The 72,089-nt window shown below is 39.7% G+C and overlaps 1 protein-coding gene across 2 annotated transcripts; it reads left to right on the top strand.

The window, feature by feature from the left end:
- Positions 1-31,573: 31,573 nt before the first annotated feature.
- On the top strand, positions 31,574-67,222 carry MDM1 (Mdm1 nuclear protein). Of its 2 annotated transcripts, XM_055118603.1 has the most exons (16): positions 31,574-31,692; positions 32,651-32,765; positions 36,756-37,129; positions 38,271-38,405; positions 41,979-42,146; positions 43,097-43,200; positions 43,471-43,570; positions 47,638-47,667; positions 48,002-48,177; positions 49,959-50,258; positions 51,123-51,235; positions 51,326-51,432; positions 55,596-55,845; positions 57,720-57,779; positions 58,967-59,068; positions 66,357-67,222. In XM_055118603.1, exons 1-16 carry the CDS (start codon positions 31,675-31,677, stop codon positions 66,362-66,364), a joined length of 2,160 nt encoding a protein of 719 aa, XP_054974578.1. In that variant the 5' UTR covers positions 31,574-31,674; the 3' UTR covers positions 66,365-67,222. The 2 variants fall into 2 exon arrangements, with proteins under 2 accessions (XP_054974578.1, XP_054974577.1); XM_055118602.1 differs by lacking the exon at positions 66,357-67,222 and having other exon boundaries at positions 58,967-59,850.
- The last annotated feature ends 4,867 nt before the right edge of the window (positions 67,223-72,089 follow it).

Here is a 72,089-nt window from a genome sequence, read left to right as displayed (position 1 = left end):
GTAAGTGCCTTAACCCCTGTACTATCTCTTCTTGGTTATATTGTAATTGGGGAAAATCCTCCTAATTTCACTCAGTTTCACTGTAATGTTTCAGTTCCCCTAAATCTTGTTAAATATAGCATAAGGCTATTGTGTGGTCCAATATATTGTCATAAATTACAAAAGATGGTATTTTTACTTCAGGGCTTGCTTTAACCTTTATTTGCTAATAGGGATTTGAAATCTTCTAAAGCAGGACATAAATATTTTATCAGTACTAAGCAGTAAGTTCTGTCTTCATTTTATCCTCTAAAGTTAGGATGTTTCTGTGGGAAATGGCATCTGCAACCTCCTTTGTAAGGCAGCTTCTCTTCTGTTGTGATCACTGCTTCGAATTCTATAAATTTGGTTGTAGCTGTTTCTGTTGCCATCACATCTATTGATTCTGATATATTCTTAGAACAAATCAGCATAGCTAAGAATAATCTATCTTGTGTGTAAATAATCTTTGAAATATTTATAAAGATCACACACTGAATTGACATGGAAATTAAATAAATGATCATATTTGTCCAAAGATACAGCAACAGAGCAGAGGGTGTATGGATGATGTCATAATAGCAAAAATCTCACAAGAAGCTTAACAGTTTCATATTTTAATTGCAAAGTAATAACCAAGTGTTTGATAGAACTAAGAAATGAAACTTTCCAGTAATTATGGCTAGATTTTGTTCTTAAGTAGATGCAAAAAGAATTGAGTATTGCAAGCCAAGAGAGCAATGCAACTGAAACCAGGAGAATTGCCAAATCCTGGGAAAGCTTTATGTCCTAGTTTAATTGGCATCAATTTACTTTCTCACTGGTACAGAATCTGAATCCATCACCATTGAATTCATGAAATATGCGAAGTGTACTTTTAATCTTATTTGATGCTGAACTCTCATTTCTCCAGAAATTAGTGCTCTGTAGGATACAACTTTTTAAAAAATATCTGTCATTTATGTGCTAAGGATTAGCTGCTTATTATTTAAATGCTTACCAATATTGACAGGCTGGGACCATAATACCACATCATGGTATAGGACTTACCTCCATGTTTGAAATTGGGAAACAGAAGCACATGGAGACTGAGTGACATCACTCAGCTGCTACATGAAAGCTAGGGTGCAAATCAAGGCAGATGCTACAGAGTATGCATCCTTTCCACAGCAGAAAAGAGTTTGAGAAACTTTTCTGGCCATAGACTAGGGGGAGAGGAGTGCTGTAAATCTGACATACAGACACGAAGTGAGTAAGTATCATAAACCCCAGTGATCCTTTATATGTTCAGTAGAAATCTACAGCAAAAATTAAGATTTCCCTGATTTTTCTTAAGATTGTGAATGCATCACTCCCTTTTTCATAGGCCTAAGTGATATTTGCTTTTCTAGGTGTTAAAGGTGAAGAAAGTGACTTCCAATGGAAGACTGAAGAACTGCAAGTTATTATTATTTTGCTGTGCCAGAAATAGAGCCCAGGATGTCACATATGTGAGTCAAGTGCTCTAATGCTGAACTTCATCCCTATCCTCAGTACTACCATTGTTTAGGTTCCTGGGGCCAAATCCAGCAGTGCTCTGGCCTTATTCCTGCTGTTGCACTCAGGAATCACTCCTAACAGGTTCAGGGGACCATATGGGATGCTGAGGATCAAACTTGATTCAGCCACATGCAAGACAAGTGTCCTATTCACTTATGATCTCCCCAACCATTATAAAATTAACCTGAATAAAGTACAAGGAACAAGAGGGATAAATATTAATCACAATTTAGGCCATATCTGGATGTTCTGAAAGAATCCATTGTCATATAGATTGCTCTCTCAAACTTGGAGAGGGGACTTGTGAAATTAGACCACTTTGGGGACTAGAGAGATAGTATAGGAGTTAAGAAGCTTGTTTTGCATGTAGAAGACCCTGGTTTGATCTCTAGTACTGCATATGGTGCACAGAGAACCACCAGGAGTGATCCCTGAGAACAGAATCAAGTGCCTGAGCACTTCCAGGTATGTGTGGCCCAACCCACTCCCCCCCCACAACAAAAAGGTAAAATAAAATCTTCAAGTTATAATTCAGCTTGGAAATACAAATACATTTAAAAAATAGATCACTTTTGTACTATTTTTCCTATCTTTTGTCCAGGTACTATTATTGAGATAAATTTCAGTGAACTGGATAGACCTGGATAGATAGAACTGAATAGATACAACAATCTTTAGTGAGCTCATCCCCAGGGAAGAGGCAGGTGACAGAAGGACTTAGCCAGGGAAACAATCCTAGGAACAAAAGATGGTGTCATCGCCTGGAGTTGCAGTGCTCTTCACACCCTTGGGCTCAGGTTTCCCCAGCAGGTGACAGAGATTTTGCATGCATCAAGTCTTTAGGCAGTCTTGAATTCTGCCAGGACCTAGTCCCATAAGTGTGTGATTTCTGAGATCTGAAAGCTGCAAGTGAATACAAGGACTAGTATCTTATGGTAGTTTAAGGAAATTATACTCTTTAGGAGACAGAATGCTGCTCAGTTGTTTTCTCTGTGCCATCTGGGGAGGGAAGGGAGATGATTCATGCCCTGTCCAGTGGGACCAGTGAAAGGTTTGATTACACCTTGGTTCCTGACTGTCTTATAGCAAATGCCCTGGCATTGTGGATTCCAGAAGGACTGTAATGATTTCGTATTCTCTAAAATTGAACTAGGATTGACTTTTATGAGAGAAAACACATAAGCCATATAAAGACAGGATTCTCTTTTTTCCTCCTGTTTGTCACCCAAGGTGAATAAAAAATGAGGATTCCACTTTAATGTGTGAATTTTAACTTCAAAGAAATTTGGAGGTGACAGCTTTCTTTGTAGAAGCTGGCTGTATGGCAGCTATCTAAATAAAAATAAAGCAGCTATTTCAGTTCTAAGGGCTAAGAGAAGCTTCACAAATGGAAAGTTCTAATGTATTAAAATAAGTCATGCTTGTATTTAATAACTGCTCCATACATATATTATGATGCAAACCAATTGGTAATAAAATGCTGACAGGGTTTATTAAACTAAGTTTATAAATCAAGCTCTAGGCTTAAACATTAGAACTGCTCTTTGTTCTGTGAGGCTGCAAACTAGAAGCACTTGATAAGAAAGTGCTAGAAAGAGTCCAGCTGTTAGCTATTATCATGTTTCTTTTGAACATCCTGTATAAGGCATGTGTAGTTATAGAGAGCAGCTGAGGAGATTAAAAACCATGGTTACGTTATCACGCACCTCTCTCAGGAGACCTGCACTCACTTTTCTCTCACAGTGCGTCTATCTTGCAGCTTTTCTGCTTCACCTGACAGGCTGCCTTTGGAATCAGTGGTGCCTGAGTCACCACATGGAAGGAGAGAAGCCACAAAGGCAGAATTGATGCTGGGTTCAAGCTAGCTAATAATCCTGGTGTGTGCCATGCAGCTCATCATGAAAGTGAGGCAACCAAATCATCTCTGCGTGCTGGTACTTTGTTGGAGATGGCATGGCATGCTAATGACCGTGGTCACGCTAATTGTCCCAAATACAATGGAATCTTCGGTCTTCACATAGAAATCACCCAAGTCGAAAAAAATATATATGTTTGAATACCAAAGAGGAGTTTTAAATTATTTGTTGGGTTACAAATTCTCTTAATTCCCGTTTTCTTCTTTTAACTGTTACTGTAAGCAAAGACAACAGTTTCAAGAACTTGTAGATGGGTTTGTAGAAGCTCCTTGTGGCCAAACTAGGGCAACTACTTGGAAGGACCATCCCCTCACTGGGCAGAATGTTCCTAGGTTCCCACCACCATCTCTCTCTCTCTCTCTCTCTCTCTCTCTCTCTCTCACACACACACACACACACACACACACACACACACAAAGCCAAGAGACACAGATTTGTAACAGGAAAATGACTGATTTGTTCAGCTCTGCAAGTCATGGCTTTAGGCAGACTCTGGAGACAAACTTATGTCATTCCTTCACAGCAAGACATGGTGACTTTCACCCTGGCCGATGCCGAGAGCGCCACATGGGGTCTTTGGCTCTCATGGTTAGAGAGTAGCTTGTTCAGTAATGGAGGGATTGCTGAACCTGGCCACACTCTTTCTAAAAGCGGTACACTTAGGGTTCGGGTAGATGGGGATGAGCTGATACTTGTGGGAATATTTGTCTGAGTTTCAGATACACTTCTTGCTTTTGTGCACATCTGCAAAACTGTGCCTGTGCAAGGTGAAGAAGACAAGCACACACTTTTCAGAATACAGCACACAACATGTCCTCTCCCAGTGCAGGGAAGTTGCCGATTAATGTGGATGCTTGTTTCTTAGCAGATTGATGTCTGTGGTTGAATGAACTCTCAAAGTAATTCTAGTGACCTTACTCATGAGATGGCTGTGGTATGTGTATAAGGGGCCATGCCTAGGTTTAGATTTTTGTCAGGTGTCTTTTTTGCAACTTATTTATTCAGGAAAAGAAAGGAAGAAACAACAAACTTCATTTAAAATAAGTGGTCCTTACTTATTCCTTTCACTTCATAGCTCAGAAATCATTATTTGATGTCTCTGAAGTTTTCCTGGGATTTCTTTTCTTTGCCTCTTAAATGTAATGTTTATACTGTCATCTTCCTAGATTTTATTTGAAATTCTTGTGTATATTTACAAATGTGAAGATTACTCTGTGAAGAGTAATTATAAGAGAGTATGAGAGTAATTACTCTGTGAAGAATAATTAGTATTATAAGTGATAATCATGAGCAAATTACTTAACCTCTTTGTACTGCATTTTACTCAGTGGTAAAATGGGGATAGCATTTTTATTTTGTAGAATAATTGCATTAGAGTATTAAATGTATAGTTTTAAACCAATTTACATTAAACTCCTTATTATATTATACAAATTGAGTTTATAGTGATAATGTGATTGCCCAAAAATGATTGCTTCCATATATTATTTAATATGCACCAGGTATGGCATTATTGTTTTCACAAAACCGATTCACTTAAAGCCTCATGAAAACTGTTGGAGACAGGATTTATGATTATGCATATTTAATGAAGGAGGAGAGGGTAAACAGGACTCCAGGTTATCACAGTGAACTGGCTTAAGCCCAAGTCATCTGACTCCAGAGTTTATCCTAGACCTTTTCTTTACTTAGATTTTTTGAGGTCCAAACTCTGACAGCAAGTGAGGACAAAAAAATAAAAACAGTTAGACAATTATCCTTGAAGAGGTGTTGATTGCAGTTGTGGGAGTGGATGGGCTGTCAAATAAAGAAAGCTCACAGACAGGAGAGTAGATGGTCAAGAATGAGTCCTGGGGAAGCCCACAGAGTAGCCAAGTAACAGAGAACGGAGCAGAGCCCCACTGAGCATGTAGCAGATAAGAGGCTGCAGACATGAGTGGCTGGAGGCAGGGTCTGGGGCAGAATTCAGAATTAAAGAGCAAAAGCTTCATCAAAGACTGGAGGTTCACGGGACAAAATTTTGTCAAGGAAATGAAGAATGGAAACCAGACAAGCCAAATCAAGGGCTTATTTTTTTCTTGTTTATCTTTCAGAAATAGAAGCAGTCTTTACTTCAAGAAGCCAGAATAAAAAGATATACATTACATCATTGCAGTGCTCAGTATAATAGCCAGAGTATGGAAACAACCCAAATTTGCAACGACAGATGCATGGATAAGAACTCATGGTATATATGCACAATGGAATACTATGAAGCTATAAGAAAGATAAAGCCATGCAGTTCCTTACAACTTGGATAAAACTGATGGGTGCCATGTTAATATAATAAGTTAGAGAAGGACAAATACTAGATGATCTCACTCACCTGTAGCATTTAGAGAAACAAATCAAGGAATATACACGAGCCAACAGCAACCAACACTATTTGGGCTTAGATTATACAATAGAGATTATCCAGAAGTGGGAACAGTGGGTGGTGGGAAGGAAGAAGTGAACTAGAAGTGACATAAAGTCAGTGGCGGAAGGTTTTAGCCCTTTCCATGTGGAAAGACTCAGTAACTATGTAAATCAAAACCATATGTGTTAATACAATTATAATAATGTCAACAAAACTATAATAATAATGATAATGAATAAGGGGCTGCATGTGGGGAGAAAAGATTCTGGAGCTATTGTTAAAGAAGGAAAATTAGGGTCTGGAGTGGGTAGGGCATTTGCCTTCCATGCAGTTGACCCGGGCTCAATTCCTAGCATCCCATATGGTCCCGAGTACCGCCAGGAGTAATTCCTGAGCACAGAGCCAGGGGTAACTCCTGTGCATTTGCTGGGTGTGAACCAAAAGAGAAAAAAAAAGAAAATCAATAGTTTTTACTTTAGTTATGTGGAGAGGATGACTAGATTGTCAGGAAATGGGCCTTAAAATTGGGTCATACCCTGGTCCTTGAGATAAAATGCAGTCACTATATCGAGGATATATCTGACATGCACTTTGCCTCTAAATGAATTTACTTAGGGAAGAAATGTGGTATCTCCACTTGTATCTCTTTACGGCGGCTCAGCATTAAGCAGTCCAAAATAACCGTGATTTCTCAGCCTTGATTTGAGTTCTTTCATTGGCACCTCGTATCTAACAATTTCCCTTCCTCTTTTTCATTTAGCAGGGAAACCTGGCTTCTGCCCTGGCTTGTCTTTTGTAAGACATTTTTATTAGCAAGTCTCGTCTAATTTGTCTTTGAGATTTATCAATATTTTACCTCAGATACTAGCTGCTTCTGAGCCACTGTTAATGTTTGTGTCACCTTGCATGGCATCTCTGCTCCCACCCTTGGGCCCCTTATGGCTTATATTCCTGAAAGAAGCAAGGATAGTTCTTTAATGTCAATTGAGTCATGATGATTAGAACCCTGCAATAGATTTCCTCTGTCTCAGAATAAACCTGATGTCCCCCCAATACTTCCTTTGCTGCAGCTACATAAATTATTTTTTAAATTCATATAATTTTTTATTGAATCACTGTGACATACACAGTTACAAAGTTGTTGATGCTTGGGGTTCAGTCATATAATGTTCCAACACCCATCCGTTCACTAGTGTACATTTCCCACCACTAATGTCCCCAGTTTCCCTCCTGCAACACCCCAACCCCAGCCTGCCTTGGTGGTAGACTCTTTTCCTCTCTCCCTCACTTTCTCTTTCTCTCTTTCTTTTTGGACATTGTGGTTTTTAATACAGGTATTAAAAGGTTATCATGTTATAGGTAACCGTTATCCCTTTACCTATGCGTTATCTATACCTATACCTAAACGTTATCCCTTCACTCAGTTCTTAAGTGCGCAACTATCATTTCCAGCTTTCACTGGCATAGAAATCCTTTCTCTGTCCTAACTGCCCTCTTCCAACTGGTGGCAAACTTCCACCAAGGACCAGTCCTCTTGGCCCCCATTTCTACTGTCCATTATCTCATATTATTCATATCTCACAAATGAGTGCAATCATCATTCTATGCCTGTCCCTCTCCTTATGACTTATTTCATTCAGCATGATATTCTCCATGTCCATCCATTTATAAGCAAATTTCATGACTTGGTTTTTCCTAACAGCTGCAGAGTGTCTCTTTGTGTAGATGTACTATAGTTCTTTATCTAGTCACCTGTTCTTGAGCACTTGGGTTGTTTCCAGATGCTGACTATTGTGACTATTGTTGCAATTAGCATAGGAGTGCAGAGGGCTTCTCTGCAGTGGTTTTGTTTTATTTTTTTCCTGCCTCTCAATCTGTATTTGGAGGCCCAAAGTTCACTGTTGGTGATACTTTGCAAACTGGCCTAAGAGTGATCAATGTTTAGGTCACCTAATGTTGCTTGGATGTGTGTATGTGTGTGTCTGTGTGTGTGTGTATGTGTGTGTGTCTGTGTGTGTGTGTGTGGTGGTGGGGGGGTGATGCAGAGGATGTACCCCTGAGCCACCGGCAGTCTTGAATAATCAAGGTCTTTGTAGATACTATATCAATGACAAGATTCATCCACTCAACAATGTTTCTTGAAAGCCTATCATCTGTCTGGCACTTTTCTAGGTGACTGGGACATATTATTAAGCAAGGGTAGTTAAAGGACTTTGTTCTGTGCTTATGTTTCTGGCATGGTTGTATCATGTGCTCATATTTTAATTTGGAAATTCCTGTTTTCAATGATAATTTATTGTTTGGGGGAATGATTTTTCAATTCTTGTTTTCTTGTTTGGGGTGAATTTCTTTCACTACATTCCTCCCTCTCCCCCCTTTTCTCTTTTCACTATACAGATTTGAGATCTCTGCAATGATAGTACCCTTTTTTTCCTGTTTGGGTCACATCTAACAATGCCCAGGGATTACTCCTGGTTCTGCATTCAGGAATTACTCCAGCCGGTGCTTGGGGGGACCGTATTGGATGCTGGGGATTGGACCTGGGTTAGCTGCATGCAAGGCAAACGCCCTACCTGCTGTACTATTGCTCCAGCCCCAGTAATCATGGTCTTTTACTGTTTTTATTATTTTATTTTGCAGTGCTAGGGATTAAACCTAGGGTTTCACATATAATGCAAGTGCTGTACTGCTTGAGGTACTTTCCTGGCTCAGTATTTATTTTTTATGAAGTGAAAAAATCAAATTTCTAGGGTATGTCTTCAAGTCTAATTTTTAATTCTTTTCTAGCATTTTAAAATTTGGTATGGGCCAGAGGGATAGTACAGGAGTTAATGCATTGTTTTACATGTCAGCAACCCCTGTCCAATCTCCAGCACTGTATTTGGTCCCCTGAGCACTATCAGGTATAAGCTCTGAACTCCGCCAGTTCTCACCCAATCCCCCTCCCCAGCCTTCTCAACTTTTTGCTATCATATTTTCAGTTATAGGTCTAATATGTTCTCCTATTGCTTCTATTTTATTGGAATAATTATTCTCCTTACAAGTCAAGCTGAATGGGAAAAAGCAGAAAATCATGTAATTCTTTTCCAAATCTCTCTGTTACGTTCCATTTCTGAATGCAATCTCAGCTAGATGTCCTTCTTTTTCTCTCCAGGTATTCTTAGATAGGAAAGGAACAATTTCTGATCACATTCTTGGTTAAAGAATCACTGCCTGTTAGTGATTTTCAGATTTCCCAGGTACTGTAAAACACAGATTCAAGTTCCCTGTTCCCTTTCTTTTGTGCTCCCTCCCCCAGCCCACCTGGGAGAGCCACATAATTAACTTCCCTCCACCTCCCCTTTAGTTTCTCCTCTCCTTCCTGTTTTCTACAAGTATTTTTAAAAGAAACCATTCTCCAGCCAGTTTCATAAGAAAAGGAGATGACTGAAACCAGGCTTTTGTGCCTTGTGCAGTCTGTAATCTGATCACTTCCTGAGGTGACAGGTGCACAATGGCTGGCTGTCTCTCCAGGGATCTTTTGGAGGTGTGCCCACCCAGAACCTCTAATTGCAGCTCCCTGTATTGGGAGGGCTTCTCCTTCATGTCCCACCCTCAGCACCTGGACTTCTGGCAGCCCACCCGAGGGTCTCATTTCTTTCCATGCAATAATCTCAGGACCAAACACAAACCCAGTTTGGTTCCATCCCATCTGGCCAAATTGACTCCCAAGGACTAGCAGACACCCTGGCCCTATGATGGGCACAAGTTAAGCTTATTTTTTCCAGTCTGGCCTCTCACCTGATGCAATCAACTCCAGCCGCAATCTTTGCTTGCTTTGTTTCCCCCGGCAGGAGAGACAACATGCCTAGCCTTCCCCTTTTCAAGTCTGGGGAGCAAGCATGCAGCTTTCCCCACATTCGTACCCAGGAAGGTTGTCTCATGTAAGGCATGGAAGGGACAGTCTTTCCTTTCTCCAAAAGAAATGGTCAAAGGAATGCTGTGTGTTGCGTACTACATGTCAAGGACTGAAGAACTATTTAACTTTGCTTGAACAGAGGGAGAAAAGATTTTTCTAATAATATACCTCTGTTCACTAGCAATTCATCTGATATGACAGGAGACAGAAATGTTTCAGCTCATTAAGACACACAGCACTCACTTTAGGTCTGAGATCTATTTCTCTTAAACACGGTGTTCTAGAATGGCAAAACACTTGTCTCCAGGGTTCACAGTCATAGGACATGATGGTAAAAGAAATAGTATGACATAGTCAGTAGTTATAGCTAGAATGCTGTAGAGAAGTTATTAAAAGAATGATATTGGGCATCAGATAAACCCGGGTATTTGAATTTTGCTCTGCTACCTGTTAGTAGGTGACCTCAGGTAAGTCAAAAAATATCTTAGAAATGTTTTGTTTTGGGCCACACCCAGCAATGCTCAGGGGTTACTCCTGTCTCTGCACTCATAAATTACCTCCGGAAGTCCAGGGGATTGAAGTTGGGTTAGCCATGGTGAAGGCAAGTGCCCTGTTCACTCAGGCCCCTGAGTTTTAGGTGTCAAGTATTACTAGTAGTTTACTCTTACCTTCTAGATCTCAGAGTCTCTTGTGTCCATCATTGTACGTTAGTAGTTCGGCGCCTCCAAAGCTTACCCACCTAAGGCTGGGAGCTACCTTGCAAGGGTCCCCTTTCCCTCGTGGTTCCAGGCTGAAGTATATGATTGATGCTAGGCCTGGGAGGCAGACATGAAGGAAGACCGTGATGACTAGGTTTCCGTTGCTGAGGTTCATCAGTGCTGCACCAGATGCTGACTGCCTTCAGCAGCCTGGTCTAGGCTACACAAAGTGAGCTCATTGTTTAGGGGCAACAAAGAGGGGGGCAAAGCAGTCCATTCTTCATACCAAACTCTAAGAACTGCTCACCATTGTAGAACACTTTTCAGTTCATCAAGTGTTTTCACATGCCTTAAGTGTTTGACTAAGCACTGTCTGTCATAGCACTGTTGTCCCATTGTTCATCGATTTGCTCGAGCGGGCACCAGTAACGTCTCCATTGTGAGACTTGCTGTTACTGCTTTTGGCATATCGAATACGCCACAGGTAGCTTGCCAGGCTCTGCTTTGGGGGCAGGATACTCTCGGTAGCTTGCCCGGCTCTCCAAGTGGGGCGGAGGAATCAAACCCGGGTCGGCCACGTGCAAGGCAAACGCCCTACCCGCTGTGCTGTCGCTCCAGCCCATTATTGCTAATTGAAAGGGAGACATATATAGAGGAAATGAGCAACACTTGCTTTCTTGACCTTCAATGCCCACGTGTAGGATAATGTTGGTTTGCCCTTCCTCCCTGGATTCTGGAGCTTGTGTTTATTGATTGCCCCCAAACCTGCAAAATTACCTTCGTCTCCTGATCAGACTCTGCCTTGTAAGTATTGTCTTTCTCTTCTCTTTACTGTCCTTTGCATGGTTAGTTATTCCAGAGCAACTGCTTTTTGTATGGATACAGGAAGACAGTTAAAAAGACAACTTTGTGACTTGGGAGTTGATTGACTCCAGATAATATTAATTCCTGGACATCTGCTCTCTCAACTTAAGCCTCAGTTGTCCTAACTTCCTAGATCCCCAAAAGCAGGGTCCTAACAAGGGACTGAATGGACCCAGGGCAAGCGGTGAGCTATGAGCTACCCTGGCATTAAAATGGGTCTGGCCAAAGTGCCCTAATGCTTAACTATAAGTTAAGAGCTTGGTCGTGGACAAATTCTGTCATGATCCAAGAGTAATAACTAGATTTGGACCCTGCTGGGGTTAGGAATGACTGATCCGGCCTGAGCACTGTAGTCTGAGTCTGTGGTGAGATGTCCCCAGGAGAGTCACCCTACAAACCTAAAAGTGTCTATTACTGTGTCCATAGGGATGGTAAATATTAGGAAGTAGAATTAAAGATGCTAATTAACCTGTAGGTCTAAGGAGAGGAGAAACACACCTTGAGGGCCGTTTTGCCCTTGTGGGCTGCAGGTGGTTGGGAAGTCTGGAAAAACATTTTTGGTCATGCTTCTCATGGAGGGCATGGTTGGGGAGGCGTGGGGAGAGGATAAAAGAGTGGCTGCAGGGAGAAAGGGATGGATTGATTGAAGGAGAAAGGGGGGCTTGAAGGAGAGATGGTTATGAAGATAGCACAGAGAGAGAGAGAAGAGATGTTATACATCAGATGTTATACATCAGATATAACATGAAGAAACAATTGAAAGAATTGCATGGTTAGAGAGAGAGGGGGGGGGGTTGGAGAGAGCTGGGAGAGATGAGAGATTGAATAAACGACAGCTAATCAGCACCCAGCTTGGCCCTCATTCTTCCTTCATCGGTCCAAGGCAACGGCTGTCCCGTGTGGGGAAGCAGCTCTAGAGCACGGAACACGGGTGGTGAGAGAGAGCCAGTCAGAGACCCCGTGAGCATCCTTTCCACGTGTAACCCCAGAGAGGGGGGATTTACACAGCTCTGCATGCAAGTAGGAGTTTTAACACCCTTGAACTACAGAATGACATTATTTAAACAAGAAGGCAGTGTTTCTTGTCAGGTAAACTTCTATTTGTTACATGATTTGTTCCATCGAGTTTTCTCTCGATATTGGTTTTCCTCTGGATCTGCTCTCCTTAGTGTGATAGGGTGAGTCCTGGATCATAAGGAAGAAGTAACAAACTCTTAATGCAGTGAATATGATTGCAGAGTTTTGTGGGTTTAATACACACTAGATGACCTTTATACTTATGGTGCTATATGGAAATTGGGCATAAGGGTTAGTAGTCAGTTTAAATGTAACTGTCACTGGAGTTAATTTTAGGAAATACTTTTTTCCCCTCTCCCTGGTTTACTCATATTGGGCTCAGCTCCTCAAGGTCTAGTTCCTTTTTTCCTTAATGCCCTCAAGAGCCTGGGTTTCCTGTGCTTCTTTCAGATTCCAATTTCAGAATCTTTATCTGTTGTCTATGGTTTCAACTGCATTTTTCCCCTTGACTTTTTAGGGTCTCCTTTGCCTTTGTTTAATTATGTTTCCTCAGTGGGACACAGACTCTCCCAGTACCTGGCAGAGTTTCAAATCTATAGCTTTATGAGCAAAAAGAAAAGTTATTGGAAGTCACAGTGGAATGTTTGTTTTCAGCATTATTAGAGCAATATATGATTGATAAAAATGGATTTAAAATCACTGGGACGACTGAAAGGATACTCTAAGGTCACACCACAGACTTTCTGCGCTGTAGCACTATCATCCAGTTATTCATCGATTTGCTCGAGCTGGCACCAGTAACGTCTCCATTGTGAGACTTGTTATTACTGTTTTTGGCATATCGAATACGGCACGGGTAGCTTGCCAGGCTCTGCCATGCAGACAGGATACTCTCCGTAGCTTGCTGGGCTCTCTGAGAGGGGCGGAGGAATTGAACCCAGGTCGGCCGGGTGCAAGGCAAACACTCTACCCTATTGGACTGTGCTATCGCTTCAGTCCAACAGATTTTCTAAAGACAGAAATTTATAGAATTGGAAAACTTATTGCTACAATGACAAGCCACTGATCCCAGATCTGTAATTTCTACCATCACCAAAAGGCTGTGGAAGGAGAAAGATGTAACTAAGAAACAAGCTACTATTGCTATTGCAAAGATTTAAATCATCACAAAAGATACATCTGTCTTTGTTTTCCATCTGATTCAGTGTATGCAAATGCTTCTCACCAGCAAGATATAAACTGCACTTGAATTTCAGGTGCAAAGAGGTTCAGGACAGGGATTTTCGAGTTCCCAGATTCTATAGTAAATGAGGTTGAAGTGGAGTAAGAGTGGGTTAGCCTTAGTATCTGCCATGGCAATGATGAACTTAAGTCAACATGATTTTTACAGCCTATATATATATATATATATATATATATATATATGAAGTGTTCAATGACACTGAAACAATTTTTAAAATTTTTTTATTTTATAATGTAATTCACAATATTTGATTACATTTAATATTCAAACACCAATCACACCACCATTACACCTTCCCACCACCATATGTCAGATATTTCCTTCCCAGATCCCAATTCCTGTCCCAAAATAGAACCGAAATAATATATTTCTTATTGTTTGTTATGAAAGAAAGCTGGAAATGCTACAAAAAAGTATTCTTAGAGGAAAGACTGGAAGATTGTTGTATTTCACCCAGGGGTCATTAAACCCTTCTATAAGAGATCACTAACATGTTGTTAAAGGTTGAGCCTTGTGTACATATATATCTAATGTTTTTTTTGCTTTTTGGGTCACACCCAGCGATGCTCAGGGGTTACTCCTGGCTTTGCACTCAGGAATTGCTCCTGGCAGTGCTCAGGGGACCATATGGGATGCCGGAGATCGAACCCGGGTCGGCCGCGTGCAAGGCAAACGTCCTACCCGCTGTGCTATCGCTCCGGCCCCCATATATATATAATTTTGGAGGGGAATATACATATATATGTATATGTATATTCCCCTCCAAAATTGGTTGCCTACTACTTTGAACCCCATCAAATGTGGCATGGTGCTCTTGGAGTATGGGCAGGGTATGTGGTATGATGTGTCGTGTGGTCGAAGAATAGGCTAACTCATGGGTGAGGCTCAGCCTGAGCCTATGGAGAGTGGCTGTGAACATGGCGGTGGCTGAGTTCTGGAGGTTTCTGCTGCTGGGGCTGGGTCTTTTGGGGCAGGTATGGCTCTCACCCACCCCCCTCTGGGACGCCCCAAGTGAAACAGCCTGGCATTGCATCCAGTGGCATGGTTATGGCAAGCATAGTGTTATGTTCCCTTTTAGGAGAGGACACCCAATCTGAATGGTGGACAATGACGAGATTAAATGGTGCCAGCCAGGGGTGGCTTATGGATGTGGCTGCTGAGTCGCCAAAGACTGGGGGATACGGGCAGAGGAGTTCCGTTCCTGGGCCTAATGAACCCAGAGTTCTCAGTCACTATCCTGCATACCTGGATTTCCTGAGGATTCACTTGTGGGTGAGGCTCGGCCCGAGCACGTAGAGATGGGCTGTGAACATGGTGGTGGTTGAGTACTGGAGGAAACAAGTTTTTTTAATTGTAAGATTACTATGGAGCATATAGTTTTCTACATGTTAAACGCCATTAATTCAATTATGTAGTACAACATAGTACTGTTTATTAACTCATTGCTTCAGAAAACTGTAAAAATTTCTCAAGGAAACCAATAGTTACAAGTTACTAAAGGACTGGAGTGATAGCACAGCAGGTAGGGCATTTGCCTTGCACGTGGCCGACCTGAGTTCAATTCTTCTGACCTTCTTGAAGAGCCAGGCAAGCTACCAAGAGTATTCCGCTTACACGGCAGAGCCTGGCAAACTACCCGTGGTGTATTCAATATGCCAAAAACAGTAACACGAAGTCTCACAATGGAGACATTACTGGTGCCCGCTCAAGCAAATCGATGAACTACGGGACATCAGTGCTACTAAAGAGAGAAAAATGGCTTAATGATCTAAAAAAAAATTTAAAAATCTTTCCTCTTACTGATATTTGGTAGAAGAACATTGGTTTCACAACAAAGAAGTATTTGGTCCTGAACTGCAGTTATTAAGGTGCATATACATTAATTGTGTGGTGAATATTTCAAAGTTTAATTCTGCCTGGGCTGGAGCGATAGCACAGCCGTAGGGTGTTTGCCTTTCACATGGCCGACCCATGTTCGATTCCTCCTCCCCTCTCCGAGAGCCTGGCAGGCTACCGAGAGTTTCGTGCCCGCACGGCAGAGGCTGGCAAACTACCCGTGGTATATTGGATATGCCAAAAACAGTAACAATAAGTCTCACAATGAGAGATGTTACTGGTGCCCGCTCTAACAAATTGATGAGCAACAGGATGACAGTGACAGTGACAATTCTGCCTGGGGTGGAAGAAGGCAATGGGAAGCTTTCTGTGATGTGATCTTCAGGTGTAAAGTTGGGTTTTAACTGATCAGAGAATAAATGCTTCTAAGTGCACCTAAATCTTTGTCCCTGGAGATGTTTTTAGATGGTGCTTTAAGACAATGAATAATCAGTGAGCAAAGTGGAAGCAATTCTTAAATGACAGAATCATTAAAAAAGAGTAAAGTAAATTATGTGCCCCCCAACACATTATGTCCCCTGTGTTTTGTTCAGTGAAGGTACAAAATATTTATTTATTTATTTATTTATTTTTGGACTGGAGTGATAGCACAGTGGGTAGGGTGTTTGCCTTGCACACGGTCAACCTGGGTTCGATTCCTTCATCCCTCTTGGAGAGCCCGGCAAACTACCAAGAGTATCCCTCCTGCATGGCAGAGCCTGGCAAGCTACCCGTGGCATATTTGATATGCCAAAAACAGTAACAAGTCTCACAATGGAGACATTACTGGTGCCCGCTCGAGCAAATCGATGAACAAAGGAACAACAGTGCTATAGTGCTTTTTAAATTTTATTGAATCACCATGAGATAGTTACAAGCTTTCATGTTTGGGCTACAATCACGCAATGATCAAATACCCATATTACTAGGTTTTGAAGACTTGCAGTGATTTAATGCCTTATTGAGAATTACTTTACTTAGTAAAGTACTTAGCCATGGCCTGGTATAGCAAGTTAGTTGAATATACTGCTCTTTATTTCATGGTTGCTGCTAATGGAGTTAGACTCATTAAAATTTTTTTTTATTTTATAAGGTAGTTCACAATATTTGATTACAGTTATTACTCAAACACCAATCCCACTACCATTACACCTTCAAACCACCAAATTTGGGGTGATTCCATCCAAAGCCCCAATCCCTGTCCCAAAGAAGAACTGAAATAATGGATTTTGTATGGTCTGAAATGGAAAACCGCTGATAATGCTACAAAAAAGTATCCATAGAGGAGACAGTGTGAAGATTGTTCTATTTTGTCACAGGCCATTAAGATATTCTTTATAATATCACTAACATGTTGTTAAATGTTGAGTGATATGAGCTTCCATATACATATCTGAAACTATGTATATATATATATATATTTCCCTCTATGATTTATTGCCTACCATTTGAACCTCATCAAATGTGGTGTGGTGCTTATGGAGAATAAGTAGAGAGTGTCTTATGATGTGTCACATGGCCATAAATGCGGCCGCGGTCCAGGAATACATTCACTTGTACGTGAGACTTGGCCCAAGCATGTAGGGAGCGGCTTTGAGTATGGCAGCGGTTGGGTTCTGGAAGTTTTCGGCTGCTGGGGCTGGATCCTTTGGGGTGGAGAGGGCTCTCACCCTCCCCCCCTCTGGGGCACACCCAGTGAAACAGCCTGGCATGAAGTCCGGTGACATGGCTATGTTGGGGGTCATGTTGCTCCCTTCCAGGAGAAAAAGCCATGTGATCTGGATGGCGGCCGATGAAGAGATTATCTGGCACCAGCAGGAGGTGGCTTATGGGTGTGACCCCTGGGTCACTGGAGACTGGGGGGGGGGAATGGGCAGAGAATCTCTGCCCCCATTCCCTATTGAGCCCAGAGTCTGAGTAGACTCATTTTTTTAAAAAGAAAAGTATCAGTGAACAAATTCATTATACATATTTTCTGCCCCCTTTTGTTTGTATCCCAAATCCTGGTATACTTTACACATTTTTTTTAGATATTTCCATATGATCCCATAATAGAGGTCATAATAAGATGCTTTAAAAAAGGAGGGACAAAAACACTATTTTGAAAAGATAATTCACTCTCCAATGTTCATTGTAGCACTATTCACAATAGTCAAGGTCTGGAAACAACCCACTCTTCCAGAACAGATGGTCGGATAAAGAAATCATGACCTATATACACAACAGAATGCTACTTGGCTATAAGAAATGATTAAATCGCACAATTTACCACTACAGGAACTAGAAGAGTATTATGATGAGTGAAGTCATGCTAGTCAGAAGAGAAGGGACAGAGAGAGAATGATCTTTCTAGTGGAATATTCCAAAACACAGTAAGGGAGAAACAAGTGGCCCAAGACAATAAAACTGGAGAATGAGTCTATAGAATAAACTTAGGTGGGTATGGGAAATGGGGACGTTGGTGAAGGAAGCCATATATGCATGAAACTATCAGTCACACAGTATTGTAAATCTCAGTACCTCAATACAAATGAGGGCAGTTGTTTATACCAATGGAGTATGGGAACAGTTATATATAATGGAAAGATAATGCATGGGTTAAAATGCTTGCCTTGTGCCAGGCCAATCTCAGTTTGACACCAATCCCAGTTCAATTCCATATACCATACAGGGTCCCGGGAGCACCACCAGAAGTGATCCCTGAGAGTCTGGAGTAATTCCTGAGCACTGGTGAGTGTGGTCCCACCCTCCCACCCCCAACTCCAAATAATGGGTTATGTGTATGTGTGCAAATTAAAAGCTACTACTTCTCATATCTAGCCTTATCCTTTGTATTCCACAGAGCCTCTAGAAACTGCTAGCTCCCTGATAGGACTACTAAGATAAGACAGGGGAGAGGCTGGGTTGTTCCTTTTTGCTCCTTATATTTCTTAAAGCAGTACTTTACAAGTGGCTTTTCCTTTATTTATTTATTTATTTATTTATTTTGCATTTCTTTTTTTATTTTATTGAATCACTGTGAGATACTTATAAGCTTTCATGTTTGGGTTACAATCACACAATGGTCAAATACCCATCTCTCCACAAGTGCACATTCCCCACCACCAATATCCTGGGTATACTCCCCCTTTCCCACCTTCCCCCTGCCTCCATGGCAGACAATATTCCACATACTGTCTCTCTACTTTTGGACATTATGGCTTGCAACACAGACACTGAGAGATCATCATGTTTGATCCATTATCTACTTTCAGCACACATATCCCATCCCGACTGATTACTCCAGCCATCATTTTCTTAGTGATCCCTTCTCTATCTCATATGCCTTCTCCCCTCCGCTCATGAAGCAGGCTTCCTGCCATGGAGCAATCCTCAAGGTCCTTGTATCTACTGTCCTTGGGTGTCAGCCTCATGTGATGTTCTTCTATACTTCACAAATGAGTGCAGTCCTTCTATGTCTGTCCCTCTCTTTCTGACTCATTTCACTTAGCATGATACTCTCCATGTCTATCCATATGTAAGCAAATTTCATGACTTTATCTCTCTTAACAGCTGCATAGTATTCCATTATGTAGATGTACTAAAGGTTCTTTAACCAGTCATCTGTTTTAGGGCACTCAGGTTGTTTCCATATTTTGGCTATTGTGAACAGTGTTGCAATGAATATATAGGTACAGATGTCATTTCTACCGTGCTTTTTTGAATCCTCAGAATATATTCCCAGAAGTAGTATTGCTGGGTCATATGGAAGCTCAATTTCTAGTTTTTGAAGGACTGTCCATATTGTTTTCCAGAAAGGCTTGGCCAGTCAACATTCCCACCAACAGTAAAGGAGTGTCCCTTTTCCCCCACATCCATGCCAGCACTGGTTGCTTTTGTTCTTTTGAATGTATGCCAGTCTCTGTGGTGTGAGATGATATCTCATTGTTGTTTTGATTTGCATTTCCCTGATGACTAGTGATGTGGAGCATTTTTTCATGTGCCTTTTGCCCATTTGTATTTCTTTTTTGAGAAAACTTCTGTTCATTTCTTCTCCCATTTCTTTGATGGGGTTAGAGATTTTTTTCTTATACAATTCTAGTAGTGTCTTGTATATCCTGGATATTAATCCCTTGTCAAAGGGTATTGGGTAAATATTTTTTTCCATTCTGTGGGCTCTTTCTGTATTTTGGTCACTGTTTCTTTTGATGTGCAGAAGCTTCTTAGTTTGATGTAGTCCCATTTGTTTATGTTTGCTTCCACTTGCATGGTCAATGCTGATTCATCCTTAAAGATGCTTTTAGCTTCAATGTCATGGAGAGTTCTGCCTACATTTTCCTCTATGTACCTTATAGATTCATGTCTGATTTTGAGGTCTTTAATCCATTTTGATCTGACTTTTGTGCCTGGCATTAGACAGAGGTCAGAGTTCATTATTTTGCAGTTAGCTATCCAGTTTTCCCAGCACCATTTGTTGAAAAGACTTTCCTTGTTCCACTTCACATTTCTTGCTTCTTTGTCAAAGGAACTGGCCATATATTTGGGGTCTGTGACAGTATATTTAACTCTGTTCCATTGGTCTGCAGGTCTGTTTCTAACCTAATACCATGCTGTTTTAATTACTCCTGCTTTGTAGTAGAGTTTGAAGTTGGGAAAGGTAATACCACCCATCTTCTTTTTCCCAAGGATTGCTTTAGCTATTCGTGGGGGTTTATAGTTCCATATGAATTTCAGGAGTGTTTTTTCTATTTCTTTGAAAAATGTCATGTGTATCCTGGTAGGGACCACATTAAATTTGTATAGTGCTTTGGGCAGTATTGCCATTTAGATAATACTAATTCTCCCTACCTATGAGTAGGGGATGTGTCTCCATTTCCTAGTGTCCTCTTTTATTTCTTGAAGTAGTGTTTTGTAATTTTCCTTGTATAGGTCCTTCACTTCTTTGGTTAAACTGATTCCAAAGTACTTGATTTTCTGAGGTACTATTATGAACGGGATTGTTTTTTTAATGTCTCTTTCTTCTCTTTCATTATTTGTATATAAGAAAGCCATGAACTTTTGGGTGTTAATTTTGTAGCCTGCCACTTTACTATATCAATTATTGTTTCTAGGAGCTTTCCTGTAGCGTCTTTAGGGTTTTCTAAATATAGTATCATATCGTCTGCAAATAGTGATAACTTGATATTTTCTTTTCCTATCTGTATGCCCTTGATATCTTTTTCTTGTCTAACTGCTATGACCAGAACTTCTAGTACTATATTGAATAGGAGTGGCGAAAGCGGGCAACCTTGTCTTGTGCCCCATCTTAGAGAGAAGGCTTTTAGTTTTTCCCTATTGAGAATGATACTCGCCATGGGCTTGTGGCTTTGACTATATTGAGGAAAGTTCCTTTGATGCTCATTTTGCTGAGAGTTTTCATCATAATGGGTACTGGATCTTGTCAAATGCTTTCTCTGCATCTATTGATATGATCGTATGTTTTTATTATTTATTTTATTGATATGATGAATTATGTTGATTGACTTGTGAATGTTAAACCATCTTTGCATCCCTGGGATGAATCCTACTTGGTCATGGTGTATGATCTTTTTGATGAGTCGCTGGATTCTATTTGTTAATATTTTGTTGAGGGTCTTTGCGTCTGTGTTCATCAGTGATATCGGTCTGTAATTCTCTTTCTTTGTGGTATCTCTGTCTGCTTTTGATATCAGGGTGATATTTGCTTCATAGAAACTGTTTGGAAGTGTTTTTTATACTTCAATTTCCTGGAAAAGCTAAAAGAAGATTGGGAGTAAGTCCTCTTTAAAGGTTTGGAAGAATTCACTAGTGAATCCATCTGGGCCAAGACTTTTGTGCTTGGGGAGACTTTTTATTACTGTTTTAATTTCCTTGATGGTGATAGGTCTGTTCAGGAATTCCATATCTCCTTGGTTCAGTCTTGGGAGGCTATAGGAATCTAGTAATTAATCCATTTCCTTGAGCTTTTCGTATTTTGTGATGTAAAGATTCTCCAAGTAATCTCTGAGGATCCTTTGAACTTCTGTAGTTTCTGTTGTAATGTCCCCCTTTTCATTTCTGATTTGATTTATTAGGGTTTTCTCTCTCCCTTTTTGTGAGTCTTTCTAGATGTTTATCGATCTTGTTTATTTTCTCAAAGAACCAGCTCTTGATTTCATTGATCTTTTGGATTGTTTTTTTGGGTTTCCATCTCGTTGATTTCTGCTCTGAGTTTTATTATTTCCTTCCTCCTGTTCAGATTGGGCTCCTTTTGTTGGTCATTCTCCAAGCTCTTAAGCTATGAGGTTAGGTTACTTATGTGGGCTCACTCCTCCTTCCTGAGGAATGCTTGTAAAGCTATAAACTTTCCTCTTACCACAGCTCTGCTGTGTCCCATAAGTTTTGGTAACTCATGTCCTCATTTTCGTTCATTTCCAGGAATCTTTTGATTTTTCTCTTTGATTTCTTTTCTAAGCCACTCGTTGTCCAATAGTGACTTGTTTAATTTCCAGGTGTTTGATTTAGTTTTCTGTTTGTGTATGTGATTTATTTCTAATTTCAGCGCATCGTGGTCTGAGAAGATTGTTGATACAAGTTCTATCTTCTTAATTTTATGGAGGTATGTTTTGTGGTTCAGCATGTGATCTATCTTGGAGAATGTTCCATGCACACTTGAGAAGAATGTGTATTCAGCTTTTTGAGGATGTAGTGTCCTGTATATATCTACTAAGTCCCTTTCTTCCATTTCTTTCCTCCAGATGAAGTATGTCCTTGCTAAGCTTGAGTATGGTTGATCTATCAAGAGGTGATAAAGCAGTGTTGAAGTCCCTCACTGGTATTGTTTTGCTATCGATGACTTTCTTCGAGTCTATGAGTAGTTATTTTAAGTACTTTGCTGGTCCCTAATTAAGGTGCATATGTATTTAGTATTGTAAGTTCTTCCTGTTGTACGATCCCTTTATCAATAAGAAATGACCTTTACTGTCTCTTGTGACCTTATTCAGTCTGAAATCAATGTGGTCCAATACTAGGATGGCTACCTCAGCTTTTTTTATGGGAGTTGTTTGCCTGTAAGATTGTTTTCCAGCCATTGACTTTGAGCCTGTGTTTGCTCTGACTGTTGATATGTGTGTCTTGCAGGCAGCAGAATGTTGGGTTAATTTTTCTAATCCATCCTGCCACAAATGTGTCTTTTATTTGGTGTGTTTAGCACATTGACGTTGAGAGAGATTATTGTTATGGGGTTTTGTTCCATTTTTCTGCTGAAATTTGGTTTATTTGAGGGTCCTGTCTTGTCTTAAAGTAGCCCATTCCATTGTTCTTATAACCATGGTTTTGAGTCTATGAAGTTCCTGAGTTGTTGTTTATCTATGAAACTGTGTATTTTTCCTTCTGTTATGAATGAAAGTCTAGGTGGGTAAAGTATTTTTGGTGAGGCATTTATTTCATTGAGTTTTTCCACTATATCCCACCACTGTTTTCGGGCTGTGAGGTTTTCATTAGACATGTTGGTTGTGAATCTTAAGGATGCTCCTTTACAGGCAATTTCTTTCTTTGATCTTGCTGCTTTCCGGATTTTGTCTCTACCTAAGGTTTTGGTAATTTTTATCAGGATGTGTCTTGGGGTATTTTTATTTGGATTTCTTCTACTGGTACCCTTCCAGCCTCCTGAATGTGGTCGCATGTTTTCTTCAGCTCTGGGAACATCGTAGCAATCTAGTCTTTGACAGTTTCTTATTCATCAGGGTTTTCTTCCTGTCCCTCTGGGACTCCAATAATTCTTATATTACTCCTCTTTGCTTCATCACGATCTAGTTTTTTTTTTTTTAAATTTTGTTGAGTAAACATCTTTATTTTTATTTTTTATTTTTTTTTGCTTTTTGGGTCACACCCAGCGATGCTCAGGGGTTACTCCTGGTTCTGCACTCAGGAATTACTCCTGGCAGTGCTTGGGGGACCATATGGGATGCTGGGGATCGAACCCGGGTCGGCTGCGTGCAAGGCAAACGCCCTACCCGCTGTGCTATCGCTCCGGCCCCCTAGTTTTGCCATCTGTTCCTGGAGTTCCCAGATTGTCAGTCTCTTTTCCATTTTCTGTTCTTTTCTAGAGAGTTTCTGGACTTCATCTTCGAGCTCACTGATTCTGTCCTCAGCAGCTGTTACTCTGCTGCTGAGGTCTTCCACTGAGTTTTTTAATTCACCTACCAGGTTTTTCAGGTCTGACATTTCCGTTTGTAATTTTGTTTGCATTTTCCACATTTCTACCTTCAAATCCTCTTATATTTTATTGGCATTGCTTTCCATTGTTTCTTTTAGCTCCCTAAGCATCCTCAGTAGCTCCCTTTTAAATTCCTTGTCAGAGTGGTTATCTAGCACTTCATTGCTGTTGAGGTCTTCTGGGATAGCCTCTTCAATAAGTAAGCTTGGTGGGGTTCTGCATTGCTTTACCATTTGTGACCTATATGGTTTAGCCCTTCACGCTTACTATTCTGCTTATGATGCAGTATTAATTGAGGTGGGCTTAATGAGTTATTGGCTAATGTGTTTCTGATGGTTAAGCTAACCTGATGAAAGTTCCAACTAAGAGGGTAGATTATGGTTCTTATGGGATATGGAGGGGGAGAATAACTCGTGGCCATGTTAGTGGCCGCGACTCTGGGAAGGAGCCCTGACATGGGCCAGATACCTGAATGGGATGAGCAGAGGGTGCCCGAAACATTGCAGCTTGGGGTGCACACACGGTGTTCCTCAATTCCCATACCCCGCAGACCAAGGATGAAAACCAGTTGCCCTGGGGTCGGGTTAGAACCGCAGCTCCGGGAAGGAGCCCTGACATGCGCCGGATACCTGAATGGGATCATGACTTTTCCTTCATGGTGGCATATAGTTGATGGCCTTTCCCCCCCCCCCTTTCCCCTTTTTTTCCCCTCTGTCATTCTAGAGGCAGCCTCATTTTTGTCCCTTGCAGAAGTTCCCAAACTTATTTGGTTTACTGTCCCCTTTTCAGAATGACAACATCTCTCAGCGCCCCCACTTCCTGGAAATCTACCTCTTTTGAGGCGAACAAACAGAAAGGGCACCCCCCCCCCCACGTTGCTACTACTCCCTCCAGCTGAGTGCCTACTAGAGAACAGTATCCCTGTAAGGTTGGGAAAGGGTGTGAACACAACCATCAGCTAGGCAGGGACCTACCTGTTCGCTGGGTCTGACTGGGTTATCAGGCCTCTCCTGAAAACACCATGTTACAGCAACTTCAGCATTTTCTTTTTGTTGTTCCACCTTGAGCCACATGGGCTGATTTCTGAAAATGACATCCATACACCCTTCAAAATGTTTATAGCTTTTCTGTGTTTTATTATTATAGTTATTTTCTGTTTTGGTTTTGGGGGCCATAAGGGCACAAGTCACGTGAGTCTGCCATATCCCACCCACAGGCATGTCCATGGACAGTGCAGCATCGAGGGACCATGTGACACATAGGTACACCTGCCTCAGACCACACTGCTCCCCTCACCCCATTCTGTGTCTCCCACCCACCTTTCTGGCCCCCTCCAAGAGAAGCATATGCCTGTGCCCCATAGGAAGCATGACAAGGAGCCTCTGTTTGGTAGGGCTGGGGCTTATGCAGGAGGGCCAAGAAGTGTTTGGGACCAGTCTGGGGTGCACGAACCCCTCCAAGCGAGATCCTGAGAGCACCAGAGTCTTTGGCATCTGTGGGGCAGGCAATGGGAGCTCTAAAGATGTTAAGGGGTGTGAGGCAGCTATGGGGCACATTGAAGGGTGCAGCAAAGCTCCTCCTCTCTCTCCTTACTAGTGTTCCCACAGCGCCCACCTGTTGTATAGCCTGTTCTTGCTCTGCATTTCCAGGACCACTAATGTATTTAGTCTCCTGCAAATGGACTTTTATGTTTTTTTCAACTTCTGTTCCAAAATACAAGTAAGCAGCCTTAAGTTATTTTTATATATGAGCAAGCACCAAAAAAGAAAAATTTACAGAAGTGGAATTGCTAACTCAAATAGCCTTTATAGGGGTAGCACCAAATCAATCATTTTTCAGTTACTAAACAGAAAACTATCTGATGATAATCAGTAACATCAACAAAGGGAAGTGGAAGCCAAACATAACATGCTTATCCCAGTAGGAAGCCACTAACTGGTGGAAGCCAAAAGCTGTCAAAGCACAGAATGAGATCTATCATGTGAGGAATTACTTTTTTTGCTCAGGCTTTTTGGACTTTACTACTTTTTATTTTAACCATAGAATTACCATACCTTGATCATCATCATCATCATCATTATCATCATTATTATTATTGGTCATGGGGGGCACACCTGGTATGTGTAGTGGCTGCAGTGCCAGGGTTGATGGAAGACTGAGCATGGAAGGCACGTCCTCTATCACTTGAGCTATATGCCTGGCCCCAACGTTATTTTGATTTTATTAGCACAGCGGGTAGGGCGTCTCCCCTCTCAGAGAGCCCGGCAAGCTACTGAGAATATCTTGCCTGCACGGCAGAGCCTGGCAAGCTACCTGTGGCGTATTCAATATGCCAAAAACAGTAACAACAGGTCTCACAATAGAGATGTTACTGCTGCCTGTTCGAGCAAATCGATGAGCAATGGGATGACAGTGACAGTGACAATCCTGGGAAAGTTTTAATGTGAATGTTAAATTTGAAGAATGCTACAATTTATTATGCCAATATTAATTGTACCCCCAGTAAAACATTTTATTTATCTTTTTTGGGGGGAGGAGAGAACTAAACCTGAGAGTGCTCAGGACTTACTCCTGGCTCAGTGCTCAGAGGTCACTCCTGAAAATAAACTTAACAAAAGAAGTAAAGTACCTATGTAATGTAAACTATGACACTGTTCAAAGACAGAAGACACAAATAAAAAACCATCTTGCTTTCAAGGATTGGAAGATAAAACATTTTTTTTGCCTTTTGGGTCACACCTAGCGATTCACAGGGGTTACTCCTGGCTCTGCACTCAAGAATTACTCCCGGCAGTGCTCAGGGGACCATATGGGATGCTGGGAATCAAACTCGGGTCGGCTGTGTACAAGACAAACCCTACCCGCTGTACTATCACTCCAGCCTGGAATAAACATTTTTAAAAGGCCATATAATGTAAAACATTCTGCAGATTCCATACATGCCCTATCAAAACCAACTGGTATTTTTCAAGAAAAGAAAAAAAAATTACGATACTTGTGTAGAACTACCCAAATAACCAAGGCAACAGAGAAAAAAAGATATATCTTTCTCCTGACTTTTATGCTATGCTATAAAATGATAATAATGAAAACAGAATGGTACTGGAAAAAAAGTCACTTAACTAAAAGGATAGAATTGAAAACACAGAGGTAAATTCACAGTTGGTTTTAGATAAGGAATTCAATATCATGCAAGAAAAAGGGAAGCCTTGTCAACAAATGGTATTGAGAAACAGGGAGCCATAATACAAAACCAAGACCAAAAGTAAACTGGGTTTTTGAACAGCATACACAAAAATTAACTCAAAATGGAATTAGATATAAGACCTGAAACCATGATATACATAAAATGAAAACATAAGTGATACATTAATGAACATAAATTGCAGAGTTGTTCTTAGGAGACAAAATTCCAAAGGCAAAGGAAACAAGGCAAAAACTAGGGGACTAAATGAAATGAAAAGACTTTTATACAGAAAAACAAAACCACAAAAGTAATGAAATAAAAGGAAAGCTATGATCTGGTACAGATATTTGCACATTATCTATAAATAAAAGGTTACTATACAAAATATATAGAGTTCTCATATGATAAAAAATAAACCAAAAATAACCTATAAACCAATAAAAGTGGACTGAAGATTTGAGTAGACACTTTGAGAGAATATAGATGTCAAACAGGCAAAAAATTCTCAGCCTTATGTATTACTATGGAAATGCAGAAAAAAACCACAAAGAGATAAAATCTTACACCCATGAGAATGGCCTACTTCAAAAAGACTGAAAACAACAACATATGTTGACCAGGATGTGGAGAAAAAAAGAACTCTTGTACATTGTGGGTGAGAACACAAATTGGTGTAGTCTTTATGAAAATATTAAGGAAATGCTTTAAAAACTAAAAAGCGGAGACTGAGGACATGGCTCAAAGGCCTAGTGCATATACTTTGCATGTGGGAAGTTTCATTCCTTGCACTTTGTTTATCTGAATACTACTGGGAGTGACCCACTGGGCAGGAATCAGTTCATAAACACTACCAGCTAAAACAAACAAATAGCTCCCCCTAAAATATACAAAGTAAAAATAGAAACACCATACAAACCAGTAATCCCACTATTAGTTGTAGTATCTGAAGAATGCAAAACACTAATTCAAAACTATATAAGCACACTTCTGTTGATAGTAGCAATATTTAGAAATAGCAAAAGACATGGAAACAACCTAAATGCCCATAAAATAGATAACTGAATGAAGAAGTTGTGATCTGTCACTTGTATCACTTGTCATCCTATTGATCTTTGATTTGCTTGAGCGGGCGGCAGTAACATCTCCATTCATCCCTGTTGCGTGTTAGTGTAGCCCAATGATATCTGCTCACTCTAGGAACAGGAAAAATCTCAAACCATACATTCAGGGTTTTGATGAAGAAATCTGACCATCTCGTTGGTGAGCAGCCATGAGGTCTTTTGACGTCCCGTGGAATCCAGTCAGTAACAGCTCTAGTCCAGCGGTCGTCTCTGAATCGCATTATGTGTCCGGCCCATCTGATTTTTGATGCCTTGGCAAACAAGACAGCATCCCTGATTCTTAACCTTCGACTCCGGATTCCTTCTCTCACTTGAGTGAAATGTGATACTCCAAGCATAGCTCTTTCGATTCCTCTTTGGGATACCCAAATAGCATTCTCATCCTGTTTGTGTAGGGCCCAGGTCTCTGAGGTGTATGTTAGTGCAGGAAGAATGGTGGAGTCAGAAACATGTGTCCAGAGCTGGAGGTTCTTCATCCTCTTAACCACTTCGCTATATCATTTATATGAATATATATGTATATATATATGTATGTATGTATGTATTCAATGGAATACTACCCAGCTATTTAAGATGAAATCTTGTCTTTTGCAACAACATGGTTTAACACAATTACTGAGTATTTTTTCTAATGTGAGGAATGTAAATAACCAAAGCAAATGTACAAACACATCATAACAAGAATAATTTTGGGGGGATGTAGGAGTGTTGGGCTATATTAACAAGGGCTTACTCAGGGTTTACTCCTGATTTGTACTCAAGGATCAATCCTGGCGCTGCTCAGGGGACTGTATGTGGTGCCAGGGATTAAACTGGGGTCATCTGCTTGCAAAGCATGTGCCTTACTCACTGCCCTATCTCTCTGGCTCACAAAAACAAATTGCATAAGATATATGATTACTAGAGGGGATGGGAGGGGGGAAAAAGCATAGAGAAGAAAATCTAATCTTGGGAGTGGCACAGCTATATCAGCAAATGTTTTATAAAGGATTTGTCACCCTGGGTACCCTTATCTCTATCTAAAACTCAAGTTCACAGTAGATGAAGGTAAAACATGATCAGCAGGTGTGGATCCTGAAAATTGCCAGCCTTAGTTAGGTTCCTATAGTAGCAAGTCTCCTGGGGGAAAAAAAGCACAGGTTCTGGATGTCAAACTTGTGCTTGAGCAAGCAGCTCTTTTTGTCAAGGAGAAGAGCTACTTTGTCAGTGGAAATGCTCTCTAGCACATGCTTCATGAAAGGTGACATAAAAAAGAAAGAGGTGTGATTTTGTCACAGGGATGGGCAGTCTCATGCTGTGCCCAGTGGAGACTCAGTACTCTAATAATTAAACTTGTTGTGCCAGTAGTAAGAATGACAGCAGAGGGACAATGGAAATAGTACAGCGTTTAGGTTGTGGGTTTTGCATGTGCCAGACTCATTCATTTCATGGCACCACCTCCCACACCCGCCAAACACCCCTCTATGGCAAGGGGCGGGGAGGCTCTGGGTGCCTGATGGTCACTGGCACCCAGAGCCTAAGCAGGCAGCATCGTACCCTGTGGCCCTCATACTAAGTCACCAATTTACTGGCAGAGAATTGCTGGGAGTCCCCTTGAGCGTTGGTTGGAGGTAAACAACAACAACAAAATTATATGACAGATGTATGTGTATTGGAACAAGTGGCAACATTAAAATGTTTATTATCTGTGGTAGCTGTAAATATTTCTAAGACACTTTTTAGGGATTCCCCAGAATAGTGCTGTAAATGTAGAGTCCTGAGTCTGTTCCCTGCAGTAGCAGAAGTGTAAGAGTTGGTAAAACACAGACTACAAACTCCAATTTTTCAAGGTGGTCCTTTTTCTTTTCTGCATCTCTGCCTCACAAACTGAAGTGATAGGCTTTTGATTAAAAATTAAAAAATAAAATATTCTTCTTTGAGTCCTTAAAATTTATCTCAGCAAACCCAGATTATCTCCTGGGTTTAAACCCAGATTATATTACTAAATTTTTACCATCTGATTTTGGGATTTTTCATTATTTGTCCCTTGCTTTGCAATAATAACTGCTCTTGTTTAGTAAATAGGCTAAATGCCACATGCTTGCTTTTGCTGTTTCTCCCTTACATTATTGGTAACAAAGCTGTAGATATAAATAGAACCATGTCCTTCCTACCTTGTAAAATCCAGGCTGCCTTCCGCAGAGGACTTTTGTTTTATGTTCCACTGTGTCTTGTTTGTACCATTCTTAATTTACACGAAAGAGATGCTGCCATCACCAATTAACATTTATCAAGGGACCCCTGGAAGCATGGCCGCACAGGGGTTAATTTAATATTCTCTTTGGTTTCAGATTATTAGGTGGCTCCTTCAAATGAATTTTTAAGTATCTGAGCCATGATGAAGAAGAAAAGAAACATCAATTAGAATTCAGGAAGACAAGCCTTCTCAGAAAATGTTTAAAGGATAGCATCAAGGATTGGCATTAGTATTTGAAAGGTTAAAAGAGGTGTCTTTTATGCAGTCAACAAATAACTAAAGCAAAAGGCATTGCATTCATTATTCCTGAAAGAAAGCTGGCAGCGTGCAGTTAGACATCTGCCCTTTGATCTTTCCATTCCCCTTTTTATTTATTTCAGTCTTTGTAATCTGCCAGAGGTTTTTTCTAGTCAGCTCTGCCCTGAGGCATGACTTCTTCCTCGAACTTCCATGGCCCTTGTCGTTTATATCTCTTATTTGGCAATTTAGCACATGGATATATATTATACCATGGGATAAAAATGTATTCGTTCTCCCCAAGCATTATCAGAGACTGCACAATTCATTTATTTCTTGCCCCTCGGGGTCAGGATAGCGCTCAGGCAATCGTGGAATCCCAAGAAAAACTTATTCATGACGTTGGCAAGCCTATTACAATGAGATGGAATTTTATTTTACCTTTTTAAAAGGTGAGAGCAAATGCAATGCGTTGGAAGTTGACACAAACATGATTGAGGTTCTTGACTCTTAAGAGCTCTGCGCGCATCTCTTCCGAGGGGTGAGGAAATTGAGACAGGAAGCCAGCTGCGGTTTGAAAGCACGGTTCCTGAAGGCGAAATTCTATAAAAGATATTTTCAGCCTGCTTGGGCTATACTAATTTTGGGGTCTACTCCTTTGTCTTGACAATAAGTAATATAACGTCACTGCTGGCTAGAGGAAGCGATATTCAGGAGATAGACAAGGGCATTTTCGAGTTAGGGAAACAGTTCCATCGTACACTTTGGAACTGAGGACACCTATATGTTCTGTGACTTTAAGGGCCAGTGACACGGAACTAACTCCCAACTGCACGCGGACCCAGGGCGGCCCAGCGACGCGCGAGGCAGCCCGAGAACGAAGCTCCCGCGGGGCCCCGCCCACTCGCCGTTCCAGGACTCTCATTGGCCGGTTTTCCTCCCGCCTCTCTCTTAGCGGATTCGTATCGGAAGGCCCTTATTGGTCGACTCTTAGCGACCGCAAGAGAGTTTCCGCGTCTCTATTGGTTGTTAAGCTTCAGAATAGGCGGGGAAAGGCAGCACAACGGGGCTCCGGGAGGGAAGCGCGGTGTGCGCCGGCGCGTAGTCGGGGACGCCGGGCGGCTTTTTTTTTTTTTTTGCTAGGGAACCGACTGTTGTCGCCCCGCCCCCCCGGGGCTGGGGGTGTTTGTCCCGTTAACTGTCGGAGTGGCGGGGGCGCCAGCGCCAGGCGACATGCCGGTGCGTTTCAAGGTGAGAGCGAGGTGGGATGCGGGGCGCGGCGGGGCGGGGGCGGGCCCGGGCTGGCCGGCGCCGCGGGGTAGTGCCCCTTGGCCCGGTGGGTCCCGCCGCGCAGCCCGGTGGGCTCCTCGGACGGAGCTCGCTTCTCTGCCCACCGTCACTTAGTGGACGGGTTAGGTGCTTTCGCGAGACCTGCTGCCGGAGGGGTGTCGGGGTGGGCTCGGAGGAGTGGCGATGGAGGCGGACCCTTGACTGGGGCGCTGCGGTGGCTTCAGAGCGCCCCGCGCTGTGACCCCGTTCCTCGTCCAGCACTTGAGTCTGTCCTTTTAAAAGCCGGTGTCTTTTCAGAGGCGCGAGGAGCGAGACCAGCGCAAAGACGGGGTTTCTAGGGAAGACGCTTTGCTTTTTCCTGTTTGAGATTGTTTTTGACCCAGAGCCCCAGATGTGCCTTTTGGCTGTTCCTTTGTTCAGCATTTGGACCCAAAGTTGCAGATCGCTGGTAGCTGTCACTTGTCAAGCATGCTTCAGGGTGACGATTGAACGTCCGGATCATTCTACAAACCCGACTGCTTTGTCCTACCTTAAGGGCTTGTATCCAGAATGGGAGGGGCGTTTGTCTTCGGTTGACCGCACAGTTTAGAAAGATGCTAGCAGAAGATATAATATTGAGAACATAGGATGATGAGTCACCTGTTACCCGAGGGGCATTCAGGTGTTGGGGCTCGGCAAGAGGCTAGCCAGCCTCCGCCTGGGATTTCCTGCCTCAGTGGCCGTGGGGATTAAAGGATCTAACGTGTGAACTACTTATGACTGTGTAAATGTTATCTGTTCATAAGAAGCTTGTCTGTGTTTAATTATGTCTTAAGTCTTTCAACCCCTTTTAAAGAGTCGTGAATTATTTCTTACGATGTCTGATTTAAAAATTTTGATCACCATTTGTTTTGTACTCTAGTTGTGCTTTGTATTACAGGGGCTGAGTGAATACCAGAGAAACTTCCTTTGGAAAAAGTCGTATTTGTCAGAATGTTATAATCCCTCAGTGGCACAAAGGCACCCATGGGCTGGACTTAGATCAGATCAGTTTGGTAAGTTGAGCAAACCAGTAGGTCATTATAAACTTAAAATCTTTGCACCGAGTTTGCAAAATAAAAAGAATGATTTATTAAATTATTGTGAAATGTCAGTCAGTTGAGTCATTTGCTTATTCAAGAGTATTTCTTGGGGTTGGGCTGGCGGTAAGATGGGGTGGGAGATGGGGGTCACTGTAGACCAGGACTTGCCCCCCCATCTTTAAGGCATATAGATAGCCTTGAATGAGACAAAGACCTTTAACTGTGGGAAAAATAGTAAATAGAGAAGTCCTGTTTTAAAGTCCTCAGGTTTTATAAAAGACAATGTGAAAAACCAGATAACTGGGCGGAGGGAAGAGTGGGCTGGAGGGGCTGCACTGTAGCTGGAGAATCGCCTTTATGAAGCTCTGTGAGGTGCATTTGAACTGAGATTTGAGAGCTGAGGGTAGACCAGCATGGGGAAGATTTCCCCTGACACTTTGAGGAGTGGAAGCTTAGATTTAGTGCTTTGTTCCAGATTTCACAGCCAAGTGGCAGAACTGTGATGGGAAAGCAAGTCAGTTTTTCTTAATACCCATGACGTCAGAGACTGGACATGTCATCATGCTTCTGTTCTTCCTCTTATCAGAGGTCTGGAGCAAGGTTTCCCAGTGCCAGGTAGATGGAGAAAAGAGAGACTGAGTATAAAGTATCTGCTTGTATAATTTTTCTTCATTAGACACATGTGCACGTGCATGTACTCACTCTCTCTCTCTCTCTCTCTCTCTCTCTCTCTCTCTCTCTCCCCTCCTCCCCCCCAGCAGCCCTTTGATTCACCACATTATTCCCAACAAGTACCTGGCATGGCCAGCATGACTAATTCTGTTTTTTTGGATGCACACCTGGCAGTGCTTGGGAGTTGCACCTGGAATGTTCCGGAGGCCATGTTCAGGGCCGGGATCAGACCTGGGCTCCTTCCTGGGAAGCATGTGCTCGGCTTATTGAACCATCTCTCCAGCCCCCAAACTGATTTTTGAATGGCTCAGTGAACCTACATTTATATGCACATTAGTTTTGTCATTTTGGACAGATTTGACCTGTTGCTCATTGTTTCTGTCTGTGGGAGGGAGTAAGTAACAGATTTCCCGTGAAGGGCCACCGAGTGCCCATGCCAGAGGGGTGTGTGTGTGGTGCCCGCTTGCCTACTGTGTCATGGGTGTGAGCCCCTACGGGATGCTGTTGCGTCTCCACTGCTAAGTGATTAAAAGGCCAGGAAAAGTTTTGAGTGTTGGAGGTTCAGCACAGTAGTAACATGAGGAGATGCTCCCAGAATTTGATCTGAGGAGCAGAGGGAAAAGTAGGATGCAGTAATCGCCCTGTTAGGTTCCTTTGAGCCATCAGGAGCCTTTATCCAAAGGCTTGGGTGCCCCTGAGCCCTGTACTGGGTGCCACTTGTCGTCCTCTTCAAGTGACCCAAAAGAGATGAGAGTCCAAAACAGATTTCTTAAATTCAGGCTATATCCGACCGAGGGCCAAGAAGGACGAGAGACCTGTCCCCGTAACGTCTGAGCCTAGATATAAGCGACATACATTTGAGGGTAGGGGTTTTGCACTGAGACTGGGAGCAAAGCCATCCTGAAGTTCATGAGGAAGGATAGTCGGGGCAGACATGCCACAGGGGAGATGCGGTGAGGGCTTAGTGCCCGGCAGGAGCTCCGGGATGTTCAGGAAGAGAGGTGGAGGCCAAGAAGGTTTGACAGCAGAGTTACCTGGTCTGCTGTTCATTTAACAAAGTGTGTTTCTGCAGGGGCTTTTCAGCTACTCGGAGCAGGACAGAGCCCTGGAGATCTCCCCCTGCATTTGATATTTCTTCTGAAGTTCTGTTTATTGATCAGGAGAAGTCTGGGGGCAGTGTTCTTCAACGGTTTCGCTTTTGTATCCCTTAAAAGAATGAGTAATAGTTTTGTTTCCCTTCACATTTGTCAGTCTTAGTGAATAGTTTTTGAAGGATATGATTTGCAAATACTGGGTATTGTGTATATGTATATTTTTCATTTTGAAGCTGCCAGTGTAGTTCATTCAGTTTGTGGTATTTGTGTATTGTGTGATTGCAAAAGTCAGCTTTCACTGGGAAATGAATCAGGCAAATTGGAATGATGATTAGAATGATTTTCTATGAGGAAAAAGAGAGCCTCTTAATTTTTTCGCTCAGGGAAATGTGTTAAGATGCCTGTAGGCAGTCATATGATAACTTTTATAATTAATTAATTAATTAAAATTTTTTTCTTTGGTTGTTGAGGGGTGGCTCCACCCAACTGTGCTTGGCTCTCCCAGCTTTGTGCTCAGGAGTCACTCCTGGTGTACACCATATGGGGTGCTGGGGACTGAACCTGTGCATGGTGAGCACCCTCCCTGCGGTGCTGTCTTTCCAGCCCACAATATAACTGAATTTTAATTCCCAGGTAGGTAGAAAAGTTGTGGAGTTGGATAAAATAAAGTGCTTTTTCTTTGTTACTTCTGATTTCTGCCTTCTGTGCTTTGTGTTCAAATACTTCCCCTCAGGAGTTGTGCTTTCTTGACCTGTCCCTCGGTCTTCTCCCCAGCTCCCTTGGGGCTGGCTGTGAGGTGTGCCTTTCGTAAAGTGGGAAAAGTGTGATTTTGAAGGCGTGCTGGGCAGTGGGGCCACGAAAGGCAGCTGCAGCTCTTAGGCAGACCAGTGACAAGAGTACACAGGGACCCCAGGAGCCAGAGAAGGATTCTGCACACCTGCTTATTCTCTTCCGCACCCTTGGTGGTGTTTATAGGCCCCCAAGACATGCACCTGGTTTGAAAGGCCACTGGGCAGGGAAAGGGCGGGCACCCGGGGCTAGATGGTTGGAACCTCCATGATCATAAGGACTTAATCCCATGGTGAGATATAACCATTTTCACAAATTTTTCTTTACTGAAGTATTTTTGTTAATTCCATTAGCCATTTAGTTGGAACAATTAATATAAAATAAATTGTTGAACGTCTGCTAAGGGGCCAGGCTTGGGAGATGGTTGGGAAAATAGGGACAATGGTAGAGGGAAGGTCACACTGGTGGTGGGATTGGTGTGGAATGTCAGACGCTCCGAACAACTGTATTAAGAACAACTTTGTAAACCACAGTGTTTAAATAAAGCATTTTATTTAAAAAACTCCATGATAGATGCTAAAGAGTGAGGGATTCTCCTCCTGCCTGAATTTGTCTCTGTCCCCTCTTTTTTCCCTTTCCCTTGTAGACCTCATTTTTCTTTCTCACCTGCACAGTCTCCTGCGTATTTAAAGACTGGCCTCAAGCTGTGACAGTGGCCCAGTGGTGGCTGTTCCACGGAGCTTTCACCTGGGGAGAAGGCTGAATGTCGGACATTTGCTTGCCAGACACAAACGTAGCGAAGCAGTATCTTAGCTCCTGTTAAAAGGGTCCATTCTGTTTAATTCTCAGGAAATCAAGGCAAATGTAGAACTAAGTTCCTGCCTAATGGCATCTCATCTCATCTTGGCTACTCTGCACAAGAGAAGCTTTGTGAAGGGTTCCAGATTTTGACAGAACGAGGCTCCGTTGTACTGTTAAGTAGCACAGGAAAGTAATTAGAAACGGAGGCAACATGTTCTGCCTGCCTGGCCAGGCCCGCCACTTGGCTCTTCTAGTGACTGGTGTGAGGATACCTCAAACATCGTGACCCCAATTCAGATTTTAAGAGGCCAGGGAGATAGTGCACAGTGCTCAGGCATCAAGCTGGAAATAGCCAGTCCCCAAGCACCTCTGGATGTGGCCCCAAAGCCAAATAGATTAATAATAAATTATAAGGTCAAGCTATTCAAAGCAAAAGCAAAGGATTTATGTTGAAAAAAACATACTTTAAATCTTGTAAACAAGTGTCAAGGGTGTTGTGTGTGGACCTCACTGAATTTTAAATTCTTTCTCCTGGTAGATACTATTGAAAAATCGTTTTTGTAACTCTGCTTTGGTAACTGCTGTTGTTGTAAATGGTATTTTGTAGGAATCACAAGAGAGCCAGGTTTTCTCTCCAAAAGAAAAGTCCCTTACCATGACCCACAAATTTCAAAATCTTTTGAGTGGCATGGACCTGTCACGCAGAATGATGTGGTTCTGTCACCCAAGCCCAAAGCACCAGAAACAGCAGAAGTACAAGAAACAAACCAAGAAGACGGTGGTAATGAAGAAAGAGTGCCTGTGTTAGAAGCTTGCAGGGCTCTCAAGAGAACCAGATCTCACTCTGCAGACTCCAGAACAGAAGGGGCTTCAGATATTGTGGAAAATAATGAGGATGAACTAGTGAACCATGCCCCAGTTAATGAAAATGTGCGACTGGAACAGTCTACGGGACTTCTTTCTGAAAATGTAGACGATGGGGTAGGTGTGGTCGATATTTCTTTTCAAAAGTATAAACTTCCTTGTAGACTTTATCATAATTTCAGCAATTCTACACATCATGCTTTCTCATTACTTTTTGGTCTACTGTCTTCTAAAATTACTGGTAAGAGACTGTTGACTCAGTTATTGTGAACTAGTTCTAGTCTTAATAGTTATCATTTTGTACTGGTTATCCGAAGATATCCCTTTGCTGGTTGTACACTTTGCCTCTGGATTGTATCCATCATCTATCAGCACCTGAATCCTAAGGGAGATCAAGTTAAAATAGAAAAGTGGGGACTTGGCCATTACTTCTGGCTGGGTCCTTTTCAGTTTCTTATTGTGTGCCAGGGAGGAAACAAACAGGATCTCAGTTGACAAAATGAAAAAAAGAAGGAGAGTTCTGGCTGGATCTCAGAGATCTGGCAATTCTGCTCTCATATGTCTCGGCTGGCCTGCAGGACGGTCCTTGCAAGCACATAAACTGAGGCTGCAGGGGCCAGGCAGACAGCTGCCTGCCTCACACATACTCTCTGCTTCCCTGCGTCTTGCCTGTCTCATGGCCACTTCTGACTGCAGTTTTGGAGAGGCATTTGGAAGTGCTGGAGAAGAATCTGTGGCTTGCTTGGATTTTTAGGGTGCGGGCAGGGTGTCAGAGGAAACAAGGAAGGTAATACTTAAGTCTGGTGGGCAGAGCTAGGGATATCCCAGCCACAGTGTGTAGAAGACAAATTGCTCATGCTTTTCACTATTAGAGTCAACAGTGGTAATTGGTAGGAAGGGACTGAGAAATGTTACCTTTTCTGGGATGCATAATAAGAATTAAGAAAGGATCTGTAAGTAGATCGACAATTTAAAAAGGGGATTATCAGTCGCAATACTTTTGCTATACAACAGTACACATATAGTTAACAATATTGAACTGTACACTTAATTTTAAGGGGATATATTTTAACTTGTATTTTTGCCCCAGTTTAAAAAAAATGACTGAATAGAAATTTTAAAGGATTTTAAGTATTTTAAATGGAATTCTTTCTCCCCCCGTTCTCTCTCTCTCTCTCTCTCTCTCTCTCTCTCTCTCTCTCTCTCTCTCTCTCCTTCCCCCTCCCCCTCGTCTCCCTCTTGTCTCTCTCTGTCTCAGGTGGATAGAGTTCTTCAGAAGAAAGCTGGATTGACTGTGGTTCCTTCAAAGGGTGCCTTGAGAAATTCTGAATATCAAAGGCAGTTTGTTTGGAAGACTCCTAAAGAAATTACTCCAGGTTTTACAGCCAATCAGGTATTTTAATGAATATGTATTAAATTCTTGAGTTCTATGAGTTTTTTAGTTTTACATCTAATCTGGTGTTACAGATTTACATAGAATTAAAAGTTGAAAGGAACTAGATATGTAGGCCTGGAGGTAACTTCTTGAAAAGTTAAAAATGAAAAACTTGCTAAATTTATCCTATTATGTATGATTTATGATAATGATATACTGTCTTAGGTGACTGGTGATCATTGTTGCCAGATCCATCACATATTAAAAACAAAGCAGTGTAATGAAAACTGGGACTGGTAAGTTTTTATATGCTAGTGAGATGTTTATATTTAAAAAAGATAAACATTCATTTTATTCTAAAATGTTATTTTTAGTTGTCAAATATATTGCATGTTTTCTGTTTTCTGAGAAAAGCATAACAGCTTTGGGTGTTTATTTATTTTAGCAAATGCAAAGTATGTTGAAAGTAATAAAAAAAGGCAGTATTTTCCCTTGTATCAATTAAACAGTAATAGGACATGAACTATATATACAAAATTCAAAAGGTGTAATGATAAATAATACTAGATTTTATTATTCCTTTGTAAAATTTTAATGTTGGATCACCATTGTAATTAGTCTTACTACTATTATTATCTTCTCTATGCTTTTTAGACCCTTTATATAGCCTTATTTACTATTATTATCTTCTCTACACTTCTTAGACCCTTAACTTTATATGTATGTTCTTAACTGAACTCTCTAAGTAGGAAATACTTCTGTTTCGAATATCCTCAGGGGCCCCTTAATGTTTTATTCTTTTCTTTCTTCTAATACTTGTGTTTTAAGTGTAAAATGTAATTATCATTTTAAGAATTTAAATAACAAAGGGATGTGCACCCTTTTATCAATCTAGTAAAAGGTATTCCTTCCCTCACAACCTAATAAATGGAGTTTAGTACTTCTTTGTGAATTGCCTCACAGATATTGCTGGCTGATGAAGGTACTCCAAAATTTATGGCCTCAGAATTGCAATTACTCAGTTTTTGAGTATTTCACCTTTTAAGCTAGAGCTGATTCCACTCAAAGCCCTTTTGTCGACTGTTGCATATTTCAGTGTGTAGCAGTGTACTTGTTACTGGATGAGAAGAGACAGAAGGCCTACACTTCTGTGACCTACCACCTGATTTTCAGAAAATAAACTACTCAGCATCCTCGGAAACCTATCTTCTTTAAGTGAACAAACAGAAGGTGTCCCCCACCCAGTTGCACCCAAGGGTCCTGCCACCACCTCGAGTGCAGTGTTTTTGCTTATCCCACAGCGGGGCACTTTGGGAAAAAACGGATTAGAAATAGACTATAAAACAAATCACTAGCAATACCTTTATTCGTAGCTTTCCTGGTTTTATTCATGAGGGTTTTCAAATCATGATACGGGGTGATGAATGCTCTTTGCGCCGAGCGTCCCTGTCGCAGGGTCTGTGACTGTAAGACTGTGCTGGGGGCTGAGGGTGGGCTGGAGGCTCTGCTGGGCTCTTGCACCAGCACCTGTTTCCTGAAAGGAAGCCTCGTGTTTATAGCAAAGGAGTCAGCATCACCTTTGGCAGGAGTGTCCTTGAGGTTGTTCTGGCCTTCAAAAGTACGTTTGATTTGACTGGTATGAAAGCGTCCTGTCATTGGTACATAGCAGCAGTGCATCTCATTTGCTCTGTGGCTCTTTTCCATCTGCTTTCTCTGGAATCAGTGGTAATTTATCATAAAATGAAAACCTTACTGTGGGTATAAATGAAAACCATACTAAGGGTAACAGGAAACATTTAAAGAGAGAAGCATCTAAATTATCTGAGGCTGTTGCTTGCTTTAAGCTAAAAGTCAACAACAAAAAACCCTGAACAAATGAATACCAGATATTCAAAATGTTAAGATTTTTCTGGTGTTTCAGAACAAAAAAAATTCATATTAAAGGAAAAATCTGTAGAACTGAAGAGTTGCCTTGTAATGCTAACATCTGTGTTCACATTATTAACACTTGCCATTTTTTTACTTATCCATTATTGAGCAGGTGGGAGGGTGGCAGGTGGCAGAGAGGATTTTGCGGTTGGAGTGGAGGGGAGGGAAGGTACGGTTCTTCATTGGTTTTGATGAAGGCATTATTTTGATTATAGTAGCACTATATTCAAAAGTTAGTGATGCGTATAGAGGGTTGATGCTCGTTTTTTTTACATTAGTTAAGTTTTAATTGACAAACATGATATATTTACACTATATTCTGCGTTTGACATATGAGTGCAATGTAAAATGATGACCTTGATCAAATTAGTTAACACCTCGCCTCAGTTAATTGCCTTTTAGCAAATCTCAAGTGTACAATACAGCATTATTAATTATAGTTACAGTGCTGTACTTTGGTTCTCCAGAACTTATTTACTGGAATAATTAAAAAGTCTGACAAACATCTCTCTGTTTCACCACTCCCTGTCCTCTGACAGCTGTCACTCTCTTTGATTTTATATTTCCATTGTTAGATTTTGCGTATAAGTCCTCCTGTAGTTATCTTTCTGTGCCTGGTTTATTTCTCTTAGTATATGTTCTGTAAGTTCGTCCAGGTTTTTTATTGCAAACAGCAGGAGATGGAGTTTGGGGTTGTTTTTTTTTTTCCAAGACTGAAAGTATTTCATGTATATTAATATATACATACAACAGAATGTTTATTATTAAAATGTAACATGTATTTCACATTTTGTTCATTTATTCACTTATCTCTAGATGGTTAGTTATATTTTGGTAATTAGCAAATAATACTGTAATGAACATGAGAGTACAAATACCTTTTGTTTTTTTTTGGGGCCACACCTGGTGTTGCTCATGGGTTACTCCTGGCTCTGCACTCAGGAATCATTCCTGGCAAGGTTGAGAGATCAAATGGGATGCCATGAATCCAATCTGGGTCAGTCTTACCTGCTGTATTTTCTCTCCAGCCCATCAGAGTGCAAATATTTTAATATGCTGGTTTGCTGCCTTGCCTTTGGGATTAGAGTTCAAGAGTGGGATTGCTGGTTCATCTTGTGGTTATTCTTAAACAGTTTTGGGGATGCTCTATACTGTTTTCATAGTGGATATACAAATTTATATTCCCATCAACAATATACAGAGATCTCTTTCCTTTTTTTCCACATCCTTGTCAGCATTGGTTATTTTTTGTGCTTTAATAATGGCCATTCTAACAGGTGTGAGGTATAATTTGTAGCTTGATTTACATTTCCCTGGTTGAACACCTGTTCATATACTGTCGACCGTTTGCATGTCATCTTTGGAAAAAAAATGTGTTTTCATTTCTTCTGTCTAAACCTAAAGATTACCCCTTTACACTGTTGGTTTTATTTACAGTACAGAAGCTTTTTGGTTTGATACAGCTCCATTTGTTTCTTTTTGATTTACTTGCCCTCTGGATGTCAATTAGACATGTGAACTGAAATTATAGACAGTCGTATACAATTCTGCATTCATTGTACCTGTGGTTCAGCTTTTGGTATGAATTTTTTAAGCAGTTGAGGAACTAATTTTTGTATATTTAGCCAACCCCAAAAAACTAAACTAACTTTTTGTTTTAAGGTTTTCCACAATAAAAGCCAACTTCTTTCACAATTCAAAGACAATCCGGTCATCCATGAAACTGAATATAAGAGAAATTTTAAGGGTTTATCTCCAGTAAAAGAACCAAAATTAAGAAATAGTTTGAAAGAGGACGGAAATTTTGAAACAATATCTTCTGAAAAAAAGGTATTTAAATTTATCAATTGAAAAATTTGAATTTTTCAATTCAAATAAAACCTGATGATTGTAGGATTTTCTTTATCACCAACAGAGATTTTTGTTTTCAGCTATGTCATTAATTAATGTGTACATGAAATTTTAATTTCAATTAATGTGTACATCAACCATCCAATGAGCACTTAGTAGAAGCTGGCAGAAAGTACTATGATAACCTTGCTAAAACCCTTAGTACCCTTTGTGCTGGTGGGGAGAGAGAAATGCCAATGACTAAATGTAATATTGTATGTTGAATGTTCAGAATACAGCAGGCATAAGATTATAACTGTTTATAATCAAGTTAGGAATCAAGTTAGGAATTATTTTATGGGTAGATGTTGTATGTCTTATATTTGAATTTCTTAGGCTGTCATACCGTATTCTTTATGGGTTCTAAAAAGAAATTATGACTATATATACATATACAGAGAAATTTTGACCATATATGCATTTGTGCAAACATATAAATGTATATATGTAAGGTGCAATGTTCTTGTGGGAAAAATTTAAAAAGTACTTGCAAGAAAACAATGTGATATTACTTATTGAGACTTTAATTGCTATATCACAAATGTGAATTTACAGTATCAAGGGAAAATGTTTCCTTTAGGTAGTTCAAATAAGTCGTAATGTCATTTTTAAATTTAGATTCTTGCCAGTTGAGTATTTTTTCATACCCAAGAATTAAATTTATTTTTTGTTAGAAAGTAAAGCTATATTCTGACTCATGCTTCAAACAGCTAAATGGACACAATGGTTGTTTGAAAACTTGCTAGATTTTTTTAGTGAATTCCTGTTACTTTTTCATAGTTCAAACTTCTAAAAGCATAATTGTTACACTGAAGTCATGTATTCTTAACAACGTGGATATTTTTACATTAAAATATAAAATGTTAAACATAAGTTTATTTTTATTTTAGTGTAATAAAATAGATGACCCTTTAAAATTAGAAGCAGAGATGGAATCAAAAGACCTAAATCAGCCTAAACTGAAAGTTTCTCCTTGGAGACATCAAAGGCTTGGGTATGTATTTTATTAGGAAATGTCATGGGCCACCAAGATTGCTCAGAGGAGTAGAGAGCTTGCTTTGCATGAAGGAGTCCCAGGTTTAATTTCCGGTATCACATGGTCCCAGACTCCACTGGGAGTGATCCGTAAGGCCTGAGCTGGGAGTAGGCCCTGACTGCTGCTGAATGTGGCCCCAAACCAACAGGAACAACAACAACAAAAGAAAACTGTGATATTTAGACAAGTCAACATGTGGAATATTTACTTTTATTTCCTTTCTGTTAGGAAGGTGAACTCTGAATATAGAGCAAAATTTTTGAGCCCTTCCCAGTATTTCTATAAAGCTGGGGCTTGGACACATGTGAAGGAAAACATACCAGATCAGGTGCGTATCAGGAGACCAGTAAGGCCACATTTTCTTTGCACCTGTATGCTACAGTTTTATTTCCTATAGTTTATGTCTGATGCTGTAATAGGACTAAAAGCATTAGGAACTGAAAATGCAGTACATTCATTTTAGAAGAGTATAAAGGTAGAATTATGTCAGTATGTTTATATACCATCTAGCACTTTAGAAGAGAATATTTTTATAGTCTATAAAGTAAATATGTTTTTACAATAAGCATTTGATTGCATGAATAGGAAATTGTAGCATTTATAGATATATTTTGTAGTATTCAGACCCTACTTTCTCAGCGAAAGATTATTTGACTTCCAAGTCTTTTGTCCGAGAGTGGCCCCACTTCTTTGTGCTGGCTTGCAGCCTGTAGCCGAGGATGGTGTGGTCTGTCCCGCTCTAGTGGTTAGGCCTGAGAAGGGTTGAGGGAGTGGATTATCATAGAGTTGGGAAGTTCTGGCTGTTATTAGTTTCATAGACTTAAAGGATAGACCGTGGGGCTTTTTGTTGGCTATTGGTAGCATCTTTTAAGTCATACCTTTTCAGTTTTATGCCTTTTCTGTGTGAGCTAAAGTAAAATATTTTTGTTAAGAGTTGACATTAGTACGCCCTCCTGTCTTCCCCCCATTGTTAAGGAGAGGGATACTTTAGGTGGGGGCTGAAACTAGCTCCATGCTTCAAGTCACAGGGAAGGTGTTGGCTCTGTGCTGCCCTGTTGGCCCCGTCCTGGCAATGCCCAGACCTGCATTTGGGTGATGCCAGGATTTCAGTAGCTTTCTTGGTTCCTTCCATGCCTGCTCACCATGCTCCCTGTTTCCCCACGAGAGCCTGGCTCGGGGGCACCACAGTCAGGGTGAAAGGCCAAGCTTGAAACTGTCCCAGATTGCCACTGGGATTTGTATTTTCTCTCTGGAGAAATTAAGTCAGAAATATGAGCAGCGAAAATCTCACGATGAAAGGCATGAAGTCAGCCAAGTCAGCTGCACTCCTGAGTTGATGGCTTTGCCAGCAGTGACTTAGTGAGGAGCTCTGTCTGATGTCAAGTTAAGGGCAAAGGCAGACAGATTGTGGCCATAGAGGACTAGTGTGGGCCAGGGATAAATAGGTGTCAGTCATTGACTTGTCTAGCCGCTTCATCGGTTTGTGAGAAACAGCCCCTTGTTTTGGAAAAGCCGCCTTTCAGTCTCTAAGATTGCTTTCAAATAGGTTGGGTTTTTGGAACTTAGATTGAAACATTGAATGGACTGAGAGGACTCATATCCAAGTCGAAAGGTAGGAGTTCTTATCCTGCCTCGGAGGAAGAGAACATTTTTTTTGTCATTCATTTATGATCTGTTTTTATTTCTTCTTCATCAATAAAATAGGTGGAATTGATATTTTTAATTTTCTTTTTTAAAATTTGTTATTGATTAAGGTATTATGATTGAGAATACGATTAATGATGGTTTTTTGTGTACGTACAAATAAGATTTTTTTTTTATGGTGGACTGGAGTGATAGCACAGCAGGTAGGCATTTGCCTTGAATGCGGTCGACCCGGGTTCGATTCCTTCGTCTCTCTTCGAGAGCCCGGCAAGCTACTGAGAGTATCCTGCCCACACGGCAGAGCCTGGCAAGCTACCCGTGGCATATTCCATATGACAAAAACAGTAACAAGTCTCACAATGGAGACGTTACTGGTGCCCGCTCGAGCAAATCAATGGACAGCGGGATGACAGTGCACAGTGTTACTGTTATGAAATCTTGATAAAGACTTTTTTAGGGAAGTTTATGGATTTCTGTTGTTGTTTATAAATTTTTAAATTAATGGTCTGGTTTGTCTAATCTCTATTAGAGGCAAAATAATGAAGAAAGTAAATTGAAATTAGATATGAATAACAAGTTTTAGCTAGGAGGTCAGTGATCACTATGTGATGACAGTTTTAGCTGATTAGCACAGACATTTAATATAGGCCACATTTTGCTTAAATCATAGATTATTTTTCTTGGAAAATATTTTATGTGGCTGGTTATTAGGTGTCTAACCATAAGGTGCTTCATTATTTCCTTGTGTCTAACATCTCATGAAGAAGTGTTAGTCTTCAAATGCATTTAGCTACCATATGCCTTGTTATTAGGATATTAACACATCCCATGCATTGTCTCATTTATTCCCACAGAAGTTTCTCCTACGTGGACGGAATGTAGCCCCCATCTGCTCTTGCCACTCCACCCTTCCCCCAGTGTGGGGGTACTTGGCCCACCCGCCCACCCCTTCAAACCACCCCTTCTCTTTCTGTCTCGTCTATTTGTTACAGCTCAGACAGGCCCATGTTAGGATAATTGTTTGTTGATGTTGTTGTTGTTGTTTATTTATTTTTTTTAATTTTTAAAAAATTTAAAAAAATTTTTAATGAATCACCATGAGGTACAGTTGCAGACTAACTTTCATGCTTATGTTTCAGTCATGCAATTAATCTTCCACTAGTGCCCACTCTTTACCACCAGTGTTCCCAGTATTCCTCCCACTACCACCCCCATCCCCTGAAGGCCTCCCCCGAGCCCGCCCCCCTTCCCCTCCCCTCCCCCTCCCCCTTCCCCCCCCCACTCGCCTCTGTGGCAGGGCATTCCCTTTTACTCTCTCCTTTAGGGTATTGTGGTTTGCAATGCAGGTATTAAGTGGCCATCATGTTTGATGTTCGGTCTACAGTATACTTTCAGCATGCATAGCCCATCCTGAGGGGCCCTCCGAGCACCCTTTACTGAGCTGCCCTTTCCCCCAGTGTGCGAGGCCGGCTTCCAAGCCGTGGAGCAATAAGATAATCGTTGCACCTAGAGGAGACCTGCTCCTTTTTGGGGCTGAGCACACCCCATGCAGGTGCTCTCTTGCTTATCTCTGCCTCCTGCCTCCTGCCTCTCGGGCCTAGCAATGGGTCTAAGCTCAGGAAGGGTTTTGGAATAAATATTAACGCTATATTCTCCCTCGCCTCGAGTTCTTGGGGTTATGGGAGAGCCTCAGGCTATGTTTCTCCAGTGCCTTTTACAATGATAAGTTTAATTATTTCTGTTTTAAATTTTGTAAGTTTAGCACAGCATCTTGATCCTCTTAATGATAACATTGTTATTATTATTTTTTTCAAAATAAGATTTTCTTTCTTTTTTAAAATTTTTTATTAGTGAATCACTGTGAGGTACAGTTACAAACTTATGAACTTTCGTGTTTGCATTTCAGTCATACAGTGATTGTTACCCATCCCTCCACCAGTGCCCATTCACCTCCACCAATGATCCCAGTATCCCTCCTACCACCCCCACTCCAGCCCCCACCACCCCACCCTGCCTCTGCGGCAGGGCATTCCCTTTTGTTCTCTTTCCTTTTGGGTGTTGTAGTTTGCAATAGAGGTATTGTATTATTAATTTATTTTATAGAAGAGTTATGTCATTTTTTTCAAGAACACCTGGATTGTTTTGAACAGTTAAAAGATGTTAAATTTTTTCTGCAGCTGTAGAATTGTATTTAAGGAAGCCAGCAGGTGGCAGTGTGCTGTATAAAATGAAAAGGTCTCAAATGGATATGGCAGAAGCTCATATTAGGGAATGTAAATCACTTGTTTATCAGAAAAGATTTTGTATCCTGTCACTTTATTGAATATGTTGTTATTTTGTAGGGTTAAAAATAGATATATTATCCCCCATCCCCCATTTTTTTGAGATTTTTGTTGATTCCAAGGGAATGTTGAATTTGTGCGAGAAGCCTCTAGGTTCTTGTAGGGACAGCTATGGCAGTGGCTCTATTTGAACCATGACAATAAAGGTGATCTGAGGAACTTGAGGTGTCAAGAGGTGAGAAAATAGTACTAGTGAAGAGGCAGCCTGTCTGAATAAATCCCAGTCATAGAAAAACATGGCTGGTTTTCATGGTATTATTAAAAGGTTATTGGAATAATATTACCAAAATTCTATGAAAATGGAATGTTTGATATATTTATTCGAAAGGAAGAAAAAGGCATTGATACCTGCTGATACTCAGTCCTGGCATTAACCTGTCATTAAGTCTGTTTCTGTATTCTCCCCTAGGGTTCTCTAAATGCTATGTGGTATGCCGAGGTTGGTTTCTTTCAAGTTTTTAAAAATTGTGCTAATGTGCCTAGTGCTTGTGTAATATCAGATGAAATAAGAAGTAGGGGTCAGTATTTTCACTAGTTGCTGCAAATTTCTCCCTGCCTGCTGGCCTGCAATAAAGTAAATGCATTGTGCTTTAGCTTGAATGTTTTAATTTCTGCTTAAACATGCATAGTCTGATGAATGCATGGGGCTGTTTTTGCCTTCCTTTCTGTTTGGTGTGTGACTGTATTTGTGTAGTGTCTTTGGTATGCTGTCTGAGGATATGTACAAAGCACCATTTATAATAATACGTGACATCTCCAACTCTTCTTAAAAGGTAAAAGAACTTCGAGAGAAAGCCGAGTTTTATAGGAAACGAGTTCAAGGGACACATTTTTCACGGGACCATCTGAATCAGATTCTGTCTGATAAAAACCGTTGTTGGGATGTCTCCTCAATCACAAGCTCAGAAGGAACCATTAGTACCAACGTTAGAGCACTAGATCTTGCTGGGTAAGATGTTGTCTGTGGATTGTGAAAAGTAGTTTTACCTTACCTAGCATCGTGGGATTACATTGGAAAATCTCTAACTACTCAAAATTTATCTTGTCAGACAGACGTATGACAGCTATTTATTACATTGTGGTATTTTTAGAGTTTTCTTGGTGAAAAATAAAGACGTACAGACTTGCTTTACACAAGTATTTGGCATATAAGCAATACACAATTGGGGTATTTGAAGGTGTTCAGGGACTTTAACCAGGACTGCTTCAATTTTCCCACTAGTTTATACATAGGAAATAACATTGGAATACAAGTCAAACACTTACTGATAATCATGAATTCATTTTGAAACAATTTTCCTTAAAAGTTACATGACACTGAATGCAGTTGTGACCCACACTTTACACAGCTAGGGTCGAAAGTTGTTATATCTCAAGTTTCCGGGAGTCCACAAACACTGAGGCGTCAATCCTGAGAGCATCCCTCTTTGAGGTCCCCAGTGAGAAAGAGCCTGAAAAATGGCTCAGAGGCTTGGGAAACCTCCCAGGGCAAGCATGAGGTCATGAACTTCATCATGCTAGCGCTGTGCGTGCAAAGATGATGATGATTCACACCCCCCACCCCCCGCCCCGTGCTCTGTGCTCTGTTGCAAGGGGAGAAAACTAATGATATGTGATTTAAATTTGGAAGGCTTTGTTTTGTGATATTTCTTGTTAAACAAAAGTAGGAACTTTTGTTTAATAAGAGTCAAGGTAAATGAGAAAAACCTTTAAATTTATTTTTGAAAGGCCCAAACCAGTAAAACAAAACTCAGAGAATATTAGCTGGAGTTGGTGCGATACTTTTGCCTTGACTCAGTGGGAGAACCTTTGCTATTTAGATTTTAACTAGAACATGATTTGACTATTAAAGGAAATGGCACATTGATTTTTAGCAAATCAAATAGTTTTTAATTTTTATAAAATTAGTTGTGCTTACCAAATTGAATGAAAAATTCTAATTTTATGTCATCTTATCAAACCAGTTGATTGTAAAATCTGTTCTTATACAATGGCTTGGAAAGAATAATATGTATGAAGTATAAAATTTGACTACACTTACTTTTTTTTGTAAACTAATTCACAATATTTGATTATGTTTAATATTTGAACACCAATCCCACCACCAATCCCAGTCCCACCACCTTTCCACCACCATATTTTGGATGTTTCCATCCTGAACCCCAACCCCTGACCCAAAGCAGAACTGAAATATTTAGTTTATACTGTTTGTTATGAAAAACCACTGAAAATGCTACAAAAGTGTTTCCTTAGGGAAAGAGTGTTTAGATTGTTGAATCTTCCAGGGGTCATTAAGCCCTTATATAAGAGATCACCAACATGTTGTTAAAGATTGTGACTCAGCTTACTTGACTGACAGGCAAACCTGAGTTGGAGGATAAAAGCGCAGTGGGTAACTGAACAAGTCAGACTGTTTGGGTGGTAGTTGGTGTGTGTAAGTGTCAGCTTAGAGGATATAAATGAGTTGTCACAGTGGCACAGGTATGTGACAGTAGGAGTAAAAGGATATAAATTTGTTTCATTTTGAAATGTTTTAATAAGAAGCTGTATAATATGACTTAGATTCCATCACGTTGTAAAGTGAAAAGTCAAGAATCTCTTGTTGCACACATGCTGCTGTGCACGACCCTCTGTGCCAGGGTGATGTGCGTGGGAAACAGTCGTAGCAGTGGAAGGCAGTGATGGCTCATTTTGACTTGAGTTTAACATGAAATTTAATGTGTTCTGCAGAGATCCTACCAGCCATAAGCCTTTACAGAAAGGCTCTTCAGTACGATCAGGAGGAAAGAGATCTCCCTTGGAAGAGCAGCCCCAGACAGAAGCCACGGAGAAGGTGTGCGTGTCAGATGCACCCACAGTGCCTGTGAGAAGGCGTCTGGCTTGGGATGCCGAGAACCCCCATGAAGACATGCAGGAACAGCCCAGAGAGGAGGGGCAGGAGGGGCAAAGAGAAGAGGACAAACAGGCTTACACAGACGAGCCAGAGTGGGAAGTACCTGAAAAATACAAGGCAGACAAGATGAAAGAAGGGTGAGGATCACTGTGCATTGTTCATAATTATCAGTAAGAGCAGTGGTGTCTACTTTTGGTTTTATGACTAATAAAGAGCAATTTTGTTTTAACATCAGAAAGTAGCTTTTCTGTATTTATGATTGGATTCACTCAGGTGTTAAGTCACAACTGATTGATGACCATACACTTGAACAGCAAGCTACTTGGGGCAGTAGTAGGGTTATTTTAATTTAATTCCTGTTTATTGTAATTATGGTCTGCTAGACTTAAAAATGCCTGGAAGAAGATTGGTTTTGTTTATAATTTAAGGAAAACAGCTGGTGCTATCAAATGGTTATCAAAACAGAAAAGATTATGCTTTGTAATATTAGAATAGGTGATTTTGCCAAATAGCAAGTTTCTATTGATTTACATGCAGATTTGCCTTGAGGGATGGTTCTCTTTCTTTGATATTTCTATAATATGCTTCTTGCTTATAGTCTAACAGCCTCTTACTCATTCATACAGTTTGCAGCTAATAAAGATCTTTATTTCTCTTCTGTGTATCTTTAAGTGATTATTCCTCTTTTAATATTTAGGTACTTTGTTTTTGGGGGGTCCATACTTGTTAGTGCTTGGGAGCTACTCCTAGCTCTCAAGGGTTGCTCTCTGCAGTGAATACCATGTGGTACTAGCGATCAAATGCAGACCCCCACATATAAAACATGCACTCAGCCCACTGAGCTTTCTGCCTGGCTCTGTATTTAGTCACTGTTAAAATGCATGTGGAATTGTTAATTTTCTCAGAGATAAAAATGGCCTTTTCAGATTTTATTGATGCAAAATACCTCTGATCACATATTTTGGAGGAAAAGCTTCCTAAGAGATTGTCTTCTTTTGTAGGTCAGATTCTTCCTCTCTATCCTCAGAAAAAGGAGGCAGGCTTCCTACGCCAAAGCTGAAAGAACTTGATGGACTGCAAAGGACTCATCATGATCGTACCACACCAGCTGTTGGTAATAGGCGAGCGCCGTGCCCTCCTGACTTCCCTTGCTTGTTCTGCGTGGTAATTTAGTGTAATTGAAAGGTCACCTGCCTTCCTCTAGGTGGTGCTGTCTTAGTGTCCCCATCTAAAGAGAAGCATCCAGTCCCAGACCAGAGGAAGAGACTGCCCTCTCAGGACAACGTAGACATGCCAAAGAATTTTGCAAAGGTGAATACCCATATCTGGGAGGAAATGCCTCCTCATGAAGTGATTATTTTAGTTACATTCAAATTTTATAAAATTCTTTGAATAATATGTAAAGGTGATACTGTTAATTTTCAACAAGGCAAAATTATTACTTTTTTTTCTTACAGTAGCATTGTATTGCTGGTGATACACTTTAAGTTTGTTAGTTATGACTCAACAGAGAAACAGAGAAAAAAATAGTGCTTTTATTTAACTGAGCATTTACTGAGTGGCAGTTGTGTTTTAGCTTCACGTTCCAAGCACTGATTGAGCACTGAACATACAGCAGTGAAAGAAATAGGGAAAAATCCTAGCTTGAATGAACTTGTGTTCTACTGGGGAAGAGTGAGAATAAATAGGTTGCTAGGTAAAATTCATAGCATTAGTGGCAATTTAAAAAATTTTTTTTAATCTTTGTAATTAGAAAAAATTATTATAGCTTGGGTCAGATGGTTGCATTAGGCATTAGTGCCAAAGTACATGATATTGATGTACAAACTTGATAGTTGTAAATTCTCAGGAGATAAATAAAGCAACTGAAGTGAACAGAAAGCTTTCAGGAAGAACAGAGGATGGCTTTTGAGCAGAAGCTGAGGAGTTGAGATATCTACCCTTATGCATATCTTAGAAAGCTTGCATTCAAGGCAAGTACAGGACTGGAGCAACAGTATAGCAGGAAGGGCATTTGCCTTGGACTCGGCCAACCCAGATTTGATTCCTGTTTCCCCATATCATACCTTGAATTCAGGTGTGATTCCTGAGTGCAGAGGCAGGACTAAGTCCTGAACACTGCCGGGTGCAGCCCAAAAACAAATAGACAAATCCTCTCCCCCCCAAAAAAAAAAAATAATAAAACCAAAAAAACTATAGGTAATGAGATTCCAAAAGTTTAGATGTGAAACTAGTTAAAGTCAATTTTAGTATCCAAGCAAGAGACAGTGATGGTGGTAGATTGGATCATAGTGATCACAGTGGAAGTTATGTGATAAAGTTTGATTCTGTATATACATCAGAGATATAGCTGCCAAGATTTGCTGATGAAGAAGATCCATGGTGGGAGAAAGAGAAGAATCAAGGATGATTCAAGATTTTGTGCTTCAGAGGAGGACTGGATGTGCCTTCAACTTAAAATTGGGAAGAAAGGAAATGAGGGAAAGAGTCACTAGTGAAGATCAAGTGTTCTGGTCTTGGTGTGTTAAATTTGAAAGACCTATTAGGGAGTAATGAATAATGAATTGAGAGTTCACTCTGACTTTGGAGTGTGGAGGAGGTTGGGCTAGAGGTGTAGATTTGAGGCTCTTGATCACACAGGTGGTCTAGTTACGTAAAGCTTGAGATTTGTGAAGATCCTCAGGGGAATAGGTTTAGATGGAGAAGAACAAGTGGAGATTGCCCAAGACTATTGATTGGGAAATTGGATAATTAACAGAGACTGAAAAGGAGTAGCTTATGTGTTGTGGAAAACAACTGGAGGTGTCAAGGAGGAAAAGGGTCGGTGCTACTGATGGATCAGTATGAGTTGGTAATTGACTATTAGATTTAGCAACATGGAGGTTATTGGTGACCTTGGCAGAGGATTGCTACTGGTGGCAGGGGAGTCACAGATGCTTAAATGTAAGCTCAAGAGAAAATAGAGGAGAAGAATTGGAGACAAGCCATGGTAGACAATTCTTTCTAGAGATTACTCTTAAGAAGGAGAACGGGGAATGATGGGAATTGGACGAAGGGAAATAAGTACAGAGGAGGTAATGGCGTTTGTATATTGATGAGAACATTTGTAAAGAAAAAGGATGCTGAGAGGGTGAGCAAAAGGAAAAAATGGAAAGATATTCTTGAGTAGTAGAAAGGATAGGATAGGATCTTTGTGTCAGGGCTGATGGTCGGTATTCTTGATAGTTCCTTTGCTGTTACTTGAGGATAGATACTGCTGCTCTGGGATGTGGTAGCAGGAGCTCTTGGAAAGTCTCTTCTGATTGCTTCTTGTGACATTTGAAGAAAGGACCTGACTGAGAGTGAGTTTGGGGAAAAACAATATTGGAGGGTTAAGGAAAGAGTAGAGAATTGAACTGGTCCTTCAGAGAACAGGAGACAGTGGGTCAGGGAAATATAAAATATTGTAGGCAATATTAAGCTATTTTATGTTAATGACCACAACTTAGACAAATCTGGATGGATTGCATGATTTTCTTCTAGTATATTTGCTACAAAGTTGTGGGATAGTTGTAGAGTTGTGTTTAGTTGGGGCCCTATTTTGACAAAGGAAAAAAGACAAGGTGAGAATGGGGTGCAGGAGTTAAGGTGTGTACAGGGAAGTGATCATAATGACTGGCCATAGATGTTGAGCTGTTAAAGAGGAAATGGCTTGAGGAGGTAAATGAAATGCAGAGATGAGAAGATCAGTGTGTTATGGAAGAGTCTTGAAAGACTTAATGACTTGTTGGAATTAGGGTACTTGTATGAATTAGTTTTAAATGTAGGAGGTGATGGTCTGAAATTAGGAAAGGGTTGCAGTTACCTTTACTGACTAGTTTTAACATTTAATTGTGGGACTTAAGTGAATGAGGTAGTATAGAGAACATTTGGAGAAGCTGCTCAAATTTAGGGAGTGTCTTTTGTGAGAAGGGTTTTGAGTTTGGTTGCCACACCAGTGGTACTTAGGGACGGTTCCTGGCTCTGTGTTCAGGAGTGGCCCTTAGTTGTGCTTGTGGTTCCAGAGATTGGACCAGGTCTTGCCCATTTCAATTCTTCTGTCTCTCCAGCTGCTGTCTAGAAGGTGTGAGCCATTAGTCAGCCTTGCCACAGAGCTATGCTCCGATGGAAGGTGTGACCCTAAGCCAGTATTGATGACTGGACTTACATGTATTATTGTTTTCTATGGAATTCACTTCTTGAATAAGTATATTCAGTAAACAGATAACTTCTTTTTAGCATTTTTAAAGCCAGATTCCACTTCACTGTACACATAGTACACAAATAAAAATGAATAGGAAAGTTTGGACATTGATTTTGCTGGAGTGCATTCCCCTGACAAGAGAAATACAGGGACTCATAGGATAGTGTTACTCTATCATTGTGTAAAATAAAAAACACTGACCACACTGAAAAAGAAATGAAATGATATCACACCTGCTTGTACACAGGTAGTTGTTGTTGAATTCTGAGTTATATAGGCATATAATGTGTTTATTGCAGATAAGATTTATAAGTAATTTCTCACTAACACTCTGCTGTGAACATATTTCACCATGAACTATCACTTATGATCTTATTTTTCAATAATGGCATGATTCGCAATCTATAGTTGTTTCAGAAAAGATGCTAATTATTGGCTTGGTTTCTAAAGCTGCATGCCTGCCTTAAATTTTTCTATTAAAATAAGCTACAAAGAAATACATACTTTAGCTCCTTTTTTGGCTGAGACTGTTTATTATTTTTGTAAGTTTTACAGTGTGGTCAAGAATGTGCAAGTTTAGTTTTACCCACTCCCTTAATATATGAGAGTACCATTTGTTTCCCCTACATTGTTGCTATCTCTGTATTATTAAGTTTTTTTTGTTGTTGTTTTTGGGGTCACACGTGTCGATGCACAGGGGTTACTCCTGGCTTTGCACTCAGAAATTACTCCGGCGGTGCTCAGGGGACCATATGGGATCCTGGGAATTGAACCCAGGTCTGCCGCACAAGGCAAACGCCCTACCCGCTGTGCTATCACTCCAGCCCTATTCAGTTTTTTTTAAGTTTATCATTGTAATTTGGTGAGTAATTAATACATCAGTACTTTTATTTTGAAGGTAAGTGGTTACTAGTGCAGTATAACATGTTTGCTACCTGTAACTTGTGTGTTTGTGAATTACTTACATAGCCTTTTTCTAATTCCTAATTAGATCTATTTTTTATTACTTTAATTACATTTGTATAGTAATGATAGTTTCTCAGTCATGTAAATTGTATATATTCCTCATTTGTCATTTTCTGTTATTTTTTAATGGGTATGTATTTTTAATTTGAATAAATATAAGTTTCTAGGCTTATACATTTTTACCCACTTGTTGATTGCAGATTGCATGAATCTTCTCCTATAGCTTTTATGTTTAGATGCATATTACTTACATGTGCATGTATCTGATTTTTTTTTTCTTATTTAGAAAGAACTTCGCTCCGTAACCCTCCTAACTTCTCCAGCTGCTGGTATGAAAACAATTGATCCCCTGCCTTTGAGAGAAGATTCTGAAATCAATATCCCCAAACTTGTAGAGCCAAGTCCTCCAGTTTCAAAAATTCCAGAATATCCAGCAGAGATACCGAGGAAGACTCTTTCTCCTTGTGCCACATCCTTTTGGAATCCTGCTCTTCGAATTCAGGGCTCTCTGAAAGATCCAGAATTTCAGCATAATGGTAATTATTATTATTTTGCCTTTTAAAAGTGAAAATATTATACTAATAGGTAAAAGGCTTATGTGAGCTATATGATAATAGGGTCATTTAGTTTCTTTTCAGTTAATGTAATAGAATTAAGTAGGAAAATCCCTTTGAAACACTCAGTTGAGCTCTACCCAAGTTCACTTTTGTATTTAGTGTGAAGTGACATTTGCCAAATGTCACCTGCATATAGAATCAGGGCCATAATTATTTCCCTTTTGTTGGGTTGGGCGTACCGCTCACTTTTTCTAACTTCCCGTTCTCTTAATTATAGTTGAATAATATGCACTTTTTAATTTGGATATTTTATGACTTCTTTCCTTTCTCAGCTTTTAAGATCTTGTTTACATTTTAACACCTTGGCTTTGTTTTTTTTCTTTTTTTTTTTGGCTTCTTTGGGTCACACCTGGCGATTCACAGGGGTTATTCCTGGCTCTTCACTCAGGAATTACTCCTGGCGGTGCTCAGGGGATTATATGGGATGCTGGGATTCGAACCCGGGTTGGCCGCATGTGAGGCAAATACCCTACCCGCTGTGCTATTGTTCCAGCCCCTGACGCCTTGACATTTTAAGAAAGTTCTCTTTTCATTTATTTTGCTAGTCTTAAGTAAACTTTTGTAACCAGGAAACTTGTGTTCTTCACTTCTGGAATTTTAAAGAATTATTTAGCCAGTTATTTTTGTTTTTCTACTTTCTGTTTTCCTTTGTGGCATGCCTCTTTTTCAGATTAGACATGTTCAACATGATCTTGTTTTCTTCCATTTTCTACCTCTTCCTTTAAATTCGAAAGACTTGCTGATTATTTTCATGTCTCTTTTGAGTTTGTAAGAAGTATTTTACTTTGTATTCTGTTTCCTGTGAACCTTTTAACAGTGTATCCTCCTTTTACTCTTTTCTTATTCCCTGGGCAACATGATTTGTCTCATTGAGGAGTTACCTCTCCCCCCCCCGCCCCCCCCCCCGTATTTTGAATATGGGCCTTAGTTTCAGGTGAGCGTGGTGTCCGAATAGCTCTGGTAAACATTCTCTAGAGATGAAATCCCCAAACATCTTTTGGAGAGAAAAAGTGGTTATCTAGTTACGCAAATTTAAAGAAAGACCCGGCAAACTGTTTTGTAAAAAGACTTAAACCAAATTTCTAGTTCAGTCCTACCCGTGCTGCAGCTTTTATTTGTCCTGTAGCATTCCCAAACCCTGACCCAGTAGGGGAAAGAATTGGCTGTATCTTGATTTCCATCCTCTGCTGACTTAGGAATAATCTTGCTTGAAAATGATAATAACCCGCTCAGTCCCCTCTCATTTGTTTCCTACTTTCTTAAAGGTCGTTGCTATTTTCTTGTCTTCCTTTATTTCTTATTTTTTTGTCTTATGAGTTATCTTTTTAAAAAATAATTGTATATATCCCATTTGTTAATACTAAACAAAAGAGAGCTACTTTCCTTCTTGTTTGTTTTTTTTGGGGGGGCCACATCTAGCAGTGCTAAGGAGCTCTTCCTGGCTCTGTGCTCAAGAGTGGCCCCTTGGAGGTGTTTGGAGCAGTGGAACGTGTGTGGTGACAGGGGGTCTGAGACAGGGTCAGTGGTATGCAAAACAAGTATAATTTGACCTCTATACTACCTCTACAGTATTTCTTTAAAGTTAAAATAAAGTATTGTATCACTGAAAAAAAATCATAAAAGTTATTCATTTTCACTTAAAGTATTTGCTAAGCACATTATAAATTAATGAGTAGCCCTTTGATATAAATTTTTCTTAAACATAAAATTTCTGGCAGCCTGATTTTTATTATAGATGATATACACTGTTGGAATTTAAGAATGATTTCTTTTATCCTTTTTTGTTTTTTAAGTGGGAAAAGCAAGAAGCAAGAGTTTCCAGTTACCTCAGCGTGAAACCTTTAATGATGAAGGTATTTCAGTAGTCAAATAACACAAGATGAAAGTATGAGCTTTTATTATATTAGATGGTAGTTTATGATAGTCTAATGGCCTTATTTTTGATTAGCACTTAAAATTTACAAAGTACTTTCCACAGATATTATTTCATTGAATCTTTGAAACCCTGATGAGGGGCTCTGTGTGTGTGTGTGTGTGTGTGTGTGTGTGTGTGTGTGTGTGTGTGTGTGTGTGTGTGTGTGTACTGTGTAATTATCTCCATTTTACAAATTCGTAAACTAGAAGCTAAATCCTTAAAGAATCTTTTTTAGGGCTAACATGATGATGTTGTACTTAACATTGTACTTTAAGTTATCTGTAGTCTATTTTTTCCATCCTGGCTAGATGTGGGGCCAGGAATTTACATTGATAGCATTATATCTGTTTTTACTTTTTTCACATGCCTATACAGACTAGTGAATATTCTTTTTTTAGACTAGTGAATATTCTTAAAAAATAAGTACAATTAAGAAAAATAAATACAGTTAGGAAAAATTTAATTATTTTCTTTTGTGTAGTTTTTTAAGGTCACAGACAGTGAAGTTTTCCTTAGCAAATTTTTAACTTTTCTTGGAATTTGTCAGTGAGCTAGAAATGATATTTTTTTGAAATGCAAATATCTGCACACTGAATTGAGTTTAATTTTGTCTATAATAGAAGGAACATATTTAAAAATAACTGTATAATAGATTTAATCAGAAATGAAGGACACCATATTAAGTTTAAATAATATTAAAAGAGATTGTTTTAGGACTAAGATGTAAGTGTATCATGATAAGGACTAAGAGTTACCTTCAAAAAAATGTTTGACAAAGCTTTTTACTTGAGCAGCTGTGCTTTTAAAAGTAGGACGAGACAGTATGATGACAAAATATTTCCAAGTAATAGTGAAATCATAGGCCATGTGTTTAGGTAATTACATTGTGGGATTTTAGGAACAAAGCAAGATGATCATTTAGTTGAAGATGTTTTATTTCTAAATGAGGTAAACTTAAAAAATTGTGGTGAACTTTCTGAAAATATTAGTATCCTCTATTTTAATAAACATTACTTTTATGGTAGTCAATATTGATAAAGCTTATACTTTAAATTTTCTGCTAGTGTTTAAACATGGTATTTTTTAAAGGATTTTTTGCACTGAATGTAAATTTTTCCTTTGTAGATGAGGACAGATTATCTGTGATTTCTGCTCGTTCTGCAGCTTCTAGTCTCCAGGCTTTTCAAACTCTGGCACGAGCTCAGAAAAGGAAGGAGAATTTCTGGGGTAAAACATAAGTGAACATACATTTTGCTGAGTTACTTTTATCTGGAAGAACAATTGATATAATTTTTTCCCATTGTTTACTATGTTAAGAATTTTCAAGTTTTCTGATTTTTTAAAGATACTTTCTACTTAAAATTACTTGATTTTAAAATCAGTTTGATTTTTGATAGCTTATTCCATTTATGGAAAATTTAAATGTACGTGCATACAAATTTAACTGTTAAAGAATTATTTTCATATCTACCCCAGAGTACAAGGGAATACATAGATAATACAATTCTACATGTGTTCTAACTTTTGTATTGTATCAGCAGTTACTGGTAGAGTTTTGAATTTTATCTATCCAGAGAGTGTTCTATAAAATGGACAAAGTGAAATAAACATTAAGATTCAAGTGATGTATATATAACCCTCAAGTTGATTATTTATATCTTTATCATTGTAGATGTCATAAAATGAATTTTTAGTCTCTTTAACTTTTGTTATAGTCTTTATTTTAGTGTCTTCTATATGTGGAGTGTTGGTAATTGAAAATACCAGATGTATATGTACATAAACACATATATTTTTATGTAACTTTTGCTGAGAAAATATGTATATTTTTGATTTTTGTGTGCATTCTCTTTGTAAAAGGATTTTGGCTTACATTTGAATAATGTCTAAATTTTGACAAATTATTTGTACAATGGTGATTTGAAACTTTGTAGTAGACATTTTGAAATAAAACATGGTCAAGGGTTTCAAGTATTTTGTGTTTGGTTTCTCCAGAAGGTTATTAAATGGAACAAATAGTTTATCTTTTAAAAAAATTCTACTTATAACAGGTTAATGAAATGCTACATTTCCTTTGCAGCTGTACAAATATCACTACACAGTCTACAGTATTTTTGCCTGACTAGTAAAAACATAATTTCTGTGCTGGACTCTTTAAAAATTTTGAGTGAAGCTTTTGGATATACTTACATGTTTTGCTGTCTTACTCCTCATCTTAAAAACCAAAAATTTTCTGAAACAATTGCATATAACACATATACATAAAATCTTTATAATAATGCACAGAAGGTAATAAAGATAAATATTCAGAGTATTTGTACCTATTGATTTTTTAAATGGAGCAGTTTGTTTTAAAGTACTTTCAAAAGTTCTTTTGCAAATCATCCATTCACAATAAGCCACAGACTGTAAAATCTACATAGCCCCATATAACACACTACATTAATTTGATATATCAGATACTGGATAGTTCAGGCTGTGGTTCTCCTAAGGCCAAGATTATAAGCCCAGTTTCTGTGTGACAGTTTAGCTTTGTGGAATCCTACTACCTCCCTCTTAAAAGCTTTACTCAGGGGCTGGAGTGATAGCACAGCGGGTAGGGTATACATCGCTAGGTGTGACCCAACCCCCCAAGCCCCCCCCAAAAAAACTGTACTCAATGGTGCAGGGGAGTTTTGAGGGACGTATTGTTCTATCACTCACACTAATTTAAATTGCCATGCATTTGAGTTTGTGGGTAATTTTAGCTGTTTGACAAATATCCTGTATGATTTTTGGCATTTGGGATCTGGGATTGTTAATTTAAAACTCAGTTTTACGAAGGCATATTTTTACAAGCAGTATACTGTAATTATTAAAATTACCCCACAGAGAGTTTGGAAACATGTGTAGACTTATCAAAACAACACCACAATGAAGGTGTATTACATTTCTATTATCCTAAAGTTTCCCTTATTTCCCTTTGTAGTTTTGAGTCATCCCTCCACCCCTGTTCCCAAGGCAATCATTCATCTCCATACTTTCCATTAGTATAAATTGCATTTTGGGATTATGGTGAGTCAAGTTGCAAGTCTTTGGGTAGATTCTTATTTCTCTGTAAAATACCTGGTAATCATAAGTTATTATAACCTTTAGCACAACTTCTGCTTTGAGCGGTGTATACATTCAATAATGTAAGTTGTTGGTTTTCCTTTTTGTCAATATTAGTATCGCTCAAATTAGACCAGAGAATGAGCACTAGAAACACAGTGAAGAAGGATTTTCCAAAAGATACAATTCATTGTTCTTTCTTCCCCACATCTTTAAGAGAGAGCTTAAATTCTTATGTGTTCCTTTCTGATAGTACAAATTAAAATGTACACATAGTGCATTTGTGGGAGGCTTTGCTATTTTAGTTTCATTCCTGAATCTTTATTTTTTCTTATTGAATCACTGTGGGATACAGTTAAAAAGCTTTCATGATTGACTTTCACTCATTCAATGATTGAGCACCTATCCCTCTACAACTATATATTTCCATCACCAATGTTCCCAATTCCCCTCAGGCCATCACCCTGCACCCCCAACCACCACCCCCTCTGCCTCTATGGCAGGCAGTTTCCTTCTCTCTCTCTCTCTCTCTCTCTCTCTCTCTCTCTCTCTCTCTCTCTCTCTCCTTTTGGGCAATATAGTTTTAATACAAATACTGAGGGGCCATCATATTTGGTCCTTTATCTACTTTCAGCACACATCTCCCATCCCTAGCAATCCCTCCAACCATCACTGACTTTGTGATCCATTCTCTATCCCAGCTGCCTTCTCCCCCAGTTCATGAGGCAGGCTTCCAACCATGGAGCAATAGTCCTAGCCCTTGTCTCTACTGTCCTTGGGTATTAATCTCATAATATGTTATTTTCTATTCCACAAATGAGTGCAGCTCTTCTATGTCTGTCCCTCTCTTTTTTTTTCTTTTTGGGTCATACCTGGCGATGCACAGGGGTTACTCCTGGCTCATGCACTCAGGAATTACTCCAGGTGGTACTGGGGGGACCATATGGGATGCTGGGAATAGAACCCAGGTTGGCCACATGCAAGGCAAAGCCCTACCCACTGTGCTATCGCTCCAGCCCCATGTCTTCTCTTTCTGACTCATTTCACTTAGCATGATACTCTCCATGGCCATCCACTTATAAGCAAGTTTCATGACTTAATCTTTCCTAACAGTTGCATAGTATTCCATTTTGTAGATGTAAAAGTTTCTTTACCCAGTCATCTGTTCTCGGGCACTCAGATTGTTTCCAGGTTCTGACTATTGTGAACAGTACTGCAATAAACATACAGATGCAGATGCCCTTTCTACTGTGCTTTTTTGCACCCCTGGGATATATTCCCAGAAGTGGTATTGCTGGGTCCTATGGAAGGTCAACTTATAGCTTTTTGAGGAATGCCCATCTTGTTTTCCAGAAAGGCTGGAGCAATCGGCATTCCCATCAACAATGAAGAGTCCCTTTCTCTCCACATTTGCTACAGCACTGTTTGTTCTTGTTCTTTTTTGACGTGTGCCAGTCTCTGTGGTATAATATATCTCATTGTTGTTTTGATTTGCATCTCCCTGATATTAGTGATGTAGAGCATTTTCTTTTGGCCATTTTTATTTTTTTGAGGGCGTTTCTGTCATATCTTTTCATTTTTTTGATGGGGTTGGAGGTTCTTTTCTTGTAAAGTTCTACCAGTGTCTTGTATATCATGAATATTAACCCCTTATCTTATGGGTATTGGGTAAATAATTTTTCCCACCCAGTGGATTTTTTTCTGTATTTTTGTCACTATTTCTTTTGACAAAGAAGTCAGTTATTTCTATAACTTTCACAGAAACTTCTTAGTTTAATGTAGTTCCGTTTGCTTATGTTTGTTTCCACTTGCTTGGGCAATGGTGTTTAATCCTTGAAGATGTTTTCTAGCTTCAATATCATGGTGGGTTCTGTTTACATTTTCCTCCATGTACCTTATGGATTCAGGTCTGATATTGAGATCCTTAGTCCATTTCGATCTGACTTTCGTGCCTGGCATTAGACAGAGGTCTGAGTTCATTTTTTTGCAAGTAGCTGTCTAGTTTTCCTAGCACCATTTGTTGAAGAGGCTTCCCTTGCTCCACTTCACATTTCTTGCTCCATTATCAAAGATTAAGTAATCATGTATTTGAGAGTCTGTGACAGAGTATTCAACTCTGTTCCATTGGTCTGTGGGTCTATTTCTATTTCGATTTCTATACCATGCTGTTTTAATTACTACTGCTTTGTGGTACAGTTTGAAGTTGGGGATGGTGATACCACCCATTTTCTTTTCCCCAAGGATTGATTTAGTTGCTTTAGCTCTCCATGGGGGTTATTATCCTGGATCTTTATGAAAGAAAATCTGAACTCTAAGTTAAAAACTGTTACGGCTGATTTTGAAGATTAGGGGTAAATATTCGATAAATATACATACCACATGGTGGAAAAAGTTATATGAAATCTATTTGTGAATACCTAAATTTTGCAGACAACAGAAGTCTTGAATTATTGAGATCACAGAGTAATTAAATCTAGGTTTCCTTACTCAAAATCGACCCATGATGCCTATTCTGGAGTGTTTATGCTGAAACCTCCTTACTCTGATCCTATTCTCTCATTGTTTCATTTGGGACCTTATTTTTTTAACTTGCCCTTTTAGAAAACTATTATATCAGATACCTCCCTTTCTAGTTAGGAAAATAAGAGAGTATCTAGACATTAATTTATTGTGCAAATAGATTCAGCCAGAATGCAGTGAGCAAACATGCCAACCAAGTTTGTCCTTACAGAAGAGCAGTGTTGCTTTTGGGTATTCAAGAAGCTCAAGGGTGGGTTATCTGACTTTACTGTAATTGTAAACACCCCTAAATTATGTTGACTTTTGGAAGCCTACCAAAGGAACAGATATTCTTAAATATGGTAAGTGACCCTAGAATTATTTGTATCTGGTTTTGGTAGTTTTCTATGCGGCAGCCTTATCAGTATGCTCAGGCCCAGTCTGGCCAGCCACCATCGCCTGTGCCCAAGTGAGCTGGCTGTTCCAAGGCTGCTGCTCCCAGTGAAGTTTTTGGCATGATTTTTGGCATTTGGGATCTGGGATTGTTAATTTAAAACTCAGTTTTACGAAGGCATATTTTTACATGCAGTATACTGTAATTATTAAAATTACCCCACAGAGAGTTTGGAAACATGCGTAGACCTATCAAAACAATACCACAATGAAGGTGTATTACATTTCTATTATCATAGATTTAAGTAATTTATTAATTAATAATTTTAAATATAAATCTACAATTTCTATTTAAATATATTTAAATATAATAATATAATTATATTATATTTTAATATAAGAATATATTTAACTTATTTATTTCCTTTAAGATAAGGAGAATGTAAACAGAACCCACCATAATATTAAAGCTAAAAAGCATCTTCAAAGATTAAACACCATTGCCCAAGCAAGTGGAAACAAACAAAAACAAATGGAACTACATTAAACTAAGACGTTTCTGTGAAAGTTATAGAAATAACTGACTTCTTTATCAAAAGAAATAGTGACAAAAATACAGAAATATAAGTATAAATATATTTATGTATATATTTATGTTTATTAATTTATTTAAAATATATAATTTATAATATTTAATAATTATAAATTTAAGACAATTATAAATTATCTTAAACAAGACTTACAATCTCTGTCAGTGAACAGCCAGGGCCGTCTCCTGCTGGGCTGTGGTGTTGGAAGTCAGAGATCTCAGCGTGCCCCTCTAGCTTAATTTGTAGACTAAAGCATATCAGTGTTATCATCCTCGTCCCTGTGCCCATGAAGTTCACATTAATATTGATTCTGTACTTTTATTTGTTCACGTGTCTCATGGTGAGTAGAAATACAGAAAACAAAGGCCTGACCTCTCAGCCTTCATTTTTTCTCTTTCAAGTTTAGAACAAAACCTGTTAAGCATAATGTTTTTCTCAAATAGAGGACCAGTCCCTATGGTAGGTGGTTTTCCCTTTTACCTGTCTTTTCATTATGGAAATGGCGCCTACTCTTCTCCACTAATGCCCCAAGCATTAGTCCCATCCATGACTTCATGATTTCCTGGGCCCATATCAGCATGTCCTTGGGACGTGAGAGATGCAGCCTTGTGGGTGCTGTGGTACCTTTGGAAGTCAGTGTGAGGTTAATAGTAATATTTAGGAGTTCATAAGTTAAGCCACAGGACGGAACATTTTGGTAATATTGAGAAATTCTTCTTTTCCCCACTCCCCCAACTGATCTGTAAACTGTAGCATGCTGGAGCTCAACTATTTTTTTTCTGTCAATTTTACTAAGTGATTAAATATTCATAAAATTTGTGAGCAATTTGTGTATTATTTACTGCAAATAGTAAGCTGTTTGTAGTTTGAGATTGGCCTTGATGTATTTAACACGATGGATATTGGTAAATGTTTGGTGTATTTAACACAATGGATATAAATAAATACTATAAATCAAGTTTCCTTATTCCCTTGAGGCAGCTACAAGCTGATCACAGCAGTCACTACACCTGTATCTGCTCTTTGCCATTTGCATTAGAGAAAGCAGTTCATATCAGAAAGGAGAGAGGCAGTCAAAAATAAGCTGTATACGATTTATTCCGTTTGCATCCCTTTTTTCTTATTGAATCACCGTGAGATACAGCTACAAAGCTTTCATGTTTGAGTTTCAATCATACAATGATTGGACACCCATTCCTCCACCAGTGCACATTCTCCACCACCAGTGTGCCCAGTACCCCTCCCAGCCCCCAACCCCACTCCTCCCCCTGCCTCTGTGGCAGACAATTTCTCTCTCTTACTCTCTACTTTTGAGCATTATGTTTTGTCATACAGATACTGAGAGGCATGTTTGGTCCTTTATCAACTTTTGGCACACATCCCCCATCCCGGATGATCCCTCCAACCATCATTGACTTAGTGATCCCTTTTCTATCCCGGCTGCCTTCTCCTCCAGCTCATGAGGCAGGCTTCCAACTGTGGAGCAATCTTCCTGGCTCTTGTCTCTACTGTCCTTGGGTATTAGTCTCATAATATGTTATTTTGTATTCCACAAATGTGTGCAGTCATTCTTTGTCTGTCCCTCTCTTTCTGACTCTGTTCACATCTTTGATCTGCAAAATAAAGTACTTTGGTTTTGTTTCCATGTTGGCTAAAATTTTTAAAAGGCACAAATAGCAGATTTGTGGGAGATTACCCACGAACTGTACAACTAACCAGAAGTTGAGGCTGGGAATATGTAATTTTCCAGCTGATTCTGATAGGTAGTTTGGGAACCACTGGCTTTGACTTCATGGTAAACTGTGGCTTAATCCTAACTCAGCCTTGAACAATCTTTGAATCTGTGTCTCTTAATTTGCAAGACTTAAGATAACATGATTTATGGTCTGCAAAGGTATTTCATTTTTGCTCTCCAAATGTTTAATTCAATTTTTTTGTTCTAGTGTGCTGAAGGCAGAGTTTTAGTGGAAGAAAAAGGAGAAATTTGGAGGAACTAGATTTAAATCTAGAAAGTAGGAGACAATGGATCCTGAAGTTGAAGTGTTTCTCATCACTGCCTCTCCATGATGACCTACATTCAGCCACACGCTGAGTTTGGGACAGGAGTACTCAAATGATCGGACTGTTTCCGTTATGTGGTAAAGCAAGAAAGACTGATTACAATATTGTGGTTCAGTATCTTGGGAAAGTGGTGGAATACATTACCTGATACGTACTAACTGTATTAGTGTGACAATGCATTGGAGATGCTATCACGTATGAGTCAGGAAATGTGAAGATGTTGAATCTATGATAATTACAGATGAAAGGAAAGATAGTCCTGGTTAGCCCTTAATTGAATGTACTATGTATATCTGTGGGTGTGTATACATACATACATATGATTTTCTATGTTTACTGAGGCTATATATTTAAGATGAAGTACATAGAACCCAGGAGTTTTGTAATTTAGAGAAGCTAAACGTTTGCTATACATGGGAAAATTTAGAACTTTATACTCAATTAAATGTCACTTTCAGAGTTGAGGGTGTAGGTATGTCACACAGGAAAGTTTTGCCCACAATGAGTACCTTAGCATTCAATGTTCATGTGAAAATGTTATTCAGGTCAAAACAGTTAAGGTTCTAGAAAACCCAAAGAAAATGGAAAATATGACAGCTCTAAATGAGTTCAATAAATAATGTTATAACATTAAACTTATAATTTTGAGAAGATATAATGCCAAATGTGCTTTGTTAATTATAAAACATAACTTGTCATTAATACCCTAGCATGATAAATTAAATTTATTATTCTGAATTGTAACTGCCAAGTATTTAAAAAAATCACACATCATTGCTCTAAAGAACATTTCAGTGTTTTGTTATTCAAAATTAAAATGAGTGAACTGAAACAAAAAATCATATTTGTCTCATAACGTGAACAAAAATATATAGAATAATAGACATCAACCTAATAACATTTACTTTTTCTTTATTTGGGGGATGTGGGGGGGGGCACACCTGAGTGTGCTCAGGGTTCGCTGCTGGCTATGCGTTGAGGGACTCCTGGTGAGCTGGGGGGGCTCTATGGTGCTGAGAATCAAAGTACATGCAAAGTAAGAGCCTTAATTCCTGTCCTCCAGACCCTCTAGCTGATTGATTTTTAAGAAAAAATTATATTCTTAAAGATAACTTTAAGTTATGTGCTTTTAAAAAAAACTGAATTTTTTAGTTTGCATAGATATATATTTTTATATATTGATATATCTCTGATTTGTGTTGATTTTTGAAAATCACATTCAGTGGTGCTGTGGGGGGCAAATCTTGCCTCGCTGCTTGGGGATCACTCCTAAAGGTTCCCGGGACCATATGGTGCCAGGGATTAAATTGGGGTTGTCGACATTCAAGGCAAGTGCCTTTACCCTGGTGCTGTCTCTCCGTCCCAGTCTCACGTGCTTTAGAGAAGACTTTCTTTGTCTTTGTCTTCTGGTGTTTCGCGGATCCATCCAAAATAAGATTTGCTTAGAATTTATCTTTCTTTTTGCCTCACAGCGTCCAATCTCAATACAGACATGGTGATGATATGAGGTCAAATTGTATTTGAGTGTGAAACTGTATTTTCCCCTGGGAGAGTTACTAAAACTTACATTTTATAGATTTTTAAAAACAATCCTAATGCCTCAAGGAAGGAGGGAAAAACAAAGACCTACAAATGCTTATTTTGTTTTTATTTTTCATGATCTTATCATTGGACTGGAGTGATAGCACAGCAGGTAGGGCATTTGCCTTGCACTCGGCCCAACCGGGTCCGATTCCTCCATCCCTCTCAGAGAGCCCGGCAAGCTACTCAGAGTATTCCGCCCACATGGCAGAGCGTGGCAAGCTACCTGTGGCATATCTGATTTGCCAAAAACAGTAACAACAAGTCTCACAATGGAGATGTTCAAATCGATGAACAATGGGACGACAGTGCTACAATACAGTGCTATAGATCTTATCATTGCTTGGCAATATTAATATGGAATTTGGGGGGAGGGATTAGCTTCACCCCTCTGTGTGTAATTGTGTTCCTCTATGTGCCTCCTCTCCCACCTCCAAAGCTCCAAAGCCCTCCCACCACTGTAAACACCCCTCTACTCATTCTTCCTACCCTCTGCACGTTCCATCTATGGTAATCATGATAATCACCTAGTTTTCAATGAATCTAGAAATTGTTTTTCCTCTTTGCTTTAGTAATTCACATGAGTGAAGTCACTTGACAATTGTCTTTCACTTCCTTACTTCTGTCACTTAGCATGATCACCTCAAGAACTCAAAAAAGGATGTATTTTATTCCCAAAGGCATGCTTTCATCTTTATAGACGACAAAAATAAACATTTCATTGAGCATATATTCACGGTTTCTCTATCCAGTCATCTGTTGATGGGTATTTTGGCAGATTTCATGTCTGGACCATCGTGAGTAATTCTGCTTTAAACACAAGGATGCAAATGTTCTTTGATTCCTTTTATCAAATCCTCCAGATGTATGGTTTGAAATGGTTGGATCATATGGAACTTTCATTAAAATTTTTTTTTATTTTTGGGTCACACCCAGCGATGCTCAGGGGTTACTCCTGGCTCTGCACTCAGGAATTACTCCTGGCGGTGCTCGGGGGACTATACGGGATACTGGGATTCAAACCCGGGTCGCCCATGTGCAAGGCAAACACCCTACCCACTGTGCTATTGCTCCAGCCCCCATTATTTTTTTTTTTTTTTTGCTTTTGGGTCACACCCGGCAATGCACAGGGGTTACTCCTGGCTCTACACTCAGGAATCACTCCCGGCGGTGCTCAGGGGACCATATCGGATGCTGGGAATCGAACCCGGGTCGGCCGCGTGCAAGGCAAACACCCTACCCGCTGTGCTATTGCTCCAGCCCCACCCATTAATTTTTTTAAAGAGACTTTCTATACTGTTTTTAGAGAGGCTGCATCAATTTACATCCCCACCTAAGATATACCAGAGTTCCATTTTCTCTACATTTTCATCAGTAATTTTTTTTCAATATTTTGATATTCCATTCTTAGTGGTATGAAGTGTTATCTCATTGTGGTTTTGGTTTACATTTCCCTAATAATAAATGATGTTACGTGAACATTTTTCACATATCTGTGATCTATCTATATCTTCTACAAGTGTTTATTTTAAATAGCTTTTGTTTTTGGATCAGACAAGGAATGTTTGAATTTTTTTTAAACATTTCAAAGATTTATTTAACCATAATGATATATCTTTAGGTCTACATTTTAGGTCTACATGTGTCAGTTTTATTATTTTTAAGATTTCAATTCTTAGAACCTGTATTGTCCTAAAAAAAAAGCAGGAAAGAAGCATTTGAAAAAAAGAAAAGTAGGAAAGAAGCATTTGACAATAAGAAAGGCAGGAAAGAAGCATTTAATAATATCTGTGATAAGTATACAACTAACCTTGTCCAAAGGTTAGTTTGTCACTTTGTGCAAATCTAAATTAGAATATGAGACAAGTTCTGAAATGTAATAGCATTAATAGTTCTTTTTTATTAAATTTTTTTTATTGAATCACAGTGAGATAGACCTTTACAAAGCTGTTCATAATTGAGTTTCAGTCATACAGTATTCCAATCCATCCCTCAATAGTATACATTTTTTAGCAGCAGTGTCCCTAGTTGCCCTCTCATAATCTCCTTCCGCCCCCCTGCCTCCCTACCCCCCCACCCCACTTCTATGGCAAGTGCAGGCACTTTTCTGCTTCTCTCTCCCTCTCCCTCCCTTTTGGGCATTGTGGCTTGCCCTACAGATACTGAAAGGTTATCAGGAATATCCCTTTACCTACAGCTCTTTATCACTAATCATCAGGAAGATGTAGCTCAAAACAATGAGATATCATCTCACACCACAGAGACTGGCACACATCCAAAAGAGCAAGAGCAACCAGTGCTGGCACAGATGTGTGGAGAAAGGGAATCTCCTTCATTGCTGATGGAAATATCAATTGGTCCAGCCTTTTTGGAAAACAATATGGACATTCCTCAATATAGCAGAAATTGAGCACCCATTTGGCCCAGCAATACAACTTCTTGGAATATATCCTAGGGGACTAAAAACACACTGCAGAAATATCATCTGCACTCCTATGTCCATTTCAGCACCATTCACAATAGCCAGAATCTGGAAAAACCTGAGTGCCTGAGAATAGAGGATTGGATAAAGAAACTATAGCACATACACAATGGAATATTATGCAGCTGTTATGAAAAATGAAGTCATGGAATTTGTCTATAAATGGATTGAAATGGAGAGTATCATGCTGAGTGAAATGAGTCAGAAGGAGAGGGACAGATAATGACTGCATTCATTTGTGACACATTATATATATATATATAAAATATTAGAAGAGTAATATCCATAACCAGGGAAAATAACAGATCAATGGGTGGAATCAGCCACAAGTGTGTGGGGGACAGAGAGTAGGTAAGATAGAGAAGGGGGAACAGTATGACAATAGTAGTTGGAAATCTTTGAATTTTGATTGATTCAAATCAAAATCTTGGCTGTGGAAATCTGGGCAAGTTACTTCTCTGAATCTTGTTAGCAAGTATATGAGCAATAATAATCCTAAATTGCTTCAAATTATCTTAGAACAATAAAATAATTCCATTTTTATGAAGTACTTAATAATAGTTACAACTCAGTAATTCCAACTTGATAAAGTTTCTGGTTCCAAAAATTTCTCTAATTTTACAGGACATCAGAGATACAAAGAAGAAGAAAAATGGTTGGAAATTCATATTTAACAATTTTAAGTTACAAAGTGACAGAGGACATGAGGTCATTGACCTGAGGCTCACCTCTAACAGGGTCACTGTGAAGACAGGCGTCATTTGTCTGCTCCATTGACTCATTCTGACCACCTACTTATGGGGGTTAAAGGGACTTGCCATGCACATGGTAAGTCTGGTTTGATCCCTGCCATCGCAGATGGTACCTCAAGCAACTCTAGGAGTGATCTCCGAACATAGCCAGGAGTGAATCTTGGAGCACAACCTCCCTGCCCTCCAAAAGAGTACATTCCTATACTGGATGCTTCTCCGATTAATCTCCAGTGTACATGCATCTCTGCAGTTTCAACTTTTAACAATAGTCTCTAGACTAGAGACTGCCACTCAACACCTTTATTGCAAACCACAACACCTAATCAGAGAGAGAGAACAAAAGGGAATACCCTGCCATAGTGGCAGTGTGGGGTGGGGGGAGACAGGACTGGGGGCGGGGGGAGGGATGTTGGGTTTACTGGTGGTGGAGAATGGGCACTGGTGAAGGGATGGGTTATCAAACTTTGTAAGGGAGAAACATGAGCACAAAAATGTATAAATCTGTAACTGTACCCTCACGTTGACTCACTAATTAAAAATAAACTATTAATTTTAAAACAAAACAAAACAAAAACAAACAAACAAACAAACAAAAACAATAGTCTCTCCTCCTTTCTAACTTCTTTTTTTCAAGTCCCATTCAGGTAGGCTTACAGAAAATGCATTTTATGTGATAGCTTTTGTCTAAATTTTTCTTGACCATTTTTTATGTGTTGTTATTTACTTTACTGCTAATTATATTTTCATGCATATAGCCACCATCCAACACCGTACTCACCACTGGTGTCCCTAACACCCCT

The sequence above is a fragment of the Sorex araneus genome, chromosome 10 (assembly GCF_027595985.1).
Source record: "Sorex araneus isolate mSorAra2 chromosome 10, mSorAra2.pri, whole genome shotgun sequence".
NCBI classification, from domain to species: Eukaryota; Metazoa; Chordata; class Mammalia; order Eulipotyphla; family Soricidae; genus Sorex; species Sorex araneus.
The sequence above is the reverse complement of the archived record's forward strand: the minus strand, read 5'-3'. Positions and strand labels throughout refer to the sequence as shown.

Bases quoted from the DNA above. Each gene is read 5' to 3' on its own strand.
- MDM1 (XM_055118602.1), top strand. The intron at 43,571-47,637 runs GTGCGTATCAGG...ATTCTCCCCTAG, and splicing joins AGGAAAACATACCAGATCAG to GGTTCTCTAAATGCTATGTG. The intron at 51,433-55,595 runs GTGAATACCCAT...TTTCTTATTTAG, and splicing joins TGCCAAAGAATTTTGCAAAG to AAAGAACTTCGCTCCGTAAC.